Raw genomic sequence first — 72,089 nt, forward strand, 5'->3', positions numbered from 1 at the left:
AGAGAGAAGGACAAAAAAACGAAAGAAGCCATAGAGAGCAGGACACCAACCCAGAACAGAAAGAATACGAGAGAAGGAAAACGAAGAGCGAGAACAAAAGAGAAGAGCGAAAAACAAGAGAGAGAGAAAGACAGCGAGACGAACCCACGAGACGGAAACAACAGCGAGAGAACAAAGGAGAGAACAAGAGAGAGAGAAAAAAGAGAGAGAACACAAAAAGAGAGAGAAACAAGGAAGAGCGCACAAACAAGAGGAGAGAAACAAAAAGGGAGGAGAAAAGAAAGAGAGAGAGAAAAAAGAGAGAGAGAAAAAAAAGAGAGAGAGAAAAAGAGAAGAGAGCAAACAAGAGAACGAAGAGAGAGAAGCAAAACGAAGAGAGAGAGACAAAAAAAGCGAGAGAGAAAACCGAAAGAAGAGAGAGACAAACAACACGAGAGAGAGGAGAGAGCAGAGAGAGAACACCAAGAAGAGAAGAGAGAGAGGAACAAAACAAAGAGCGAGAAAGAAACGAGAGAGAGAGAAAAAGAAAGCGCGAGAGAGCACAAACAAGAGCGAAGAGAGCCAACGAGAGAGAGACAAAGAAAGAGAAGCAGAGAGCGCGAAAAAAACGAAGAGAGAGAGAAAAACAACGAAGAAGCAAGAGAGCGGAAAAAAGAGCGAGAGAAAAGAACAGCGACCCCGAGAGACAACCAACGGCAGCGCAGGCAAACCCCCACCGCGCACGAGCAGCCCACGCAGCGCGCGCAGACAAACGACAGAGAGACGAACAAGGAGAGCGAGCAAAAAGGCGAGAGAGAATAGAGCGAAGAGAAACACAAAAAGCACAGGAGAGAGACAGAAAGAGAGAAGGAGAGAAAAACGGAGCGAAGCGCGCGCACCCCTCCCCGCGCAGCGCGAGCGCACCCCGCAGAGCGAGAGCCACCCACCCAGGAGCGCGAGCCCCCACGGGCGCGCGCTCTCTCTCTCCTCTCTCTCCTCTCTCTCCTCCCTCTCCCCCCTTTCTCTCTCCTCCCTCTCCCCCCTTTCTCTCTCTCTCTCTCCTCCCTCTCCCCCCTTTCTCTTTCTCTCTCTCTCTCTCCTCCCTCTCCCCCCCTTTCTCTCTCTCTCCTCTCCTCCCTCTCCCCCCTTTCTCTCTCTCTCTCTCTCTCCTCCCTCTCCCCCCTTTCTCTCTCTCTCTCTCTCCTCCCTCTCCCCCCTTTCTCTCTCTCTCTCTCCTCCCTCTCCCCCCTTTCTCTCTCTCTCTCTCCTCCCTCTCCCCCCTTTCTCTCTCTCTCTCTCCTCCCTCTCCCCCCTTTCTCTCTCTCTCTCTCCTCCCTCTCTCTCTCTCTCTCTCTCATCCCCCCTCCTCCTCCCTTTCTCCCCCCCCCTTTCTCTCATCCCCCCTCCTCCTCCTTTCTCCCCCCCCCCTTTCTCTCCTCCTCCCCCCTCTTCCTCCTTTCTCTCCTCCCCCCTCCTCCCCCTCTTCCTCCTTTCTCTCCTCCCCCTCCTCCCCCTCTTCCTCCTTTCTCTCCTCCCCCCTCCTCCTCCCTCTTCCTCGTTTCTCTCCTCCCCCCCCCCTCCTCCTCCTCCTCCTCTTCCTCGTTTCTCTCCTCCCCCCCCCTCCTCCTCCTCCTCCTCTTCCTCGTTCTCTCCTCCCCCCTCTTCCTCCTCCTCCTCCTTCCTCGTTTCTCTCCTCCCCCCTCTTCCTCCTCCTCCTCCTTCCTCGTTTCTCTCCTCCCCCCTCTTCCTCCTCCTCCTCCTTCCTCGTTTCTCTCCTCCCCCCTCTTCCTCCTCCTCTTCCTCGTTTCTCTCCTCCCCCTCCTCCTCCTTTCACTCCTCCCCCCTCTCCTCCTCCTCCTCCTCCTTTTTCATTTCTTCACATTTTTCATGCTTCTCCCCCTTATTTCTTCCTCTCCTCTTCAGCTCTCCATTTCTCTTCTGAATACTTTCTCTTGTATGGGAGTTTTCAGTCCACCCCACTATTAACGCTCAAAATTCTTTGTTACCTTATTTTGACTGCTGGGCTGTATACAGCGACCTCCGTTTTAGGCCTCATACACACTGGGCATTTTTAATGCTGCTGTTGGGGGGCTTCTGGCATTCTTTTTCTGCCCCTGAACGCCCCTGCATGTTTTCCTATGTGTCTATGCACACATGGGTGTTTTAGAGGAGTTTAGTGCAGAAAAAAACCTCTGCCAGACTGTCCAGGAGCAGCAGTGTTTTGTCAGAAAAAAAAATCGCTTGACCTGTGTAAACATCTATAAACGTGCAATAACACTCGGTGCATTTAGTGCTTGAGCATCAATTTCAATGGCTAGGATATATTATTCTTTGGGCCAATGAAATGAATTCACGCCCAAGCCTTGATGTGCCTAACGGGTGGACTGACAACTCATGGGGCCCCCGGGCAATAGGGGATCATGAGGCCCTGTGTCCTTGCCCAAACTCAAAAAAGCCTATGATAAAGGTACCAGGGGCATCTCATGGGGCCCCCTACTGACCCCGGGTCCTTGACCAGTGCCTGAGTTTCCAAATGGTCAGTCCGCCCCTGGTGCCTAAACATGTTTATAAGTGTCATGCGTTTTTTTTGTTTTTCTGCCAAAATGCTGCTTCCAGAAGGAAAGGTGTCTAGGAGAGATGCCCAAATGTCCACTGCGAATGAGCCCATATGCTGCCGTCTGCATTAGTGATTCTTTCTACTCGTTATTGTACATCTCCCAACAGACATGACGCATTCTCTTTTATGTGTACTCCATTGATGTGACCAAAAATGTCTTTATCCAAAATCTGCTTCACTTCTGTCACAGCCTTTTGTACCCATTTATCTGTCACAGCCTTTTGTACCCATTTATTTTGCCTGTTTCTCTTTTGTACTATGAATAATGTCAATAAATCCTTTGTACAAAAACCGAGCCTTTCAGTGGCATCTACGGGAGCTGACATTTTAGGAGGCTTACCACTCTGACTGGAAACCTCAGCAGGGTATGAGCAGTGCAAGGAAGTGCAAAGCTGAACTCCAGGCAGACAATTTAGTATAATTCTGTATGTTCTTTAATGTTTGTCTTTTAACCACTTCAATACCAGGCACTTTTGGCCCCCTTTCTGCCCAGGCCAATTTTCAGCTATCCGCGCTCTCGCGCTTTGACAACTGCGCGGTCATGCAACGCTGTACCTAAACAAAATTTTTATCATTTTGTTCACATAATTAGAGCTTTCTTTTGGTGAAAAAAAGAAATACACACAGCTACACAGCTCTGTAATTTGGAGCTGCATTTTAGCTGTTTAGAAAAAAAAAATCTGCATTCAAGGTCCAAATGTACTCTATTGGAATAAGAGTCACTTGCATTTTTGCAACCAAGGATTCCAGGCAGGAGGGGCAGTCTGAGTCCTAGCAACCAAGGCGCTATGTAATAATGGTTTCCTAATTACTAGCAACCAATTCTCTGTATTAAACTGATATTATGTTTTACTTACCTGCTCTATGTAATGGTTTTGAATGGAGAAGCCCTGATCCTCTTCTCGGGTCCCCTGCCGATGCTCCTGGCTCCTCCCCCTTGACCAGTGCCCCCAATAGCAAGCCACTTGTTATGGGAACACTGGTGCATTCTCACTTCCGAGCCCCACTTTATGCATCCATAAGACGCATAGAGCCAAGGCTCGGCCCGCCCCCCATACCCTTCCCACTGGTTGTGATTGACACCTGTGGGAGCCAATGGCGCCTTCTGCTGTGCCTCAGCCAACGAGGAGAGTGAGACCTGGGACAACTGAGGCTCCCATGCACATCGCTGGATCAAAAGTGGGCTCAGGTAAGTATTTAGGGATGCTGCTGCATACAGAATGTATGTAGGTAAAACACCTTCAGCCTTTACAACCACTTTAACGCGTACAAACATTACATGCGTCTAAAAGATCACTGATCCTGTCTTGCTTTTCCTCAGGGTATGCGTAAAGGGAAATTTGCAGAGGGGGAGGTCACGCTGAGAATGAAGCTGGTGATGGAAGATGGGAAGATGGATCCTGTGGCTTATCGGATAAAATATACCCCTCACCACCGCACAGGAGACAAATGGTATGTTCGGGAGTATCCAGAAAAGACAGGCTGAGCACCAATAGGCTCATGGGTCTTTCTGTGACCATGCGTCTCTGAAACCCCCTGGATGTCTCTCTCCCATAGATGCCAGGACAAGAAGAGACGCCAGAGCCAAGCTGTGAGAATTCCAAAGAGTCGAGACTGCCTGTTTCTGCTCTATTTCACCTCTCACACATTATCTATTTAACGGATAACGATTTTCAGAGGCCCTTTAGGCCTACCTCCCCTGTCCAGATGCATGCTTACCTGAATCAAAACGCAGTGACCCAGAGAATCTTAGGAGCCTCTGTCCAAAATCATCTTTTCTCTGGTTGTACTTCTGCAGTTGACACAAGAAACACAGTTGACACCGATTTGTTCGGGTTGTGGCAATCCATGTCGAGTGTGCATCTGGAGTAAGATTGGAGTTGGACCAAAAGGATATCTGTAATGAAGTGCAGTTATCTTTTAAAGGGAACCTACCCATTCAGGGTGTCACCTGAGCTGTCCCATGTGGCAGTTGCATATGACTCCAAAAGTTTGGCTGAGCAATGACTGGCAAAAATGTAAATTGGTCTTTGGGGATGAATTTCCATTTCTTCACTTAAGGCTGATGCATTATTTCTTTCCCTGCAGGTGTATATATCCAACATACGACTATACACATTGTCTATGTGATTCCATAGAGCACATCACACACTCTCTATGCACCAAAGAGTTCCAGGCAAGGTGAGTGTACTCAGAAGCTGACAGCAGATGACCTGTTTATGAAGGCTATAAACAAAAGCGCAGCGCCCAAATTGGTGTTAAATCAGAAAGCACTTAAACACACTCTTACTCTTACCCTCCAATCAGAAAAATCTTTGCTTTGTAAGGGGGATGAATCTTGTGAATTACTCCTTTTTTCATTCTTCTTTCGTAGTAAATTACTGTCCAACAAAATAAATATCATATAGTGTAGTATTTTCAATATAACAAACAACAATAGTGCTCACACTTATTCAGACTTTGTGACTGCCAATCGGTGCACAATTTTCTTAGGTGACCCACCTAAGTTTTTTGGTTGGTTAACTAGCAAGCCCCCAGAGGTCAGTAGTTGGTAGGACACTGTACAGAGGTCAGTAGGATGTAGATCAGTGTACAGAGGTCAGTAGTATGCAGGGCAGTGTACAGAGGTCAGTAGGATGCAGGGCAGTGTACAGAGGTCAGTAGGATGTGTAGGGCAGTGTACAGAGGTCAGTAGGATGCAGGGCAGTGTACAGAGGTCAGTAGGATGCAGGGCAGTGTACAGAGGTCAGTAGGATGCAGGGCAGTGTACAGAGGTCAGTAGGATGCAGGGCAGTGTACAGAGGTCAGTAGGATGCAGGGCAGTGTACAGAGGTCAGTAGGATGCAGGGCAGTGTACAGAGGTCAGTAGGATGTGTAGGGCAGTGTACAGAGGTCAGTAGGATGTGTAGGGCAGTGTACAGAGGTCAGTAGGATGTGTAGGGCAGTGTACAGAGGTCAGTAGGATGTGTAGGGCAGTGTACAGAGGTCAGTAGGATGTGTAGGGCAGTGTACAGAGGTCAGTAGGATGTGTAGGGCAGTGTACAGAGGTCAGTAGGATGTGTAGGGCAGTGTACAGAGGTCAGTAGGATGTGTAGGGCAGTGTACAGAGGTCAGTAGGATGTGTAGGGCAGTGTACAGAGGTCAGTAGGATGTGTAGGGCAGTGTACAGAGGTCAGTAGGATGTGTAGGGCAGTGTACAGAGGTCAGTAGGATGTGTAGGGCAGTGTACAGAGGTCAGTAGGATGTGTAGGGCAGTGTACAGAGGTCAGTAGGATGTGTAGGGCAGTGTACAGAGGTCAGTAGTATGCAGGGCTGTGTACAGAGGTCATTAGGATGTAGGGCAGAGAAAAGGATGGGGTCAGCAAGGCAGTGTAAAGGGGGTGGTCAGGAGGGCCTGGTATGGGGGAGTGTCGGAAGAGCCTGGTACAGGGGAGTCTGGAGTGCATGGGGGGCATAGTAGCGGGGGGTCAGGAGAGCATGGTACTGGAGGTTAAGGAGGTACAGTGCTGGGGGGTCTGGAAGGCACAGTACAGGTAGGGTCAGGAGGGCACACTACAGGGTTGTATTGAACATGGGGGTTTAAGGGAGCATGGTACTGGGGTTTCAGGAGGGCACACAGATGTGTCAGAAGGACATGGTACTGGGGCATCAGGAAGGTATTCAAGAAGGGTCAGGAGGGAACACAGAGCAGTCCTGAGTAGTTGTAGTTGGTACTGGGGGTCAGGAGGGCACACAGATGTGTCAGAAGGACATGGTACTGGGGCATCAGGAAGGTATTCAAGAAGGGTCAGGAGGGAACACAGAGCAGTCCTGAGTAGTTGTAGTTGGTACTGGGGGTCAGGAGGCCAGCCACACAGAGGGGTCAGGTTGGTATGGTACTGGGGTTCAGGAGGGTACAACTGTTTTCCTGATGCAGAGCTGCACAGCAAAGCTGCTGTGGCACACAGTTGGGTCCATATATATTTGGACACAGGCACAATTTTCATACTTTTGGCTCTGTATGCCACCAGATGTTTTTGCTGCCTAGGGCAGCACAAAACCTAAAACCCAAATGCACCACTGGCTTGACTGGTTGGCTATCCCCGCTATAGAAGGATATGCTTTGTTCATCTTTCATGTCTGAAGCTTAAAAACACTCATGCAACCAGTCATTCATTCACAAACTTTGTAATTGTACAAGTAGTTTGAGTACAATCATACAAAACATAAGTAAAAACATCGATAGTTATGAGATTTGTAGGTGTCTGTATCAGGCTGATGAAGTTCCAAAAAGACAAAGAGTTATAGGCCATTGTTGTACATATCAGTCATGTATATACAATAGAGAATGGCTGTAGAGACAGTTTATCACAAGGCACCTGATGCTTTAAGCAAGTACTGCCAACCTAAAAATTCTTGTTGAAACCCCCAAAGCGACCAAGTGCATGTAGAACAGGTGTTTTGTGCATCCCCTGTGCAGGCAGTCCTCACCTAGCCTGTTTACCATTGAAAGCGAAACTAAAAGAAAATCCTACATTTTGGGTTGTCCCTGGAACCGTAATAGAGGGGAAATCTTCCAAATGGAACACTAATCCTGGTTACCTGGGAGGCCCCAAGAGATTCCCTTAATTTACAGGGGATTTTCTCTCACTACCTGTTCTGGCTGTAGGACAGGAAGTAAAGGGAAATCTCCCCAATGGGACACAGATGGCAAAAAACCTGATAGGTTACAACCCCCCCCTTAATTTTATCCAAAATTAAAGCAGAACTATAGACCAGATGTTTTTTTTTTCTTAAAGTGTGCTTGGGGCATGCTAGATCAGTATTATGTCCATTTAGTATGCCTTAAATGTCTGCAGCTTGATGAATCAAGGCCTTTATTACTATAAATCGCCTCTAAATGTTTACATAGGCGATCATCCTACTTCTGGCTCTGTAATGCGCTGGACGTCTACTGCCCCGTGCAGTGGGAATATGGACGGCTGAATTTGCACTATACTGTCGTGTCCAAAAGAAAGATTATCAAACTGGTGGAAACCGGAGCCGTCAGGTAGGTGAGACATGACATATAAGGGACTTTGCCTTCCTTATAGAAGACCAATAAGCCCCTGAAATTCCTCTCCTGATGTAGGGATTGGGATGACCCCCGTCTTTTCACACTGACCGCTCTGAGACGAAGAGGATTCCCTCCTGAAGCCATCAACAACTTCTGTGCAAGGGTATGGACTGCTGTTTGCTGCCATAATGGTTTGTTATGTGAACAGTGGTAGGTAATTGTGTGTATCGGTTTGATTTAACCACTTGCCGTCCGCCTGCTGTTTATAAATGACAGGGCGGTGGCAGTCCAGGGGCGGGTTGCCATTCATAAACGGCACCCGCCTTTTCTAGCAGTGCGCGCTCCTTGGGAGCGCGCAGCACTGCGATCCGGTGCCCGCTGTGTCCTCCGGACACAGTGAGACACCGGTCGTCGGACGGGACCTCTGTACAAGGTCCCGATCATGTGATAACTGATAGGCCAATCAGTGATCACATGCAAAGTAGTAAGCAAGATGTCACTTGTGACATCATTGCTTACTATGTGTGAAATCTGTGAATGATCACACAGGTCACATGGTACAAGGCTATTCACAACAGCCTTGTACCATGTGACAAGGTGTGACCAATCACAGCTCACTCAGTATTTCTCAATGGCTGCAAGAATGCAGACAGAGAGAAATGATTGCTTTTACATCCTATATGGGTGTAAAAGCAATCACTGTAAAAAAAAAAAAAAAAAAATCTTCATCACCCCCCCACAAGTAGTACAGTGTCACCATGGTGACACTGTACTGCTAGGGTGACAGTATGTAAAAACAAAAAGCATAAATAATAATTTAAAAAAATAAAATAAAAATGTAAAAAAAAATGTTTAAAAATTATAATTTTTGGTTATAAACTAATTTGGCTTATTTTTTTTTTTTTACTAAAAATATAATGGAATAATTTTTGGTCAAGATTTATGATGAAAGAATATTTGCTAAATTTTATAAGAAAAACACTTTTTTTAAAACATTTTTGGACATTTTCATTTACTTAGCAAAAAAAATAAAAATCCCAGCGGTGAATAAATACCACCAAAATAAAGCTTTATCGGTCTCAAAAAAAATGGTAAAAAATTCATATGGATACAGTGTTGCATGACCGTGCAATTGTCATTCAAAGTGTGATGGTGCTGAAAGCTGAAAATTGCCCTGGACAGGAAGGGGGTAAAAGTGTCCGAACAGGAAGTGGTTAAGGGATTTTTAGCAATTTATTTGAACAATACTTTGGGCTGCCATTTGTAATACGTTTCCAAAAGCACTTGTGTTACCTGCTGATGAAAAGGCAGACGCATTGTACGGTGGAATATGGAGTACACACCACTGCTCACAAAGTTGGCAGAAAGTTAGACTTGCATATAATGGCTATCCAGGCACTCGGGAACAGTTTTATAATGTAATAATGAATAATGGTACCATTAAAGAGCACCAGTTGCAGATGGAATTTACCAAACAACCTGCCTTTGTAAGTAAGGGGTACCTATAGATAGAAACAAACTGCGCAGCTTTGACCAAAACTGAATAATTCCCTTGCTATAGGTGTAAGCGATTTATATACCTCCTGAAGTCTGACTGAAAAACTCCCAGTGATCACATTATCCCAGTGGTAGGCAACTGCGGCCCTCCAGCTGTCATGGAACTACATGTCCCATGAGGCATTGAGAGGCTGACAGTTGCATCATAACTCACAGAGGCATGATGGGACTTGTAGTTCCACAACAGCTGGAGGGCCACAGTTTGCCCACCCCTGCATTATCCCATCCTGCCTTGTTGCTCGGTTGTTGATAGAGATTAACTTTTACTGTTCACCCCTATCCAGGGGTGTATCTGTCGCGAGTCAAACAAGGAGTTTGCCTTGGGTGGCATTTTACAGGGGCGCGGCGTCAGGGGGGCCAACACAAGTAGGGCCACCTGGCCCAGGGTACCAGTTGTAAAGGAGGGTGCAGTGATGGATCCCCGGTGTGTGCAGGCAGCGCTTGAGGGCCACGGCCTGTTTGGTGTATGCCGGTCTGTGCGGGGAAGGTGAGGTGCCAGCGGAGGGCCTGTGGAAGAGGAGCACACGGTCAAGAAGGAGGTGCTCTCCCCACTTTTTGTTGCAGCTGCCACCGGAGATCCTGATGAAGATGGAACACAGGCTCAGCTACTGCTCCTGGAGTGATACTGACACCATCTGGAAGAGCCGCTGCTGGACAGGTAAGAGCTTGGAGGACTGGTGCTTCCCCACTTCTGTCACGCTGCCCCCCCACCCCACCTGTCACGCTGCCCCCCCCCCACCTGTCATGCTGCCCCCCCACCTGTCCAACTGCCCTCCTCAAATTTAGAATGGGGGGGCGATTTTAGGCTTGCCTAGGGCAGCACAAACCACAATACACCACTGCCCCCATCATCACAGGCGATACATTCTAAGCTCAGAGCTACTGCGTCAGGGGAGAGAGTGTGCATGTGAGGGGGTTTGAATCGGAGAAAGAGATCACTCTTGTGACGGTGGGGGTGAACAGTAAGAGCTACAGTCTTTTAGCAACATCCCAGCAAAAAGGCAGGACGGGTTGATGTGATCTCTGGGAGTTTTTCGGTCTTCAGGAAATAAATGAATAGCCAACAGCTGTCACAATGAATCAGAATTTCCCAGGAATGTTTCTGAAAAGTGGAATCCATGACACAAAGAATTGAGGTTACTTTAAGAACAAAGGAAGGCCCAACCTGGTATTGGCATAGTGATCACTGAGTGTAGGCGAACAGCGGGTGGGGGAGTAGCCAGGAGCGCCGGCAGGGGACACGTGAAGAGCAGGATCGGAGCTGCTCTGTGCAAACCATTGCACAGAGCAGGTAAGTATGACGTGTCTCAGCTTGAGTGAAGATTCTCGACTCCTTAATTATTTGTATCGACAGGGTTTTGTTCACATCATTCAGGTTTGGCATTCTCATACAAGTCTATGGTAATGCAAAGCCCCGCTTGAAGCAGGTCAGAAGGAAGTCAAATGCGCCTGAATTCTGAATTATCTTAGAAGAATTTTAAACTGATTCTATTGACGTAAGCCCAAAGGCTGTCAAAACAAGGCCTTAGCAAATTAGCCTAAGCCGGAGAAATAATTAAGCTTCCCAAGCCATTAAAATGGCGCAGGAAAACTGCCCAGAGTGGCATACGCCACATTGAACTGGTGGTGCACCAGATGAAATGGGTTTTATCTGCTAAGTTAGAGTGAAATAGAAAGTAGCACAGGTCTGCCCCTAAATAACAGAGGGAATGTGGCAGTTTTCCATAAAACTGCTGAAAAATTCCTGCAAGGTTTGACCTTGTCATACAGGATGTGAGCAGTCAGACAGCTCACATCCCTCTCTCTGCTTGTCCAGTGAATTCACTACACGAGCAGAGCCTGCAGAGTAAAAGCCCTTTTCCTTCCTCCAGCTCTGAGCTGACCTGAAGGCCAGGATGGGCAGAAATCTTGGATCATACAACTCCAGCTGTCTGTTCCCTGTGCTGTCTGTCAGACACGACAGAACAGAGAATTGATCACCCCTAATTAACAAGGGGGCTTACTCCCATTTTGTTAGCAGCAACATGTGCTCTTTTTTAGGTTTAGAAGAGTGGTGCAAGCTTGTGCTTGTGCCACTCTTTAAAGTATAACTAAATGCAATTTTTTTTCTTTTTAGTTTAGGATAGTGGAGGGGGATTAGAGCACCTGTCAGTTTGTATTGCTGTCTGTGCCCCCGTTAGGGAGATCGTTCTTCTCTGTTTGTCTTGTTTACCATTATCAGTGAAAGTAAAATAAAATACCAAATTTTGGGTTGTCCCTAGAAAAGTAAGAGAGGAAATCTTTCATTGGGGACACCAGTTTTATTTATTTATTTCAGGTACTTGTATAGCGCCATCAATTTACGCAGCGCCTTACATATATATTGTACATTCATATCAGTCCCTAACCTTCAAGGGGTGTACAATCTTAGGGCCCTAACTGACATTCATACATACACAGACTAGGGCCAATTCACCTACCAGCATGTCTTTGGAGTGTGGAAACCGGAGTACCCAGAGGAAACCGACGCAGGCACAGGGAGAACATTTCTGATGACTTGGGGGTTCCCAATGAATTCTTTTAATTCGCTAGGATTTCCTCACACTTCCTGTTTTGGCTGTGGGACAGGAAGTAAGGGGAAATCTCCACAATGGGACACAGATGGCAAAAGATAAACTGACTGGGGTTATGACCTTCCCTTACTCTATCCAAAATTAAAAAAAATAATTTTTGCCTATAGTTCTACTTTAATTCCCTCCAATGTGTCTAAATTGCAGAGCTCTCTAACATACTGCACTTTAGCAACAATTTCCAGGTGAATCTGTTGCTCGCGGGCCTTCGTTGCATTTCGTATTACTTTTTACAGCTATTAAAGTTGCTTTGTTTGTGAAGCTTCAAAATATTTCTGAAAGTTCCATTCTTGTTGCCGTCATAGTACTGTTTGTTCGCACAGCAGACCATTTTTTATCCTGGGGCAGAATATGTAAGCTAGGCTGAATAATCCATAAGCAAGCCAGCAGCAGAGCAGATTGTGTTTAATAGCTTCAATTTTAAGGTTTATTTTACGCATTCTCATTTTTCAAGCCGCTTCCAAATCTTTCCTCACTGAATTGTTTTCTGCTAGGTTGGCGTGACTGTTGCTCAGACAACGATGGAGCCACATTTACTAGAGGCCTGTGTCAGAGAGGTGCTGAACGACACGGCCCCCCGGGTAATGGCTGTGTTGGAGCCTCTGAAAGTCACAATTACTAACTTCCCAGCAGAGAAGGTAAGCTCTCAGTAGGCTGAATACAGAGATTCATTAGAAAGGATTTGAATTCCTATAAAGCCAATCCATTTCTTTTTCCCCAAAAGGCTTTTAAGGTCTCCGTTCCAAACTTCCCAGCTGATGAGTCTAAGGGTTTCCACATGGTTCCTTTCTCTTCGACTGTGTACATTGAACAGACAGATTTCAGAGAGGTAAGAGATTCTGGACCTTTATCCAGTATGATTCATTAACTTTAAAGTGATGGTAAAGGTACAAATCAGGAGCGGACTGACCATTTGGAAACTTGGCACTGCCCGAGGGCCCGGGGTCAGTAAGGGGCCCCATGAGATGCCCCTGGTACCTTTTTCATAGGCTTTTTTGAGTTTGGGCAAGGACACAGGGGCCCCATGATTCCCTATTGCCCGGGGGCCCCATGAGTTGTCAGTCCGCCCCTAGTACAAATATATTTTTTTAAATACCAAACATGTTATACTTCTCTGCAATGGTTTTGCCCCTATCCTCTTCTGGGGTCCTCCACTGGTGGCTCTCTTTCCTCAACCCCCCTTACTGAGTTCCCCCCAGCAAGCCGCTTGCTATGAAGGCACTCATGCAGGCTTGATCCCGAGCCGCGCTCTGTGTAGCTTGGCCCCGCCTCCTCTCACTGTCTGTGATTGACAACAGCAGGTGCCAATGTCTCCCGCTGTTGTCTCTGAGCCCGTGAGGAGATAGCGATGCTGCTCATGGGCACATCGCTGGATCAAGATCGAGCTCCGGTAAGTACAGTTGCAAGAAAAAGTATGTGAACCCCTTGGGATTACGTGGAGTTTTGCATGAATTGGGCATAAAATGTGCTCTGAACGTCATCTAAGTCACAACAATAGAAGAACACAGTCTGCTGAACATAATACTACACAAACATTAGATGTTGCCACGGTTTAATTGCACATAACATGTAAACATTCACAGTGCAGGGAGGAAAAAGTATGTGAGGCCCTAGCTTAATGACTTCTCCCAGAGCTAATTGGAGCCAGGAGTGAGCCAACCTTGACTCCAATCAGTGTGATGATATTGGATGTGTTGCTGACAGCTGTCCTGCTCTTAAAAAACACACACCTGTTTTGGGTTTACTGGTTTCAAGAAGCACTGTCTGATGTGAACCATGCCTCGCAGAAAAGAGCTCTCAGAAGACCTACGATCAAGAATTGTTGACTTGCATGAAGCTGGAAAGGGTTACAAAAGTATCTCCAAAAGCCTTGATGTTCATGTGTCCACGGTAAGACAGACTGTCTACAAATGGAGAAAGTTTAGCACTGTTGCTACTCTCCCTAGGCGTGGTCGTCCTGTAAAAATGACTGCAAGAGCACAGCGCAGAATGCTGCATGAGGTAAAGAAGAATCCCAGAGTGTCAGCTAAAGACCTACAGAAATCTCTGGCACATGCTAACATTTTTGTTGACACATCTACAATCAGGAAAACATTAAACCAGAATGGAGTACATGGGAGGACACCACGGAGGAAGCCATTGCTGTCCAAAAAGAAGATTGCAGCACGTTTGAAGTTTGCAAAAGAGCACCTGGATGTTCCACAGCACTACTGGCAGAATATCCTGTGGACAGATGAAACCAAGATTGAGTTGTTTGGGAAGAACACACAACACTATGTGTGGAGAAAAAAAGGCACAGCACACCAACATCAAAACCTCATACCCACTGTAAAACATGGCGGAGGGAGCATCATGGTTTGGGGCTGCTTTGCTGCCTCAGGGCCTGGACGGATTGTTGTCATTGATGGGAAAATGAATTCCAGAGTTTATCAAGACATTTTGCAGGAAAACATACGACCATCTGTCCGCCAACTGAAGCTCCGCAGAGGATGGGTGATGCAACAGGACAATGACCCAAAGTGTACAAGTAATTCAACAAAACAATGGCTGCAACAGCACAGAATACGCCTTCTGGAGTGGCCCAGTCAGAGTCCTGACCTCAACCCGATTGAAATGCTGTGGCATGACCTTAAGAGAGCGATTCACATCAGACATCCCAAGAATATTGCTACACTGAAACAGTTTTGTGAAGAGGAGTGGTCCAAAATGACTCCAGATCATTGTGCAGGTCTGATCTGCAACTACAGGAAATGTTTGGTTGAGGTTATTGCTGCCAAAGGAGGGTCAACCAGTTATTAAGTCCAAAGGTTCACATACTTTTTCCTCCCTGCACTGTGAATGTGTACATGTTATGTGCAATTAAACCATGGCAACATCTAATGTTTGTGTAGTATTATGTTCAGCAGACTGTGTTCTGCTATTGTTGTGATTCAGATGACGTTCAGAGCACATTTTATGCCCAATTCACGCAAAACTCCACATAATCCTAAGGGGTTCACATACTTTTTCTTGCAACTGTATATGGGGTGGGCAGCTGCACACAGTAGGGTTTTTTTTTTACCTTAATGCCTAGCGTACGTTAAGGTAAAAACTTACTGCATTTGGAACCACTTTAAAGTGTATCGCAGTGGAGGTACAAAAATGTAATATATTGCAACTTATTAGTCCTTAGATCTCAGTATTTTTAGAAAAGCGCCACACCCTAAATTTCAAAAGCAGCAAATTCCCACTTCAAAAAATCATAAATTACTTTTTTGCTCAAACAAATAAATATAAGGAATGCGCTAAATAAATAAATACAAAATGAATATGAAAAATAAAAAATAAAAAAAATCATAAAAAATGTTCATCAATAAATATAGATTTATGAACATTTTTTATGATTTTTTATAAAAAAAATTTTTCATATTCATTTTGTATTATTTAGCGCATTCCTTATATTTATTTATTAGTCCTTTTAGATTTTTTTTTTTTTTTTTTCATGCTTTTTCCTTTTATTTTTCACCTGGTAATCCTGCCAGTAACATTAATGGTGTGATCCTCCTGCGCTCCTAACTAAATTACCTCCTAACCTTTGGGAGGTGCTAACACCTAATCATATACCATGTGACAAGTGTAAATCATAAATGCATTGGTGCAGCGCTGACGAGATAATAAAAATAAAACTGTAAGCTATAAACAGGTAAACCATACATGTGAAAATAAATGTGAACTTTATCCTCGGGATCTTAATAGTGAAATATATTATTAACCAATGAATTCAACCAAGACCAAACGGGACTATAAACAAGTGTACTGATCCACTAGGGATCCCAGGTGATATCAATAAGTGGTGTAATCAACCAGGTCCAAAAAAAGAACTAAAAGTGTGTAGCATGAACTGATCCACTCAGGGATCCAATGTGATATTCAAAAAGAAAAAAACAAAAAAAAAAAATAAATTTTTTTTTTCACTTTTTGAATATCACATTGGATCCCTGAGTGGATCTGTTCACGCTACACACATTATTTTAGTTTTTTTTTTTTTTTTTTTTTTTTTTTGACCTGGTTGATTACACCTTGACCTGGTTGATTACACCATTAACATACTTCCTGTCCTAGGATGACACTCACTATATTGTATCTATGTTAGAGCAGCATTGTCACCCTAGGGCAGGAAGTGTTAGGACTACAGGACACCTCCCCCCTTATTTGCCTGTCACAGGGGGTGGTTGTAGCCCACAGACAGAACATTCTATAATGTTAACTGGTGCTGCCAAGACCTTATGTTTATATGTAGCCCTTGACCTTTCCAAGCTTCCTTTGGTCAAGTTTGTCTGTGGAGATTCAGTTGGGATGGGTTTACTATGCTTGTTTGTGTGTTTGGATCACTGGTAACAATTCGTTGGCAAGCAGGATAACTGATGTTAACAAGCAAACTGCAAATGTATTCTGGAGATCTGAGTGAATGTATGTTTTCCTTGTAGGTGATGGAGAAGGGATACAAGCGCCTTACCCCTAATCAGCCAGTGGGCCTCCGACATGCCGGTTATGTCATTTCCATACAGAACGTTGTGAAGGTGAATGTTATGAGCATGTACTGGGTTTCCTCTTTTGGCCAAAGCACTGTCCACCATCTGGTGTTGGGTAAATTGGAGGACATACAAATGTGAATTCCTCTTGACAAAATCAGAGTTTCAGGCCCAATGTCTACATTCTGTACGCCCAGATATTTTTTGTCTTTGTGCTGTGCTAACCCCCTGCTGTTAGGTCTTTCATTGTCCCCTGAAATGCTCAGCGTATTGCATGTTGGGAAGTAGTGAGCTTCACTTTTAGGGGCTTCAGCACTAACTAAAAATGAACATACAATATGCACTTGTGATTGTGGAACCATCAGCTGTACAGAACTTGCAAGTACTTGCAGACATATTTGTTACTTATAGTTAAGGTGTCATTCTTTTTTGACTATATTAAAACAAACCAGACATAAAATTTGCTCGGTTTTGATCTGTTGCAGGTGTCAGTAGATTCCTAATGACACCCCAAACAGATTGCAAATGCAGTGTGTTTGCAGTCACCAGATTGCATGGTAACGTAGTACCATGTGACCCAGTTTCAGTGCATTTTTAACCACCTCCCGTCCAGTCTTTGTATATAAACAGTCTCCCTGTCCCCTGCTTGTGCACGCTCGCTGGGAGTGCGCAGCACCGTGATCCGGTGCCCGCTGTGTCTGCCGGATACAGTGGAACACCGATGATCGTACAGGACCTCTCTGCGAGGTCCCGATCATGTGATCACTGATTGGCCAATCAGTGATCACATGCAGTGTAGTAAGCAAGATGTCAGTTCTGACATCATTGCTTACTACGTGTGAAATCTGTGAATGATCACAGAGGTCACATGGTACAAGGCTATTCACAACAGCCTTGTACCATGTGAGAAGCTGTGACGAATCACAGCTCACACAGTAGTTCTCAATGACTTCAAGAATGCAGCCAGAGAGGAGAAATGATTGCTTTTACAGCCTTTATGGGTGTAAAAGCAATCAGTGTAAATAAAAAAAAAAAAATCTTCATCACCCCCCACAAGTAGTACAGTGTCACTATGGTGACACTGTACTGCTAGGGTGACGGTATGTTAAAAATAAAACAAATATAAAAAATAAAAAAAATTGTAAACATTTTTGAAAAATTATCATTTTTAGTTATAAACTAATTTAGGTTATTTTTTGTTTACTAAAGATAACTGAATACATTTTGGCCAAGATTTATGAAGAAAGATTTATTTGCAAAATTTTATAAGAAAAACACTTTTTTATTCAAAATGTTTGGACTTTTTTATTTATATAGCAAAAAAAATAAAAAATCCCAGTGGTGAATAAATACCACCAAAATAAAGCTTTATCTATCTAAAAAAATGCTAAATAATTCATATGGGTACAGTGTTGCATGACCGCACAATCAGTGTAAATAAAAAAAAAAGTCTTCATCACCCCCCACAAGTAGTACAGTGTCACCATGGTGACACTGTACTGCTAGGGTGACAGTATGTAAAAAAAAAAACCCATAAATAATATAAAAAAAATAAAAATGTAAAATAAAATGTTTAAAAATTATAATTTTTGGTTATAAACTAATTTCGGTTTTTGTTTTTTTTTTGTTTGTTTTTTTACTAAGATAATGGAATAAATTTTGGCCAAGATTTATGATGAAATATTATTTGAAAAATTTTATAAGAGAAACACTTTTTTTTCCAAATTTTTGGACTTTTTCATTTACATAGCAAAAAAAATAAAAAATCCCAGTGGTGAATAAATACCACCAAAATAAAGCTTTATCTATCTAAAAAAAATGCTAAATAATTCATATGGGTACAGTGTTGCATGACCGTGCAATTGTCAATCAAAATGTGAAAGCACTGAAAGCTGAAAATTGGCCTGGACAGGAAGGGGGTAAAGTGCCCGGACTTGAAGTGGTTAAAAGTAGTGCATGTACTACTTTTGGTGCAATCCAGCATTATGTCAGTCCAATAAAATCAAAGGGCTGAAAATCGCATTACGCTGATTGCACAGGAATGCAGAACAGTTTCCCTTAGTCAAGATGACCGAGAAAGAAAAATGTCACCAGCACACCAAGGAATCCTCAGAAGGGTCCCGAAGCTTTATTAGTGGTCACATAATATCGTCAGGTGAAGGGGCCCTGCGTGGTAAGGAGGGAAGAAGCGCCTTTAAGTGCAGCAGACCACTTTACTACCATGTGAGTGTTCCTACTTTTTATTATATATTAGAGTAATAAAAGCATGTAGGGTATTGTGGTGTAGAAACACCATGTGGAACGGCTGTCACTGGTGCCTGTATCGTCCGTCTCAGTGGTAGGGAGCGTGGTTCAGGACGGAGACAGATGTGGAGCTGGCCGGCATGCAAGTACTCCTAAAAGATGGTGACTGGAACGCGCGCTGAACCGCAACATCGGTGTAGGCGTGATGTTGTCAGTGAACAAGATGCAATGCGACGCGTTTCAAAGCATGCGCTGGCTCCTTATGGCGGAAGCGCGCTCCTTTCTCAAGCAGGGGCCGTGCGTGGCATAGAAACGTTGCCGCTGTTGATATTATGTGACCACTAAATGAAACTTCGGTCCCTTTTTGTGGTTCCCAACCCATGGTCACTACAGCACCCAAACACTATTTACAGCCACTTGCACGAACATGTGCATTGGTAAGACTACATTTTAGTCAAGGTGACGGCGCCAGCACCCGACAGCCAATTGAAGAATCGGCTCGGGTGAGGACACTGCTGGATCCCCGGGACGGGCAAGTGCCCTAATATTAAAAGTCAGCAGCTACAGTATGTTTTTTTGTTTTTTTTTTGGATGGGGGGTTGGGCTAGAACTCCGCTTTAAAAAGCCCTGGTTCACACCGAATGTGGCTTTAAAATCACGCTACTTGAGCTGTAGTAGCGTGATTTCAAAGCCGCTAGTCAGTGCAATATCTGATATCTGTGCAGCTTGTTGACATGATGTCAATGCAAGTTGCACATGAAATCGCCAAAAATAGTGCAGGAACCTTTTTCAAAATCTGTGCAAGTCAGTGTTGCACCTATTTGATCAGTTCCATAGACACAAATACGGTGCGACTTATGTTCTCTTGTTAAGAGTATAACACACCGTTTTTTATGTTTTTTTTTGTTTAACTAGTGGGTTGAACAAAAAAAGCAAACCTCGCAGATCCCCACATTCACAACAGCGATGTGTGGATGCCAGGATCTCCCCTGCAGCACTATTGCATTCTGATAGCAAATTTAGTTTGCACCATTGAAACCTCTTGATGGTTTTCTTTGTGGCTATTGGGACAAGAAGCAATGCTACAACAAAGCACTGTAAGATTTCCAAAGTGGAGAAACCATCTGGCTGTCTATTTCATCTCTCGTACACACTAACAAAGCTCCTGATCTTGATTGAGGACCTCCTCCGGTCCAAAAAGAATTCATTTTTTACTGCCATCCACAGGTACCACATCTGCCCTGGGTTGGGGGGTCACACCTTTTTATTTCGTTGAGCTTTTTCTAAATGCTGTAATATGTCTCTTTTGGCTTGTACAAATTACTGTTGCTGATGACCGTACATTTTCTTAAATAGGTGGTGTTCTTGAATAACAGTAATGAAAGAAAACATTACAATCCACATTTGAGATCACTTCACTGCAAGCCGGCACAAATGGCCTATTGTGTAGTCCTGAATACTCCAGTGATTCAGTGCAAAATTATTACAAACTGACATTCATAAATTTCAATATTTCATGATAAATCATACCGCCCACCTCCCCCCCCCCCCCCCCCCTCCAAAATAAAAGGGACCAGATATTCATTTGCATAAAATGATAATGTTGTAATCCTTCCGTGAAACCTTCACCATCCCCTATGGGCACTTTCTCACCCCTGTGGTTAGACCCTCGCTACAGAGTATTAAGTTATATTCTGTGTATCCCCAGGCCTTCCTTAAAGCAATCCACTAAGCTGGCCAGAACCAACTCTTGAGGGAGTCTATTCCACATTTTCTCAGCTCTTACTATGAAGAAACCTTTCCAGGTTTGGAGATTAAATTTCTTTTCCACCAGACGTAAGGAGTGCCCCCTTGTCCTCTGTGATGACCTCAGGGTGAATAACTGTATACCGAGTTCACTATATGAACCACTGATGTATTTATACATGGAGATCATATCCCCCCTTATGTATTATTCATGGAGATCATATCCCCCCTTATGTATTATACATGGAGATCATATCCCCCTTATGTATTATACATGGAGATCATATCCCCCCTTATGTACTATACATGGAGATCATATCCCCCCCTTATGTACTATACATGGAGATCATATCCCCCCCTTATGTATTATACATGGAGATCATATCCCCCTTATGTATTATACATGGAAATCATATCCCCTTTATGTATTATACATGGAGATCATATCCCCCCTTATGTATTATACATGGAGATCATATCCCCCCTTATGTATTATACATGGAAATCATATCCCCTTTATGTATTATACATGGAGATCATATCCCCCCTTATGTATTATACATGGAGATCATATCCCCCCTTATGTATTATACATGGAGATCATATCCCCCCTTATGTATTCTACATGGAGATCATATCCCCCCTTATGTATTCTACATGGAGATCATATCCCCCCTTATGTATTCTACATGGAGATCATATCCCCCCCTTATGTATTCTACATGGAGATCATATCTCCCCTTATGTATTCTACATGGAGATCATATCCCCCCTTATGTATTCTACATGGAGATCATATCCCCCCTTATGTATTCTACATGGAGATCATATCCCCCCTTATGTATTGTACATGGAGATCATATCCCCCCTTATGTATTATACATGGAGATCATATCCCCCTTATGTATTATACATGGAGATCATATCCCTCCTTATGTATTATACATGGTGATCATATCCCCCCTTATGTATTATACAGGGTGATCATATCCCCCTTATGTATTATACAGGGTGATCATATCCCCCTTATGTATTATACATGGAGATCATATCCCCCCTTATGTATTATACATGGAGATCATATCCCCCCTTATGTATTATACATGGAGATCATATCCCCCCTTATGTAATATACATGGAGATCATATCCCCCCCTTATGTATTATACATGGAGATCATATCCCCCCCTTATGTATTATACATGGAGATCATATCCCCCCCCTTATGTATTATACATGGAGATCATATCCCCCCCTTATGTATTCTACATGGAGATCATATCCCCCCTTATGTATTGTACATGGAGATCATATCCCCCCTTATGTATTGTACATGGAGATCATATCCCCCCTTATGTATTGTACATGGAGATCATATCCCCCCTTATGTATTATACATGGAGATCATATCCCCCCTTATGTATTATACATGGTGATCATATCCCCCCTTATGTATTATACATGGTGATCATATCCCCCCTTATGTATTATACATGGAGATCATATCCCCCCTTAATCTCCTCTTCTCAAGAGAGAATAAATCCAGTTCCTCTAATCTTTCCTCATAGCTGAGCTCCTCCATGCCTCTTATCAGTTTGGTTGCCCTTCTCTGTATTTTCTCCAGTTCCCCAATGTTCTTTTTGTGAATTGGTGCCCAAAAATAGGCATATACCAGGCAAACAGGCAGAAAGACAAAAGGAAACCGTGTTCTGTGTAGAACGCTTTTATTATATCACAAATATAGAGGAAATACAGTCACAATAGCTTGCACAACACAATGTACCTTCCTTTAACAGTGATCACTGGACTCCGCCCAACATGTTTCGTCGTCTTGACATCAGGGGCACCCAGTCATCTATCGAAACATCATAAGCAAACTTTGACTTGTACAAAAATGGAGGTTAAAGCTGGTTACTGTATCTAGCAGTCCAGTATTTTGGTGGGACCTGCTGGTAATGTAATAACAGCCCATTTCTCGTCACCGAAAACAGATCTTGGAGGCCCTGAACTCTGAAAGTTGGACCAATAAAAGGCGGACAGAAGACACATGACTAGTCACCGGTTTTGCCTGTGGTCTCTTTTCAGCAGATCCTTACCCTGATCTGTGCTGTCTGTGTGAAGGTGGCCATGTTGGTAGAGACAGGGCTTTGCTTCCCCATATCGGAGCTGCCCCCCTGATGACCAGTGATCTGATGACTAGTGGAAGAATATTCAAGAAGCAGCAGAAGAGATGAAGGAAATTTTATTTCCACAGAATGAGAGACACAGAAGCAGGGAGCTTCCTCTCCAGCAAGGAGAAAGATGGACAGAACTGGAATGACATCACTAATTATCATGAGATTGGCGTCGGCAGTCCTTCTCATGCTGTAGGCACAGGAATACCTTGGCACCCTCACATACCAGGATGTACACTGTTTTTCAGGAAATTCACAAAAGCTAAATCTTTCAGGATGTTCTCTACAAAATAGCAGATCTTCACATTTTGAATTTAGATCCACTTTAACCAACACATATGCACACTGTTTTTATTGCTGAATTCTGGTGTTGATGACAAAGCAGTATGAGTGACAAGTAAACCGTAGGAGGTAAAACTGTTATATATCTCGTAGAGTTTCTCAGAAACCATAAACCGTTACCTTTTGGTCTCATAATTTGAAATGGTGACATTACACCTCATTCACCTAGACCTGAGACAATGGATTTCAGTTGCTTCCAATTCCTGATATTGTGCATTTTATAGTTTTATTTATTTATTTATTTATTTATTTATTTTTTAAACATTCAATGTCTTTTATCCCCTCTCTGTTGTAGGATGGAAGTGGTAAAGTGGTGGAGTTAGAGGTGACCTGCACCAAATCGGACATGGCTGAGAAGCCAAAAGCTTTTATCCATTGGGTTTCCAACCCCCTGGTGTGTGAAGTACGCCTGTATGATCGCCTGTGAGTACAATTGACACATTGGGGTTTATTTACTAAAGCTGGCGAGTGCGCAGTCAGGCTCACTTCTGCATAGAAATCAATCCGCTTCCAGGTTTTATTGCCAAAGCTTAACTGTACAAACTGATGTTAGAAGTTGATTGGTTGATATGCAGAAGTGAGCCTGATTTTGTACTCTCCAGCTGTAGTAAATAAACCCCCTTGCATCATTATTCTTTACTTCATATAGTTGATCTGCTATATTTTTGGTGGGAAGTAAACACATTTTGGGGGAATTCATCAAAACTGGAGCAGACTGAATCTAGAGCAGCTGTGCATAGTAACCAATCAGCTTCTATCTTCATCGTATTCAGTTAAGCTTTGAAAATGAAATATAGAAGCTGATTGGTTGCCATGCTCTAGATTCTGGCTGTTCCGGTCCTTATAGGTTTCCCTTGTGTGATATGATGGCACAGAAGGCTCCAGTTTAACCAATCAGCCTGGTTTTTGATAATGAGACTACCATGACAGCCAATCATGGTAATCTCTTGCAGGCTGGATGTTTGTCCAAAAACAAGCCTCTTTAGCCTGCAGATGGCAGCATGCCTCTGTGTAAAACTTTAATTGTATGATATAGTCAAAGCATTTCTTAAAAGATTGAAAAACATTTTTGTCTATTTGTCAGCCTATAAGAATAAAAAGCATGTGTAAGATCTTTTTAAAAGTGTACCAAGTAAAACCTTCTATCCCCCAAAAAAGTGTGTAAAATGATTTAGGTAGGGAAATTAGTCAGTTATTGTCGCGTTAATACACAGGCTCTGGTAAATTTGGTGTGGATATCTACATACAATTGACCTCTGGTTATGGAAGGGGTAATACTATCAGGTAATGATGCTTTTCAGATTACTGATCAGTTGAGTGTACTTGGCTTTAAAGTGCTGATGACTAGTTAAAGCACTAAAAGATCATAAAGAATAAATCCAGCCATAGATCGAATCTTGGTTGGATCAGAAGGGAAGGGACGAGATTCGATTTTGATGTCACAGATATGTGATACGTTTTTGGGGTTGTATTCCATATGTGCAGAGAGATCACACAAATACTTTATAAGTAGAACATAAAAGTAATGACCAATACAGAAAATATTAGCAAATACAACAAAAATACTTAATTAAAAATGCCGTTTTGCCATACAGTTCCTGCCTGCTTTCCGCAGCACCTCCGACAAGGTCCAGACACATGCCTAATGGCAGTTCTGTTACACCTGTAGTATATAGGTTGTAAGGAATGGCCAGCTTCCCATAGAGCAGTGTTTCTCAACTTCAGTCCTCATGGACCCCCAACAGGTCATGTTTTCAGGATTTCCATTATTTTGCACAGGTGATTTGATCAGTTTCACTGCCTTAGTAATTACCACAGCTGTTTCATCTGAGGGAAATCCTGAAAACATGACCTGTTGGGGGTCCATGAGGACTGGAGTTGAGAAACACTGCCATAGAGCAAGATGGCCTTTTAAAGGAGAAGTTCATCTTTTGGGCAAACATAATAAATGCAGGTAAAAAAATGTGCATTTATTAGTTTTGTCCAAAGGAGCCTGGAAAGCATTGCACCAGAGATCAGTGGATCGCTGATGTTATGTAGGTCTCCTGCAGACCTGTCAGAATATCTGCTTGCCGTACGGGGTGTATGAGCAAGCAGATATTCTGACAGGAAGGGAGGGGGGGAGCTGCAGCTATGGGAACATGTTACACAGGTGAACCTATCTCTTAAGGACCTGGTCAGTTTGTAATGGCATTCCTTTAGCATGAAGTCGTTTAACCCCTCCCTGGACATTGAGGTTTCTTGGACAGATACCGGGAGGTGGGACAGGGTTTATGATCATGTGGCTGCCATGATTGGCTGTCACATGACTGGAAAGCTCCCAATCGCACGTGGCAATCAGGATCTTTCCTTTTAGGCACTGGTAACGGTGCCGGGAGCGCACTCTCAGCACAGGTTTAATTTACATTTGGGTATGAAAATATGTGGCCTCTCGGCCTTAAGGGTCACCCGTCACGAGCTGCATATTTGCGTACTCTTGGCAGAAAGGGGTTAAGGTAACCAGAATAACCAGGATATTAGAGGCTTTCTTATATATTTGTGAGGCAAGGAAATCTGCAGTTTCCCCATCATTCGATCCATCAATGGGTAGGCTGGTTGTACTGAAGTCAATCCATCGATTTACTGCAAGCAGCTATAGCTACCAACAGTGATCATTGTGTTTTGCCGACAGGGAAGGCTGCTTGCCACTAGAACACAATAGCGCTGTGGGAGGGACTTCCCTCATCATCACTGACACTGTTGATGTGAAAATTGAGCAATTTTGTTTCCTGCATCTCATGGTTGTGGGAAAGCAAATTGAATCATCTATGGCTTGCCTAAGAAGCTAAATCATATGGACCGAGTATGAACAGATAGCACAAAGTTTAAGTGATTGGTGCTCTTGGCATGCAATGCCATGTTTCATATTCCCACCAGGGAGACTGTCAACTTGGAATTTGTAATGTCCTCTATCTGTGTTAATTTTTTTACCCCCATCAATTCAGTTTAATCCCAAAATCCAAAACCATTGGTTAATTGGCTTCTGTCAAACATTGGCCTCGTGTGTCTTCATCACCACGGGAGGCATGTTAGAACGTAAGCTACTCTGAGGAGGGACTGATGGGAATGATTCAGTGTAATCTATAAAGAACTGTAGATTTTGTACATATGCGGTGGAAGACTGTTGTAAGTAAATGGGTGGCGTTGATGGAATGGTGTGCATAGGATGGATATATAAAATGGAGGGAACAGATGGTTAGGGAATGCAGTAGGGTTCCCTGATGAAGAGTGTGTTTACGGAACGCTGATTGAGATGGGGGAGGCGTTCCTCTGTCAGCACAACAGAAAATACAGATTAATCATGTCTTTCTTTCAGATTTATGCACAAAACTCCTGAAGATCCTTCTGAGGTTCCCGGTGGATTCTTAAGCGACATAAATCCTGTACGTATAAAGCCTACAAAAGCGTGTTACGAATTTTATGGGCTTATTGAAAAAAAAAAAAAAAAAGCAGAAATTAAAGCGGAACTAAAAACATTCAAAATGCATGAACAGGTAGGCTTTTTATTTCAGACGACAGATACTGCAATACGGGTTCCTACCTGCCTGTTTTCAATCTTTAGCCTTGGTTTACATGTATGCGGCCGTGCGGGCACGAGAGCCCATTCATTTGAATGGACCCCCGTGCCCCGTGACACGCAGGGAAGAAGTTCCTGCACTTCTTCTGAAAACGCAGCCTGCATGGGAACCTCGGTTCTCAGTACGGTTGCATTTTCCAGTGCGGGCGGCGTGCCATTAGAACTAATGGCACCCGCCCACGGGTCCACATTCCTTTGTGCGGGTGGTGCGGCTGCACGGATTTTTGTGCGGATCCACAGCGGCACCACCCGCATAGATGTGAACCTAGCCTTACAGTGTATACAGAGTTGTGCATGTGCAACTCAGAGCACAATTTCAACAATCTCCCCCAATATGTGTTACATTGGTTTACTAAAACTGGAGGGTGCAAAATCTGGTGCAGCTCTGCATAGAAACCAATCAGCTTCCAGGTTTTATTGTCAAAGCTTAATTGAAGAAGCTGACGTTAGTAGCTGATTGGCTGCCATGCACAGCTGCACCAGATTCTGAGTTCTCCAGTTTTAATAAATCTTCCCCATTATGTTTACAATAAATGCCATATTGTATGTCAGAAAAGTTAGACCTTTGTCATTCGTATTTCACATCACACAGTAGGTAGATTAAAGCTGAACATGTGCATGCAGCTCTCTGATCCTGAAGGCCTTGCTCAGTCGGAGCATATCAATACGTACACCTGTGCGAGGGCAGTATTTGCCGGCATGGGATGAATTGGTGTCTTGTGCACCCGTGTGTAGGCAGTCCCATTCATATCATTTGAGACTCAATTTGACATCTGTGTGGGTGTGTGTGTTTGAATGCACGCTGTAAGTGAACAATCCAAACGCACACGTTCCTGTGTTAAAATTGGCTGTGTGTGTAAGTGGGTGCTGCAGCGACTGTCTGCTGGAACCGAACAGAATCAGCAAGGGACAATGTCACCAACACATCGAGGATCACCAATATGGGTCCAAAGGTTTTAATGAAGGATCACATAGTTACAGCCTGATGAAGGGGTCCTGCGAGACTCCGAAACGTTGCCTTGCTGTAACTATGATCGTTCATTAAAACTTTTGGACCCACATTGGTGATCCTCGGTGTGCTGGTGACATTTGCCATGAATGCACACTGTCTGCATTCGGGGACATGCACCCACACCTGCACAGATGTCAGATTGGAAACAGCGGCTGTGGCCATGCAGCTACTGCACCCACCCCATTTGAGATCAATGGAACTGCCTGCACTTGGATGCTGGGAACATCTATGCAGGCAAAGACAACCCTCGCATGGGTTTACATATTGATGAGCACAAGGCCTAATACAACATTAATTGTTTTTATAAATACAAGAAAAGTCTTTTACTGCCCCGCCCATACAGCAAAGCTTAGACTGGGAGAAGAAGCAGCCCAAGGAGCCAATCAGTTGTGCTAATAAGGGATATATTCTAACAAGGTGCATGCTGATAGGAAGAAAGAGCAGACTGGAGGAGAGATGGACTCATCAGTATGCTGTTTCTCTTTTTGCTGTCCAATTACAGACTGGGGTGGGAGGTGACCTGTAAGTGGTACTCAAAGTGGAGTTCCACTCACGCTGTCAAAAAATAAGTCAGCAGCTACAAAAACTGTAGCTGCTGACTTTTAAAAAAAAAAAAAAAAAAAAAACAGCCACTTACCTGTCCCTTGGTCCCGTGGTGTGTCCCCCGCAGCCCGATTCACCGGCCGTCCTGTATTCCTGGAAGCCGGCATCTTCAGTGTGGGCACCCGGCTGTGACATCTTGCGACTTCACAGCCGGGTACCCACTGCGCATGCGTGACTAGCGCTGCGCTTCATGAATGGTCCTGTAGTCTTCTGGGACCTGTCACGTGTCCCAAAAGACTACAGGGAGGGAGGGCGATCGGACCGGAAGTGGGAGCGGGTACCTGTCAAATTCGGGTACCCTCCCCCCAAAGGTGCCAATCCTTAATGGGGAGCGGGGAAGCAGTCCTTAAAGCGGAACTTCCCCTTTTGGGTTGTGCTCCGCTCCGCTGCAGAGAAAACAATATGGTCTCCTGCCCTGCAAGGCAGGACTGTGCTATAGGGACTACTTTCAGCGGAAAATGCATTTCTCTCTTTTTTTTCTTCTTATAATACAGCACTCTGTACCTAAGCAGGCATCCTGTAAGGGCCGAGGAAGGAGTTCTTAGCTCTGTGTAAGCAATGACCTGAAACAGAAATTGTGGTGGGGGGGGGTCTCTAGTATCTCTCCACAGATAAAATTAGATAGTAGCATCTACTCATCCACATAACTATTTATTTTTGGTGCATGAAATACTTTTTTGTTTTTACAGAACTCTTTGACCATTAACTCAGACGCCCTGGTGGATCAGTCTGTAAAGAACTGTAAAATGTTAGAGAACTTCCAGTTTGAAAGGCTGGGCTATTTTTCTGTGGATCCAGACACCACTCCAGAGAAGGTCAGTGAGCTCTGTGCATCGTTCAGCACACACAGGGCAAGGTGACGTCAAACCGCAACAGTTCCTGGTCTTTGTTTTACTCTGAATTCTCTTTGCTGCTCTGACTGCGGACACAATGCAGATATTGGATCATAAGACGGCATCACTAAAACTCCCTGGCAAGATTGTGATTGTTGCCAGGACAAGAAGCGATGCAATATAGAGCAGGGAGAAGTGTGACGCAGAGGGATAGACTGTCTCACTGCAATATATATCCTCACAAAGATATCTAGAAATATATATATTATGGGTACCATGACTAAGAGGTATGAAAGGTGTATCTGAATACATCTAGTCCATCAGGTAACCTGTCTGCAATTGTTTCTTTCACTAGGAAGGAAGCTGATCCTTTTTATGGTTTATTGAAGATGACCTGCAATGAAAACTATCTTGCAATCCATTTAAAGTGATTGTAAACCCATAACTTTTAAAAAAGGCAGCCCTGATCCTCTTCTCGGGTCCCCTGCTGGCTCTCCCATCTCCTACCCCACCAGGTGCCCACTGTAGCAAGCCACTTGCTATGGGGGCACTCATGCAGGCTCATTCCCTAGGTACCTCTACGTGTCAATAGACACAGAGCGTAGCTCAAACATCCCCCACGCTCGCCCGCTCACATGCACGCACGCCCACATGCTCGCACGCACGCTCCTTCACATACACACGCTCACTCACGCACGCTCGCTCCTTCACATACACTCACGCACGCACGCTCCTTCACATACACACGCTCACGCACGCACGCTCCTTCACATACACACGCACGCTCCTTCACATACACACGCACGCTCCTTCACATACACACGCACGCTCCTTCACATACACACGCTCACTCACGCACCCTCGCTCCTTCACATACACACGCTCACTCACGCACCCTCGCTCCTTCACATACACACGCTCACGCACGGACGCTCCTTCACATACACACGCTCACGCACGCTCCTTCACATACACACGCTCACGCACGCTCCTTCACATACACACGCTCACGCACGCTCCTTCACATACACACGCTCACGCACGCTCCTTCACATGCTCACGCACGCTCCTTCACATACACACGCTCACGCACGCTCCTTCACATACACACGCTCACGCACGCTCCTTCGCATACACACGCTCACGCACGCTCCTTCGCATACACACGCTCACGCACGCTCCTTCGCATACGCACGCACGCTCCTTCGCATACACACGCTCACGCACGCACGCTCCTTCGCATACACACGCTCACGCACGCACGCTCCTTCGCATACACACGCTCACGCACGCACGCTCCTTCGCATACACACGCTCACGCACGCACGCTCCTTCGCATACACACGCTCGCGCACGCACGCTCCTTCGCATACACACGCTCGCGCACGCACGCTCCTTCGCATACACACGCTCGCGCACGCACGCTCCTTCACATACTCGCGCACGCTCCTTCACATACGCACGCACGCTCCTTCACAGACGCGCGCACGCTCCTTCACAGACGCGCGCACGCTCCTTCACAGGCGCGCGCACGCTCCTTCACAGGCGCGCGCACGCTCCTTCACAGGCGCGCGCACGCTCCTTCACAGGCGCGCGCACGCTCCTTCACAGGCGCGCGCACGCTCCTTCACAGGCGCGCGCACGCTCCTTCACAGGCGCGCGCACGCTCCTTCACAGGCGCGCGCACGCTCCTTCACAGGCGCGCGCACGCTCCTTCACAGGCGCGCGCACGCTCCTTCACAGGCGCGCGCACGCTCCTTCACAGGCGCGCGCACGCTCCTTCACAGGCGCGCGCACGCTCCTTCACAGGCGCGCGCACGCTCCTTCACAGGCGCGCGCACGCTCCTTCACAGGCGCGCGCACGCTCCTTCACAGGCGCGCGCACGCTCCTTCACAGGCGCGCGCACGCTCCTTCACAGGCGCGCGCACGCTCCTTCACAGGCGCGCGCACGCTCCTTCACAGGCGCGCGCACGCTCCTTCACAGGCGCGCGCACGCTCCTTCACAGGCGCGCGCACGCTCCTTCACAGGCGCGCGCACGCTCCTTCACAGGCGCGCGCACGCTCCTTCACAGGCGCGCGCTCACGCGCGCACACACTTGCACACTTTCTCCTCACTGGCTGTGAATGGCAAGATCGGGTGCCAATGGTGCTGTTGTCTCTGACCCTTTGAGGAGGAGGAGGGGGCTGCTCTTGTGCACGGCGCTGAATCGTGATCGGGCACAGGTAAGTATAGAGGGGGGATTTAGGGGGGGTGCACTCACAAGGTTTTCACCGTAATTCAGAGAATACATTTAAGGTAAAAAAAAAACCTTTAGAACCACTTTATAAGCTTATATTTGGTGATACACAACAGACCAGAATTCTTTGGCTGTCGAGGCAGCTCCATATTTAAATGTGGGAATGCGTTCAGCCAAGATTGACAGTGTGAAAGGTCCACGTTTCAGTAAGATGTGCGCTTCTCTGTGTGCGGATCTCCGCAATATAAGGTCATTTACCAGAACCATCAAAGTCATGATTGGGTTGTATCGTATTGTTAAACTGGTACTTTAATTTCCTAAGGAATGGGACTCTTAGAGGACAGGGGCATGCTGAGGCTTGAAGGTCCCAGGACAGGGGAAGACTGACTGAGTCTTGAGGGATCTGGAACAGGACCATGCCGAGACTTGGAGGTTATTAGGCATGCTGACGTTTGGGGGTGTCGGAGCAGGCTGCTTTGATCCTTGGTATTACTAGGATGGGTACGCTGATGCTTGGGGGTTCAGGGACAGTGGCGGGCTGATATTTGTGGGTCCCTCAGATAAGAGGCATGATAATGCTTGGGGGTCTTGAGACAGGGGCAGGCTTACTTTTGGGGGATCTCAAGACCATGTACATTGATGCTTGAGGGTCCCAGAAGGAGGAGCACGCTCATGCTTGGGAGATCCTGACACACGGATACACTTGATATTTAAGGGTCCTGGGACAGTTTGGTCTTAGACATTTGCTTCCTGGTATCTCTTATGTCTCTTTCTCCGTTTCAGATTGTGTTTAATAGAACAGTGACCCTCAAGGAGGACCCTGGGAAAGTTTGAATGTATCATACCGACTCCAGAAGCAATATTCAGGCACTCAAGACTGCACAACAACCATGAAACCTGCTTGCCTTAAGTTGGAGGGGAATGAAGCTCTATCCAAAGTACAACTGGTTTTTATTAATATTTTCAAATGGAACAAAATAAAGATGCATATATTTAATCCTGTTGAATGTTTTCTTTTTCTGCTGAACATTTGGGGGAACTCTGTTTTCTTTTCTTATTCAGTTATACCCTGTTCATCGTGGTCTAAGATGCAACAAACTTTGGTAGCTAGGTGTCCAAATGTGGGTGGAATTTTATCCAACATGGGTGGAGTACTTTGTACTGCCCGGATATATAGTTGGGCTACAACTTTCTATTGGTTTCTATTGATTAAAAAAAGATTAGGAAGAATGTATCCCATGCAACAGATTTAGGAGATTATTGGGATTCTGAAACATTTTAAGGCTGGCCATACATTATACAATTTTCTTGAGAAGTCTGCTTTAGATTTACCAAAAACCATATAATACGAGGTCAAATCTATACAACATTTTCAGTTGTATCCAAGTAGGCAGGCCCTTGCACTACATAGTTGAAGGTAAAGCTAAAGGAAATTGGACATAAAATTGGATAGTGTATGGCCAGCCCTCCTCCTTTAGTCAGAATCTTGGCCAATGTAGGTAGAGATTTAAAGTAGAACTATAGGCAAAACGTTTTGTTTTTTTCCACATTTTGGATAGAGTAAGGGAGAGTTATAACGCCTGTCAGATTTTATTTCTTCACCATCTGTGTCCCATTGCAGGGATTTCACTTCACTTCCTGTTCCATAGCCAAAGCAGGAAATCCCTGCAAATTAACAGAATTGCTTGGGACCCCCAGGTCACCAGAACTAGCGTCCCTATTGGAAGATACATTTTTGTGGACAACCCAAAATTTGAGATGTTTTCACTTTCAATATTATCGGTAAACAGGAAAGAGGGGGAATCTCCTTAACAGGGATACAAACTGACAGATGTTCTAATCCCTCTTCACTCTATAAACTAGCTTAAAAAAAAACTAAAAAAAAGAAATTTTGCCTTTAGTTATACTTTAAGGTGGTAAAGGCTTTTTTTTATACCTAGAATTCATACAGGTGTATCTGTACATCAGTCATACCTAATCATAAAGGCAGTGCAAAGTGCAGGAACCCGGAGCAACCAGTTGCTGAAGTCAGATGGCAGAAGCTGCAGAGGTCCCAGGAAATATACATCTGGAAGTGTCTAACAGCAGACTGGGGATTAAAGAGGTGCGGAGTTGGGTTACAATCTGGTCGGGAATAAAGAGGTGCAGAGTTGGGTTACAATCTGGTCGGGAATAAAGAGGTGCGGAGTTGGGTTACAATCTGGTCGGGAATAAAGATGTGTGGAGTTGGGTTACAATCTGGTCGGGAATAAAGAGGTGCAGAGTTGGGTTACAATCTGGGCGGGACTAAAGAGGTGCGGAGTTGGGTTACAATCTGGGCGGGACTAAAGAGGTGCGGAGTTGGGTTACAATCTGGGCGGAACTAAAGAGGTGCGGAGTTGGGTTACAATCTGGGCGGGACTAAAGATGTGTGGAGTTGGGTTACAATCTGGTCGCTTATATAGCTGCAGCACTAGAATTCTGAGTTGAGTTACCAGCAGCACACCTGCATGCCATTTATTCAGTTAGACAAAAAAAATTCTGTTGAAGTCAAAGGTCTCTTGAGAAGCTGCAAGTTAGAAATGGTCACATGAACCTCTCACATTTATCTGATATCAAAGGCACCTTTGAGAATAGACCCCTTAGCTGGATTATAGTTTGTTTTCTCCGTTTTCTTTTGGGTTTATTGAGATACTTGAGTATATAAGATATCTTTGCTGTAAAGGGAGGCAGAGAGGCGCCCTCTGAATGCAGTATGTAAGAAAAATTTACTGAACCGCAATGGTAAAACGCACAATGTAAGGAAGTTTAAAAAAAAAAAAAAGCCAAGTAGTAGGCTGTTACTGTGTCCTGCAGCGGTCCGTCCCGTGGGGGGCTAGCCGCTAAAGAGGGTGACAATCCCAGGCCAGTAGAAGGAGCAGTCAGCTCCGACCGCATAGCCTTGTGTCCCTTCAGTTCACCGCATCTCTTCCTGTGTGACGTCACAGCCGCCTCGTTGCAGTTCACGCTGGTCACAGGTGATTCCGGTCGGATGACAGAGCCCTGCATTCCCTATCGCCTCCAGCAGCCTGGTATTCTGCCTGACACTCACCACGAGACTGTGGGACCCTCTACTCTCCCCAGCAGCCTGGTATTCTGCCTGACACTCACCACGAGACTGTGGGACCCTCTACTCTCCCCAGCAGCCTGGGATTCTGCCTGACACCACGAGACTGTGGGACCCTCTACTCTCCCCAGCAGCCTGGGATTCTGCCTGACACTCACCATGAGACTGTGGGACCCTGTACTCTCCCCAGCAGCCTGGGATTCTGCCTGACACCACGAGACTGTGGGACCCTCTACTGTCCCCAGCAGCCTGGGATTCTGCCTGACACCACGAGACTGTGGGACCCTCTACTGTCCCCAGCAGCCTGGGATTCTGCCCAACACTCACCAAGAGACTGTGGGACACTACTCTCCCCAGCAGCCTGGGATTCCGTCTACTGATGGGCTTTTTAACTTCCTTACATTGAGTTTTATCATTGCGGTTCATTAAATTTTTCTTACATACTGCACTCAGAGGGCGTCACTCTTCTTTTTCTTTTGCATACAGAGCTGGCTTACTCTGGGGTGGCTGCTATCTGAAGTGGTTACTAGCCGTGGACTTTATTGGGACTTATGGCCATGTAACACTGGACATTACCCAATAGTGCGCTGAGATCTCTCCTTTTTATTTATCTCAATAAATCCTCAACTGAATTTTAAGTCTAAATACATTCTAGATTAGCGTTTTTCACTCCCCCCCACCTTTCCAGTGGTGGCACCCTTTAAAGGTATCCAAAGTCTTGAGGCACCCCAGTCTAAAATGTAAAAAAAAAACCTTGAATTATCAATGGGGAATCAACCTGATGCACACAACCGCCTTGGTGAAATCACATCAGAAGCCCCCAAAACATGACAGCTTCCCATCGCATCAGTCAGCCCATCACTGGGACTCCAATCAGAGCCCACCTTTTGGCTCCAGCAGCACAGGAAATGGAGGCAGATTTATGTCTTCTGAATGCTGGTGGTGGCCCTGCATGCCATCTGCTCTGGGTAATCCAAGCCAGTCCACCTCACTGTAGAAAGAAATATCATGCATCTTGGCCCTAGAACGTTGTTGGTTGTTATGGTGTTGATGGCTGGGCCTCCTGCACCATGGCAACTAATGATGCTGATCTAGGGCAAACTTGGTCCCATGCTCGCGGCACCCCGGGGGAAAAAACCCCAAATGGCAACCAAGGGTGCTGCTGACCTTGGTTGAGAAACGCCATTCTAAATGCATCAAAACAAAAGGTGTACAAAGACCTAGACCTTCTTCACATGTCCGTTAAGCCACATACACTGTATTCCAGCGGAAAGAATGACAAGTGCATGCGAATAGCAATGGCGGCTCAGCCTGTACAAAAGCATTGACAGGCCGACAGCAGATGTTAACAGGTAGCTGCACACCAAGCGGATACCTGCAGTTAGGGTCCGGTGACCGATCCTGGACACAGCTAGAATACATTTTGCGGGCTGAGCGGCCCCTGCCACTCACGTGCACCTGTCATTCCAGCAGCATTACGCTGATGCTTGCGGCTGGAATCTGTTGTATGTGACTTTAGGGTTGTATGAAGGAGGCCTTAGAGTTTTTATTAGAAAGCAGCAACAGCCCATGTAGAAAAGCCTGGCCCCTGCCAGCATTCTGCAGAGAGGAAACCCTTGCTCATTGTGTGGAAGCAGTGGTCTCTCTGCAGAGGTCTGACACTTGCCAATGAGCCAGGGCTAGGCCTCACCACGCCTTGCACACCTGTTTTTTATGCACCTGAAATAAATGTAGCGAATTTCAATTGAAAGTTCAGCGTGGCTTTACTTTTCTGTGTCCTTTGCAGTCAGGAAAATGTTAAGTAGTAAAGACACACGCTACCCTTTATTAGTTACTATGATATACACCAAGTAGCCATAATATTATGACTGCCCACATCATTTTGAGTAGGTCCCTCCTTTGCCACGAAAACATCCCTGACCAATCAAGGCAGGGACTCTGCTGGACCACTGGCAGTATGCTGTGGTATGTGGCATCAAGCTGTCAGTAGCAGATCCTGGCCTTCATTGGCTTGCCTTCTGCCCACAGTACCTGGTGCCATCTCTTCCTCAGTTAAACCATGCACATACACTTGGCCATCCACATGATGTTAACCCCTTGACGTCGAGCGCACGCAAATATGCGGCCTTGAGGCTGAGTGGCTGCATAATATTTGCATTCTATTAGAAAATACATATGTGCTGAGAGCGTGCGCCCTGTGAGCTCCCATCACATATGTCCATAACTCACAGAAAGGTCCCAATCTCCCCTTGCGATCGGGACCTTTTCCAATCATGTGATGGCAAATCGGGGTGGTCACATGACCCTAAAATCCTACCCACCCCCCGTTTTCTGAAACTTAAAGGACCGGGAGGCGCTGGTGCGAAGTGGTTAATGAACACATGATTCATCAGACCAGGCCACCTTCTTCCATAGCTCCGTGCTCCAGCTCTGATGCTCACGTGTCCATTGTAGGAGCTTTTGGCTGTGGACACGGGTCGACATGGGCCCCCTGACCGGTCTGTGGCTACCCAGCCCCATACACAACAACCTGCGATGTTCTGTGTGTTCTGACATCTTTCTATCAAAACCAGCATTAACATTTTCAGTAATTTGAGCTCCAGTAGCTCTTCTCTTGGATCGGACTACATGGGCCAGCCTTTTCTCCACACATGACCAGCTTTCCTTCCTTGGACCGCTTTTGGTCAGTCCTTACCACTGTAGAACGGGAACATCCCACAAGAGCTGCAGTTTTGTAGTTGCTCTGATCCAGCTGTCTGGCCATTACATTTGTCAAAGTTGCCTAAATTCTTACACTTGTCCATTTTTTTCTGCTCCTAAACATCAACTTCAGGGACAACATGTTCACTTCCTACCTAATAATATATCCCGCCTCAGGCATTATTGTAGTTCAGATAATCAATGTTATTTACTCTTAGATTGTAAGCTCCCAGCCCTCCTATCCCTCTTGTATTGAACTGTATTGTTGCTGTATTGTCTTCCGTTATAATGTAAAGTGCTGAGCAAACTGTTGGCGCCATATAAATCCTGTATAATAATATATATAAATCCTGTATAATAATATTATATATAAATCCTGTATAATAATACAACATGAAAAAACTCAGATTGGGATTTTACAGGCATTACAACTACTAAGCTGTATACTGTATAAAATGTAAAAATTTTATTTGTCGCATATGAACGGAACTGGACCCCGACTGCACTAGGGTATTTCTGTTAGACTCCCGCTTCCCTGTCTGAACACAGATCCACGGACCCCACCGCTGACCATAAAAGACGAGACCGCACCAGACTTGTCTTAAAACAGGAAGTGGACTGATTTATTTTAAAACAGATACAAGATATATAGACAGGGCGGGGCAATACATTCAGTAACAAGAGACACACAGCAGACCCCCCTTGCCCCCCAACAAGCCAATACACAAACACATACATCCCATAAAAGTTTGCTCCCAGCCAAGACACAATAGAACAATGGGACAACCATGTGGCAGTAAACAATGAACAACACCCCACCTATATATGTCTACTCCATAGCAGGACATTTCACCCTGTACCCTTAACAGGCACAGGGTGACTTACACATAATAGGGATATGGGGAGCTGAGACAGGGGTCTCCCCACCTCTCCAAAGGGGGCTGTGTTCCATGGGCCCCCCACCCAAAGTGACTCCCATCACAGCATATCCTAGAAAAGCATGAAAAGCTATTAAAACATTTGGTGATCACACTAAAATTTGGGTGTGAGGTTCTCTCAAACGGTTGCGTTTCGAGATATACAGCCTACAATAAAAAACTACATATTTCCATGCAAAAAAATGGTACCGCTTTCAGCACAAAAAATCGGAAATAATCATACCGCCAAGGAGGTTACCAAGTCCATTATTAAAAATACAAAAACTGTGCGCTTGTGCTGGCTCCGGCCCTTCTGACAGCTGCGCCCCCATGACAGTTCTTAAAGCAGAGCTCCACCCAAAAAGGGAAGTTACACTTTAAGGACTGCTCCCCCGCTCCCTGTTAAGGATTGGCACCTTTGGGGGGTGGGAGCGGGTACCCGAATTTGACAGGTACCCGCTCCCACTTCCCTCCCTCCCTGTAGTCTTTTGGGACACGTGACAGATCCCAGAAGACTACAGGACCATTCATGAAGTTCAGCGCTACTCGCACATGTGCAGTGGGTACCCGGCTGTGAAGCCGCAAGCTGTCACAGCCAAGTGTCCACACTGAAGATGCCGGCCTCCTGGAATACAGGACGGCCGGTGAAACGGGCTGCGGGGGACACACCACGGGATCAAGGGACAGGTAAGTGGCTGTTTTTTTTAAAAGTCAGCAGCTACAGTTTTTGTAGCTGCTGACTTATTTTTTGACAGGGTGAGTGGAACTCCGCTTTAAATACTGTCATGATGTCACTAAGGGGTGGCGTTCACTCCGCCCCCTTGTGACATCATCCTGTGCTGTGACTGGCCAAAGCATTGCACCTGATCTCTGGTCAGGTGCATTGCTTTGACCAATCACAATGCATGGTCAGGGTGCAGTGCATTGTGGGGCGCAGCGGGCAAACAGCCCACCAAATGCCCATACCAACACAAACGGCCCATGTTCGACTCGAACATGTAGCCCATCATTAATCACCAGTTTTAATGCTTTACTACAGGGCTGTCCAACCAATGGTCCAAGACGGCCCAACACAAAATGGCAAAATCATCTAAAAATGTTTATTTTTTTTTGGGGGGGAGCAGTCTTTGTAAAAATGTTTACACTTAGCGAACACGTGGCCGAAGAAAAATTAGACTGTCTCTTTACTGGACTTTTATGAGTTTTATCTTCCCAAAGAAAACTCTCCCACTCTTCACAATCCCGCCTTATTCATGTCATCCATTCACCAGTTTTTTGGCAGCATCTATATTGATGAGCAACTAAGGATGAAACAAAAATACCAAAACAACTGATGAGCACCTTGAGAATTCATTGAGAATTGTTCATCCATCCAACCAGATACTGATGTGTTAGTTTATCAAAAACAGTTTCAAATATCGCACTAGTTTTATGTTCTCCCCTTTAATAGAAAATATACCAAAAAAATGAGGTTTTATTACCCAGCTAGGTGTATTATCTATGTGAGTGATCATTAACTTTTGATATGTTGGACTTTTTCTGCTCATCGGTTATCCTAATTATTGTTAGTATATGAGGTGGTATCAACAAGTTTTGAGAGTTTTGTAACATGCCAACAGATGGCAGCACAAGGCTGCATGCACAGTCACATGGCATCGACATCATAAGTCAGTGTGCCAAAAGACATCATCCTGTATACATCGGGACTTGTGCAACTGGTGCTATTCTGACCACGTGCATTACCACCTCTGCCATAACTGGTGCTATTCTGACCACGTGCATTACCACCTCTGCCATAACTGGTGCTATTCTGACCACGTGCATTACCACCTCTGCCATAACTGGTGCTATTCTGACCACGTGCATTACCACCTCTGCCATAACTGGTGCTATTCTGACCACGTGCATTACCACCTCTGCCATAACTGGTGCTATTCTGACCACGTGCATTACCACCTCTGCCATAACTGGTGCTATTCTGACCACGTGCATTACCACCTCTGCCATAACTGGTGCTATTCTGACCACGTGCATTACCACCTCTGCCATAACTGGTGCTATTCTGACCACGTGCATTACCACCTCTGCCATAACTGGTGCTATTCTGACCACGTGCATTACCACCTCTGCCATTTCATCATGTACAGCAAGTTAGAACAGAGAGCAAACGTGAAACTGGGAAAATCGCTGGATCTCTGCGATGTTGTCAAAACGGCGCCCTTTGAGTTGGATCTTCATCTTTGGGAAGTGGTCATTTTTTTGGGGGTTGAGCTTGTTGAAGGTCTTTCTGATCTCTCATCTTCTGGTGATGTTCTTCTGCTCTTGAAGTGTGCATGCCACTTAAAACACCTTGAATGACTTGTTGCATCATCGCCAGTGGTGTATTTAGGTTTCGTGCTGCCCTAGGCAACACAACCCCCATGGAGAGACCCTGACACCAGCCAACACCCCCCTTCCCCACAAAGACAGCCTGACACTGACCAACAACACCCCAGTCCCCTGCCCACCCCCACCTGAGAGAGGCTTCCACTACCACTGCCCCCCATACACTGGCAAACCCCCCCACCCTGGCAAAAGATAAGACACCCACCTTCACGGCTCCCCGGGAACAAGAGTCAGGCTCTGCATACACCATCAAGCAGCCCGCAGCCTCTCTCAGATCCCACATGGTCTTCGTGCTGCGCGTGTCTCTTCTTCCTTTCCTTCTTTCAGGGGATGGCACTGCCCCCTTGAAAAATGCCACCCTAGGCAACTGCCTTTTTGCCTTGTGGTAAATATACTCTTGATCATCGCCACAAACTTGCCGAATCATATCAAACGTCTCTGTGGCAGATTTTCCCCATTTCACACAGAATTTCACATTTGCTCTTTGTTCTAAGTTTCTGTCCATGGGAAAGTAGTAGACGTGGTAACGCTTGTGGTAACACCAGTTCAAAACACCTGGAACGACTTGTTGCAGCAGTGCCATAAACTTGCCGAATCAGATCATGTCTCTGTGGCAGATTTGCCCCGTTTCACAAAGAATTTCAATTTGATCTTTGTTCTTTCTGTCCATGATGAAGTAGTAGACGTGGTAACGCTTGTGGTCAGAATAGCACCAGTTGCACATCTCCCGATGAACACAGGACGATGTCTTTTGGCACAGTGACTTATGAAGGTCGGTGCTCCATGTGACTGTGCATAAAGACTTTTGCTGCCGTCTGTTGGTGTGTTACAAAACTAGTCTTGAAGCTTTTTGATACCACCTCATATTTTATGTGTGGCCCTAGACAATTCCTCTTCTCCAAATGTGGACCAGGAAAGTCAAAATGTTAGACACCCCTGCTTTACAAGTAACAACCCCAACATTATCCGACTTGCTTGCCGACTGCACCATGTACATATACGGCGGCAAACGGTTGTTCTGTGCCAGATCACGTACCTAGTACATGATCCGCACACTTGGGCAGGAGGTTCACGCGCCCGCTGGCCCAGCTCTGCTGTAATTCGTCACAGCACATGCCAATCACTGTGTCCCTGCCAAAGATTGAATGCTGGGACCCGGTGATCGGCTCTGCGTATCACAGAACACAGCTCTGTGAATGCAAACACAGCTGTATTCAGTGACGGGATGGAGTTGTTTTTTTAATCCTTGCTAAACAAGGAATGAAAACAACATCCCCAGTAAAAGCAGCACACAGTACACACACAAACACTTTGTAAGCACACATTTAACCCCTTGATTGCCCTGGATGTTAACCCCTGCCTGCCCAGTGTCATTAGCTCAGTGAGGCTTCATGCACACTGGCTTTAAAAATCGCTGCTTCTATTTTGTGTTTCGCCTGTAGAAGCAGATCAGTGTTATCCTGTGTGCATTGCACATTAGGGCGATTTAGAGGCATATTTTAATCTCAACGTTTAGAAGCAGGAAAAAAAAATCCTTGCGTTTTTGATTGGAGCTTTCTGGCAGAAAAAATGCTAAACTCGCCTAAACGGTGTACAAATATGCTCTGTATCAGCGTTTTTTGTTTGCCAAGGGAACTGCCAGCTTTTGTAATCCCAGTGTGCATGGAACCTTACAGTGCCTATTATCACTGTTATAATGTCAGTGGCAGTTAGTTCCCCCAAGTGTCAGACTGCATGATCGTAGTATAAGTTGCTGATCGCCGCCACTAGTAATATCTATCTATTCAGTCGTATCCAACCCTTGGCGATTGCATGGACCGTCACTCACAAGCGACGTCTTCCATGAATTCTCTTAGCAATTATTTTACAGGGTAGGTTGCCAGGTCTTTCCCCAACCCCCACCATGCAGGAGATCCCACATGGCCAGGGATGAAACTAGGACAATTTAGACAGGAGCCAATTAACCTACCAGCATGTCTTTGGAGTGTGGGAGGAAACTGGAGCACCCAGAGGAAACCCATGTGAACATGGAGAACATGCAAACTCCATGCAGGAGGTGCCATGGTTGGGAACTGAACCCATGACCCAGTTACTGCAAGGAAGAAGTGCTAACCACTAAGCCACTGTGCCGCCCCACTAGTAATATAAGAATAAATAAAAAATTCCAGTATCCCGTAGTTTGTAGACGCTATAACTTTCTCACAAACCCATCAATATACACTTATGGGGGTTTTTTTTTACCAAAGACGTAGCAGAATACATTTTGGCCAAAAATTATGAAAAGATTGTTTGTTTGTTTTAATTGGATATGTTTTATAGCAGAAAGTAAAAAAAAATGTTTTTTTTTTCAAAATTGTGTGTCTTTTTTAATTTATATTGCACAAAAATTAAAAAAAAAACCAGTGGGGCTCAAATACCACCAAAAGAAAGCTCCATTTGTAGGTAAAAAAAATTATATAAATTTAATTAGGGTAAAGAGTTGCATAACCGCGCAATTGTCAGTTAAAGTAATGCAGTGCTGTATAGCAAAGAATGGTCTGGTCAGGAAAAGGCCAAATCCTTAAAGAGGGCAAGTGGGTAATTTATACACATTTAGGCACCAAGGCATAATAAAAAAGAGTTTACTTGTACTACTTATTTATTTTAGGTATTTATTTAGTGCTGTCAATTTACACAACACTTTACACATATATTGTACATTCACATCAGTCCCTAACCCTCAAGGGGCGTACAATCTAAGGTCCCTAACCCTCAAGGGGTGTACAATCTAAGGTCCCTAACCCTCAAGGGGCGTACAATCTAAGGTCCCTAACCCTCAAGGGGCGTACAATCTAAGGTCCCTAACCCTCAAGGGGCGTAAAATCTAAGGTCCCTAACCCTCAAGGGGCGTACAATCTAAGGTCCCTAACCCTCAAGGGGCGTACAATCTAAGGTCCCTAACCCTCAAGGGGCGTACAATCTAAGGTCCCTAACCCTCAAGGGGCGTACAATCTAAGGTCCCTAACCCTCAAGGGGCGTACAATCTAAGGTTCCTAACCCTCAAGGGGCGTACAATCTAAGGTCCCTAACCCTCAAGGGGCGTACAATCTAAGGTCCCTAACCCTCAAGGGGCGTACAATCTAAGGTCCCTAACCCTCAAGGGGCGTACAATCTAAGGTCCCTAACCCTCAAGGGACGTACAATCTAAGGTCCCTAACCCTCAAGGGGTGTACAATCTAAGGTCCCTAACCCTCAAGGGGCGTACAATCTAAGGTCCCTAACCCTCAAGGGACGTACAATCTAAGGTCCCTAACTCACATTCATACATACACATATTAGGGACAATTTAGACAGGAGCCAATTTGCCTTCTGTCATGTCTTTGGAGTGTGGGAGGAAACAAGTACCCGGAGGAAACCCATGCAGACACAGGGAGAACATGCAAACTCCAGGCAGGTGGTGCTGTGGTTGGGATTTGAACCAACGACCCTTGTACTGCCTGGCAGAAGTGCTAACCAGGGGTGGACTGACCATTTGGGAACTTGGTCACTGCCTGAGGGCCTGGGGTCAGTAGGGGGCCCCATGAGATGCCCCTGCTACCTTTTTCATAGGCTTTTTTGGGTGTGGTTTAAGTTTGGGTGAGGACACAGGGGTCCCATGATCCCCTATTGCCCGGGGGGACCCATGAGTTGTCAGTCCACCCCTGGTGCTAACCATTTATCCACTGTGCTGCCCCCCATGGTGTCTTTGTTTTTAAAACATCCAGAGAATGACTCTGGGTTCACACCCACGCGATCCGATTCTGCACATCGCACTGTGTTTTGCGAACCTATTTTGGGGTGTTGTTAACATACACACCTGCAGTGGTTCACATGAACAGGGAGCGATTGTGATGCAGTGCGGAATTTGCACAGAAACTGGTGCAAATTCTGCACTGCATCACAATTGCACCCCACTGCGGGTGTGTATGTTAACAACACCCTGAAATCAGTTTGTGATATGCAGAATCAGATTGCGTAGGTGTGAATACCCATGCGATCAGATTCTAGTGCAGACTAAAAAAAAAAGGGTCCTGCACCTTTTTGGTGCGGATGTACGGCTCAAATCACAGCACACAGAATTTGCATGCGATTTGCTAAAAAATTTGGTGCTGTACCTGCACGAATCACAGACAATATGCCGCACCACAGAAGCGTGAACTCGGGCTGAAACTACAAAATACCATTGTTATACATCTGCTGATATGAAATGTCTTTTTTTTTCGTTTTTGTTTATCTCCGTTCCTTCACTACATTTTCAGTCCACATCAATCCCCCCCCCCCATCTTCTCCCCCCATAAATACAGCTGTCCAGTACAGTATGTAGAAGTCAGTCCCCACCCCCCCATCTTCTCCCCCCATAAATACAGCTGTCCAGTATGTAGAAGTTCCCCCCCCCCCATCTTCTCCCCCTATAAATACAGCTGTCCAGTACAGTATGTAGAAGTCATTCCCCCCCCCCATCTTCTCCCCCTATAAATACAGCTGTCCAGTACAGTATGTAGAAGTCATTCCCCCCCCCCATCTTCTCCCCCCATAAATACAGCTGTCCAGTATGTAGAAGTCCCCCCCCCCATCTTCTCCCCCTATAAATACAGCTGTCCAGTACAGTATGTAGAAGTCATTCCCCCCCCCCCATCTTCTCCCCCTATAAATACAGCTGTCCAGTACAGTATGTAGAAGTCATCCCCCCCCCATCTTCTCCCCCCATAAATACAGCTGTCCAGTATGTAGAAGTCCCCCCCCCCCATCTTCTCCCCCTATAAATACAGCTGTCCAGTACAGTATGTAGAAGTCATTCCCCCCCCCCCCCCATCTTCTCCCCCTATAAATACAGCTGTTCAGTACAGTATGTAGAAGTCATTCCCCCCCCCATCTTCTCCCCCCATAAATACAGCTGTCCAGTATGTAGAAGTCCCCCCCCCCCCATCTTCTCCCCCTATAAATACAGCTGTCCAGTACAGTATGTAGAAGTCATTCCCCCCCCCCCCCCCATCTTCTCCCCCTATAAATACAGCTGTCCAGTACAGTATGTAGAAGTCATTCCCCCCCCCATCTTCTCCCCCCATAAATACAGCTGTCCAGTATGTAGAAGTCCCCCCCCCCCCCATCTTCTCCCCCTATAAATACAGCTGTCCAGTACAGTATGTAGAAGTCATTCCCCCCCCCCCCCATCTTCTCCCCCTATAAATACAGCTGTTCAGTACAGTATGTAGAAGTCATTCCCCCCCCCATCTTCTCCCCCCATAAATACAGCTGTCCAGTATGTAGAAGTCCCCCCCCCCCCCATCTTCTCCCCCTATAAATACAGCTGTCCAGTACAGTATGTAGAAGTCATTCCCCCCCCCCATCTTCTCCCCCTATAAATACAGCTGTCCAGTACAGTATGTAGAAGTCAGTTCCTGATCCTGCCTCTCTCCTCCATTCACCTGTAAATCCCTGACACTGTACCTTTAAAGTTCAGCACCAGTTTCTGTGCGATTCTGCGCCGCATCACAATCGCGAATTGTTGCTAGTGTGTATGTTAACAACACCCCCCGAAATCGCTTCGCAAAAACACGGTGCGATGTGCAGAATCGGATCGCATGGGTGTGAATACTCATGCAATCCGATTCTAGTGTGGACCTTTTTTAGTGAGGATGTATGGTTCAAATCACACCGCATGGAATTCACATGTCATTTGCATAGGAATGCGGTGCGGTTCCTACGCGAATCACATGCAATGTACCGCACCGCAGAAGTGTGAACCCGGGATGAATCTACAAAATTATTATTATTATTATACAGGATTTATATATTATTATTATACAGGATTTATATATTATTATTATTATACAGGATTTATATATTATTATTATACAGGATTTATGGCGCCAACAGTTTGCTCAGCGCTTTACAATATAAGGGAGACAGTACAATTACAATACATGTCATTACAGAAGGAATAGGAGGGCCCTGATCCTGGGAGCTTACAATCTAAATACCATTGTTACACATCTACTGACATGAAATGTCATATTTGTATCTTTTTGTTGTTAATTTTAATTTCTTTACTACACTTTCAATCCCCGGCTTCTCCCCCTATAAATACAGCGGTCCAGTACAGTATGTAGAAGTCAGTTCCTGATCGTACACGAATCACATGTGATATACCGCACCGCAGAAGCGTGAACCCTGGATGAAACTACAAAATTATTATCATTATTATTATTATACAGGATTTATGGCGCCAACAGTTTGCTCAGCACTTTACAATATAAGGGAGACAATACAGCAACAATACATTTCAGTACAGAAGGAATAGGAGGGCCCGGCTCGTGGAGCTTACAATCTAAATACCATTGTTACACATCTTCTAACATGAAATGTCATATTTGTATCTTTTTGTTGTTCATTTTAATTTCTTTACTACGCTTTTAGTCCCCAGCTTCTCCCCCTATAAATACAGCTGTCCAGTCAAGTATGTAGATGTCAGTTCCTGATCATACTTCTCTCCTCCATTCACCTGTAAATCCCTGACACTGTACCTTTAAACTTCAGCACCGGTTTCTGTGCGATTCTGCACCGCATCACAATTGTGAACTACTGCAGAACTTGCATGTGATTTGCACAGGAATGCGGTGCGGTTCGTCCGCGAATCACATGCGATATACCGCACCGCAGAAGCGTGAACCCGGGATGAAACTACAAAATTATTATTATTATTATACAGGAATTATATATTATTATTATTATACAGGATTTATATATATTATTATTATACAGGATTTATATATTATTATTATTATTATACAGGATTTATATATATTATTATTATTATTATACAGGATTTATATATTATTATTATTATACAGGATTTATATATTATTATTATACAGGATTTATATATTATTATTATTATTATTATACAGGATTTATATATATTATTATTATACAGGATTTATATATTATTATTTTTATTATTATACAGGATTTATATATTATTATTATTATACAGGATTTATATATTATTATTATACAGGATTTATATATTATTATTATTATACAGGATTTATATATTATTATTATACAGGATTTATATATATTATTATACAGGATTTATATATTATTATACAGGTTTATATATATTATTATTATACAGGATTTATATATTATTATTATTATTATTATACAGGATTTATATATATTATTATTATTATACAGGATTTATATATTATTATTATTATACAGGATTTATATATATTATTATTATTATACAGGATTTATATATTATTATTATACAGGATTTATATATATTATTATTATACAGGATTTATATATTATTATTATTATTATACAGGATTTATATATTATTATTATTATACAGGATTTATATATTATTATTATTATACAGGATTTATATATATTATGATTATACAGGATTTATATATTATTATTATTATACAGGATTTATATATATTATTATTATTATACAGGATTTATATATATTATTATTATTATACAGGATTTATATAGCGCCAACAGTTTTCTCAGCGCTTTACAATATAAGGGAGACAGTACAATTACAATACATTTCATTACAGAAGGAATAGGAGGGCCCGGCTCGTGGAGCTTACAATCTAAATACCATTGTTACACATCTTCTAACATGAAATGTCATATTTGTATCTTTTTGTTGTTAATTTTAGATTCTTTACTACACTTTCAGTCCCCAGCTTCTCCCCCTGTAAATACAGCGGCCCAGTACAGTATGTAGACGTCAGTTCCTGATCATACTTCTCTCCTCCATTCACCTGTAATTCCCTGACACTGTACCTTTAAAGTTCAGCACATTTCCCCTTGTATACAAACACAGCAACTAATCACTGGCTTACAGCTTGTGTAGTCTGGGTTTAAGGTGGAGCGGCCGGGTTGCAGCTCCTGGTATGGAGAGGCAGCAGAGGAGGGGGACAGAGGACTCCTTATGGGGACAGAGGACTCCTTATGGGGACACACCTTCCGCAGTCTATCCTGCTCTGCGCCCGGCTCCCAGTTAAGGTAGAGAACCTCCTTAGTCGGTGCTGATGGCGGTGAGGAGGCGCCGGGCCACCTTAAGCAGAAGTGTTGCTGTTGCAGAGTGGGAGGTTATAGAGCGGCACATGGATGTGTTAAAGCTGCCCTGTCCCTACAGGGAGCCCAGGATCCGGGCACCGCACGGAGCGGGGTAGTCCAGGATCCGGGCACCGCACAGAGCAGGGTAGTCCAGGATCCGGGCACCGCACAGAGCAGGGCAGTCCAGGATCCGGGCACCGCACAGAGCAGGGCAGTCCAGGATCCGGGCACAGAGCAGGGCAGTCCCACTGCAGTCACCGCACACCGGGGTCCTACATGTACATGGACGTCACCCCTCCATTGATCTCTACCTGCTGGACGGATACATTTCCCAGAGAGGAAAACATTCTGCAACATTTTAACCCAGCAGGGGAATCACACCGGAAACAGCTGGACAGAGAAAGGATTTAAGAACTTTGTAACTTTTTTTTTCTTTTACAAAGTTCTTTTATTTTTTTTTTCGATTTTGTTTTTTTTGGTTTTTGTTTTTTTCTTACAAAGTTCTTTTATTTGTTTTTTAGATTTAGTTTTTTTTTTTGTTTTTTTGTTTTTAGAAATAATAACTCATTTTGTATTTGTTTTGATAAGAAAGCATTTTATAACCCCGCTCAGTTATAGATGTCCTATGATTAAGTAGAGTTGTATCAGATTGATTATGTGTCATTTTTCATTTCTGTGGTGCCCAAGCGGTGGGGGGGGCCTTGGCATTTTTTGTGTGTCCCTTGGCATTTTTTGTGTGTCCCTTGGGGCCCCTGCAGACTCTAACCATTGTTTTCTTGTTGCCCTGTGTGATCTTTAGCAGTCTCCTGCACTGTGTCCCCAGTCTCCAATCATTCATATAGGTTCACAGTTGTTGAGCATCTTCTGCAAAATGTCTTCACTCTCTGATCATCTGTTGTGGAAAGCATGTAGTCTGACGCCTTGTATGTCTGCACCCTCTATATCACGTGGCAAGAACAGAGTCTCTGACCATCTCCTTTTGTGTGTCCACAGTCTCCGACCATCTCTTGTGGCAGGCAGGTATGACATTTCCTGTTGCCTGTGTGCACTCTCTGACCATCTCTTGTGGCAAACACATAGTCTATGACTCCTTGTTGTATGTCTGCACTCTCTGACCATCTCTTGTGGCAAGAACATAGTCTATGACTCCTTGTTGTTTGTCTGAAAAACACATAGTGCCTGACCATTTCCTGTTGTATGTGTGCACTCCCTGACCATCTCTTCTGGTAACAACATAGTCTATGACCATTTTCTTTTGTGTATCCACAGACTCTGACCATCTCTTGTGACAAGCACATAGTCTGACTTCTTGTTGTATGTCTGAACTCTCCGACCATCGCATTTGGCAAGCACTCTCTATCTCTAGTGGCAAGAACATAGTCTGTAACCATCTCCTCTCGTGTGTCCACAGTCTCTGACCATCTCTTGTAGCAAGCAGGTAGTAGTCTATGACCATTTCCCATCTCTTGAGGCAAGCACATGGTGTATGACCATTTCTTGTTGTATGTCTGCACTCTCTGACCATTGCTTGTGGCAAGCACATAGTCTATGACTCCTTGTTGTATGTCTGCACTCTCTGACCATCTCTTGTGGCAAGAACATAGTCTATGAACATCTCCTTTCCTGTGTCTACAGTCTCTGGCCAGTGCTTATGACAAGCACATAGTCTCTGACTCCTTGTATGTCTGAACTCTCTGACTGCACTCTTTATCTCTAATGGCAAGAACATAGTCTATGAGCATCTCCTTTCCTGTGTCCACAGTCTCTGATCAGTGCTTAGGACAATCACCTAGTCTCTGACTCCTTGTAGGTCTGCACTCTCTGACTATTTCTAGGAGCAAGAACATAGTCTGATGAGCATCTACTTTGGTGTGTCTGCAGTGTCTGACCATTCTGTCTTGCATGCCTGCAGTCTCTGACCACCTCCTCCGGCGCGCCTGCAGTCTCTGACCACCTCCTCCGACGTGCCTGCAGTCTCTGACCACCTCCTCCAGCACGCATGCAGTCTCTGACCACCTCCTCCGACGCGCCTGTAGTCTCTGACCACCTCCTCCGGCACGCCTGTAGTCTCTGACCACCTCCTCCGACGTGCCTGTAGTCTCTGACCACCTCCTCCGGTGCGCCTGCAGTCTCTGACCACCTTTTCCGACGTGCCTGTAGTCTCTGACCACCTCCTCCGACGTGCCTGCAGTCTCTGACCACCTCCTCCGGCACGCATGCAGTCTCTGACCACCTCCTCTGACGCGCCTGTAGTCTCTGACCACCTCCTCCGGCACGCCTGCAGTCTCTGACCACCTCCTCCGGTGCGCCTGCAGTCTCTGATCATCCTTTGTTTCACGCCCATAGTCCTGTTCTCTATCTGCTGCCTCTGGCATTGAATACAAAAACAGCCGCTCACCTGTCCCTTGATCCCGTGGGGTTCTCCCCCGCAGCCCATTTTACCAGCCAACCAGTGTTCCCAATGCCGCCATCTTCAGTGTGGGCACCCGCCTGCGACAGCTTGCGGCTTCACAGCCGGGTGCCCACTGCGCATGCGCAAGTAGCGCTGCGCTTTGTGAATGGCCCTGTAGTCTCCTGGGACCTGTTGCGTGTCCCAGGAGACTACGGGGAGGGAGGGGGACAACTTCCATTTCCAATGGCCTAGGCAACCTGAGAGCCGCAGGACTACAAGTTCCATCATGCCTCTGCAAGTCATAGCTGTAACTGTCAGTTTTGTAATCTTTGCAATGCCTCATGGGAAATGTAGTTCCACAACAGCTAGAGAGCCGCAGGTTGCCTACCCCTGGCCTAGGCGATCGCAGTGGGAGTGGGTACCTGTCAAATTCGGGTGCCCGCTCCCCAAAGGTGCCAATCCTTAATGGGGAGCGGGGGGAACCAGTCTTTGAAGTGCAACTTCCTCTCTTTCAGGTAAACATGGGTGAGCATTTCCCGCAGCTCAGGGGAGGGCCGAAGATACCATAGAATGTATGTGTGTTATAAGGGGCCAGGCTGGAGATGTTCGTCCGAACTGCAGAGAAAGATGCCGATCGATCCTCACCAGCAGATGTAGGCCTGATGTATGGAAATGCTATGATGAGTCATCCTACATTAGGCCTCGTATTGCCATCACCCCCCGCACTCTACAATCACGTCCTCCCATGGTCCATGTACAGAACCGGACCAATCCCGCCTCATCTCACTAAGGAAAGACTCCACTTATACTCCGGCCTTTATTAATCAGCTGGGGGGGGGGGGGGGTGGAGAGTTTTCCCTGAGCAACCAATCAGGTTTTATTTGTAAGTTCCTGGAAAATAATGAAACGGCTTCCCTGCTCCAGACAACAACTTGGCTCTTGTGATCCTCTCCTGTGCCGTAGCGCTGTCCTTTATTTAGCACCTCTAGGAACGCATGAGGGCGACAAGTGAGGGCGCTGCAGAAGTGAGGGCGACAAGTGAGGGCGACAAGTGAGGGCGCTGCAGAAGTGAGGGCGACAAGTGAGGGCGCTGCAGAAGTGAGGGCGACAAGTGAGGGCGCTGCAGAAGTGAGGGCGACAAGTAAGGGCGCTGCAGAAGTGAGGGCGACAAGTGAGGGCGCTGCAGAAGTGAGGGCGACAAGTGAGGGCGCTGCAGAAGTGAGGGCGACAGAAGTGAGGGCGACAAGTAAGGGCGCTGCAGAAGTGAGGGCGACAAGTGAGGGCGACAGAAGTGAGGGTGACAAGTGAGGGCGCTGCAGAAGTGAGGGCAACAGAAGTGAGGGCGCTGCAGAAGTGCAGTTGTCATCCAGAGCAGCTAAAAGGATGACTTCTGTCAGATGTAATGAGCAGTGCAGATGGTCATCTACAGCCCAGGGCCAACAGGCCAAATTGCGATGCCCCCCCCTGCTGAAATCCCCCTCCCAGTACAATTTACCCCCGCTGAAATCCCCCTCCCGGTACAAATTTGCCCCCCCCCGCTGAAATCCCCCTCCCGGTACAAATCTACCCCCGCTGAAATCCCCCTCCCGGTACAAATCTACCCCCCCCACTGAAATCCCCCTCCCAGTACAAATCTATCCCCCCCACTAAAATCCCCCTCCCCGTACAAATCTACCGCCAGCTGAAATCCTTCTCCCAGTACAAATCTACCCCCCCCCGCTAAAATCCCCTTCCCAGTACAAATCTACCCAACCCCCCCCTGCTGAAATCCCCCCTCCCCGCACAAATCTCTGCTCCCCCCATCCCCCCCAGCTCAAATCCTTTCTCTCCCCATATGCCCCCATCTCATATTCCCCCTAAATCCCCTCACCTAGCACAAATCCCCATCCCCCTTCCAACACAAATCCCCCCAAATCGCCACTCACCAAATTTCCCCTCCTAGAACAACTCTTACCCCCTGCTGCCTCCCCCCCCCCCAATCCTCCCTCCCAACACAAATCCCCTCCCCAATCTGTCCATGGTGCCCCCCCCCACACACACACACAATGCCCAGAGCAGCTGAGCATCCTGCAGGGGCGGTCTGACAACTCATGGTGCCCTCGGGCAATAGGGGATCATGTGGCCCCGGTGTCCTTGCCCAAACGGTGTATATTTGCGTGTCTTGATGCACATGTTTGCGTGTATTGATGCACATGTTTGCACGTGTACGCTTTCACATGTACAACACATTCCTATGTGAGATCCGTTAGCAGTCATGCTCACGTGTGTATTTGCTCCGAATCCTGACCAGGACAGCAGACTTCTCTGCATGACGCAGCGTATGTGGAGGTGTCTGTGTGTTCAGGTACATTGTGATCAGTGGGCTGCATTATACATCAGTAATAAACCCGCTGCACTCAGATTTGGCAAACCGCAAAGTGCAAAGAGCCCACAGTCTTACACGTGGCAAAACACGCTACAAATGCACAAAACACGCTACAAATGCACAAAACACGCTACAAATGCACCAAAACACGCTACAAATGCACCAAAACACGCTACAAATGCACAAAACACGCTACAAATGCACAAAACACGCTACAAATGCACCAAACACGCTACAAATGCACCAAAACACGCTACAAATGTACAAAACACGCTACAAATGCACAAAACACACTACAAATGCACAAAACACGCTACAAATGCACCAAACACGCTACAAATGCACCAAAACACGCTACAAATGCACCAAAACACGCTACAAATGCACAAAACACGCTATAAATGCACAAAACACGCTACAAATGCACCAAAACACGCTACAAATGCACAAAACACGCTATAAATGCACAAAACACGCTACAAATGCACCAAAACACACTACAAATGCACAAAACACACTACAAGTGCACCAAAACACGCTACAAGTGCACCAAAACACGCTACAAATGCACCAAAACATGCAAACACAATAAAAAAAAACATAAATCTGGTCAGCCGAGAGGCGCAGGCAGGAGCTGGGTCGTTGGGTGGAACACGCCAGGTGATCGGGCGGCTGTATGAGTTTTGCATTAAAAAAAAAGCATGAAAAAAGGTCTGAAGCATGAGGATCAGCATGACCGCCAGGCAGTGTGTAAACTGACTCTCGTATTTGCTGTCATAAAGCCTGAGGATCAGTATGCCAGCCAACACAGACACTAGTGACTTTTTATTGACATTCTTGAAGCCGGGGAATCCGCATGACAGCCAGGCAATGTGTAAACGAATGACTCATCTTTAGACATAGAAGCCTGAGGATCAGTATGACCGCCATGTAATGTGTAAACTGACTTGCCAACACTTTTTATTGAAATTCAGGAAACCTGAGGATCAGCATGACAACCAACTTTTTATTGACGTTTGAAACATGAGGATCGGCATGACAGCCAGGCAATGTGTACACAAAGTCTTTGCTGTCGTAGAAGCCTGAGGATCAGTATGACAGTCAGACAACACTAAAACCAATGACTTCTTATTGACATTCTTGAAGCCTGAGAATCATTATGACAACCAGGCAATGTGTAAACTGACTCGTCTTTGCTATTGTTGAAGCCTGCGGATCAGCATGACAGCAAACATTTAAACCAATGACTTATTATTGGTACTGTTGAATCCTGAGGATCGGTATGAAAGGGAGGCAATGTGCACATGAACGACTCATCTTTGCTGTCGTGGAAGCCTGAGATTCAGTATGACAGGCAGGCAATGTGTAAACCAACTATTCTCGTCGTTGATATTGTTAAAGCCTGAGGATTGGTATGACAGCCAATGTGTAAACTAATGACTCTTGTCCTTGAAGCCTGAGGCTTGGCATGACAGACAACACTGAAACCAGTGACTTGTTATTGACATTCTTGAAGCCTAAGGATCAGCATTACAGCCAACACCGTTCTGACACTGATGAAGCCTGGTGGTGACTATGACAGCCAGGCAATGGTCGTTTTCACCAGGATAAGTCAGCACCCCTCCCCCCATGTCTCTATGACGGGAGACCACAGTGAGGTCGGTAAGGTTCGGATCCCCCTTCCTACTCTCCCCCCGTGTCCTGAAGCCGAGGATGACCCCCCACCTTCCAGCTTGGCTCTCCAGGGCGGCGCGTCCCCTTTAAGTGGGCCCAGGGGCCGCCCCGTCTTCTCGCGAGACTTCCCCTCTGAGATCTCGCGAGGCCGAGCGCCGGGGCCGCGATTGGCTGACGGGCTGTGAATGTAAGATGGCGCCCAGGGAGCTGTGAGGCGAAAATAATCTACCCGAGAGAGGAGAACGATCCGAGCCCGGGGAGCCGCCAGGACGGGAGAAGGAGCGGGGAGCTGAGCCGGGGCCGCCGGGCGTGAGGTGGAGGCGGCGGTGGTCGCGGAGGAGAGAAGCGGGACCGGCGGAGGGGGAAGAGACGCAGCTGCCTCCGGACAACGAGCGGGCGGGGAGGTGAGTGACCCGGGCGGGAGCAGCCAAGGCCCCCCGCCGTCCCCGCACCCTCCACCCCGGGTGGGGGAAGAAGGCACCGGGATTCCCCCCCCCCCCCTCTTGTGTATTCTCCACACCGCGCGCGCTCCCGACACTTGCCTGTCACTGCCTTTAGGCGCGTCACCGTGGCGCGAGAACGCGCACCGGGTTCTGAGCGAGAGAAGGGGGAAGAGAGGAAAAAAAAGCGCGGGAGTCGCCGGCTCGCGACACGTCACACCAGGCGCGTGCCCGCGCGGCTGGCTCTCCGCGTCCCCGCCCTCCAAATTCTCCGTTCCCGACCAGGGATCTCTTATTATTCTTATTTCTCACACATCTGGTCAGAGAGCGGGGCGGGGTCACGTCAGCGCCCGCGGAGGTTCTGGGGAGCCCAGGGAGCGCGCGCGGCTTCTCCAGCGGTGGAGGAGGGCGGGGCCACACGCTGAAAAAGACTGAGCCGGCGGGGGCGCGCACTGGAAGAGGAGGCGGAGAGACGTGGAGGCTCATTCACTAGCACAGGGGGGGGGAGGCGGGGAGTCATGTGACTTTATGGGGGGTGGGGCTTCAATTGATAGCAGATCTAAGGCCATCACCTTATAAGTGGCCATCCAATCTGATTGTACAGATTTCTTCAACATTGAAGTGTAAGGGTGGGATTTGATGCTGCGTGACGGTATTGTTACGGCTTCTCCTCCTATGACACGGCTGATTGTACAATCAGGTTGTATAGTGTATGGCCGGCCTAAAGCTGACACAGGAAGAAAAACAAAATAATCCAGATCTCCATTTTGATTTGCCTAAAACGGTATTCACCCCTTCAGGCCGGCGCCTCCAGGGCCCTTTGGGGGGGTTTCTGATTACGGGGGTGGGGTTCATGGTCATGTGACCGCCGTGATTGGCTGTCACGGCAGTCACATGATTGGAAAGGTTCCGATCACAAAGAGAGATCGGGACCTTTCTGTGGGACACTGACGCATTATTTATTGCAGGTACTTGTATATCGCCATCAATTTACTCAGTACTTTACATATATATTGTACATTCACATCAGTCCCTAACCCTCAAGGGGCGTACAATCTAAGGTCCCTAACCCTCAAGGGGTGTACAATCTAAGGTCCCTAACCCTCAAGGGGTGTACAATCTAAGGTCCCTAACTCACATTCATACATACACATACTAGGGACAATTTAGACAGGAGCCAATTCACCTACCAGCATTTCTTTGGAGTGTGGGAGGAAACCGGAGTACCTGGAGGAAACCCACGCAGGCACAGGGAGAATATGCAAGCTCCAGGCAGGTGGTGCTGTGGTTGGGATTGCGAACCAATGACCCGAGTACTGCCAGGTGGAAGTGCTAACCATTTAGCCACTGTGCCTTTTTATCCGCAGCCTTCTCTTCTTTACAGCCATTCAATGTGCAAACTTTATACAGCTTGTCTGAGCTTTCAGAAAATGGGGGTGGGGAGCTGAATTTATGCTCTGTGAGGAAAGCTGAAACCTGATTGGAGAGAACAGACACACCACCCTTCACACAGCACACAGGAACAAAGCTGAGGATGTCAATCACAGGCTGTGTGCTGGAGCCCCCTCCTCTGTCACTTTTTTTTTTGATGTCAGTAAAACCTTTTCAGAAATGATTCATGCAGATAGCGAAACAGACAGAAATTATTTATTTTTATTTATTTCAGGTACTTATATAGCGCCATCAATTTACGCAGCACTTTACATATATATTGTACATTCACATCAGTCCCTAACCCTCAAGGGGCGTACAATCTAAGGTCCCTAACCCTCAAGGGGCGTACAATCTAAGGTCCCTAACCCTCAAGGGGCGTACAATCTAAGGTCCCTAACCCTCAAGGGGCGTACAATCTAAGGTCCCTAACTCACATTCATACATACACATACTAGGGACAATTTAGACAGGAGCCAATTCACCTACCAGCATGTCTTTGGAGTGTGGGAGGAAACCGGAGTACCCGGAGGAAACCCACGCAGGCACAGAGAGAACATGCAAACTCCAGGCAGGTGGTGCTAAGGTTGGGATTTGAACCGACGACCCGAGTACTGCCAGGGGGAAGTCCTAACCATTTAGCCACTGTGAGATGGTTTACATCGGAGCTCCCATAGAGTAGGGCAGGCTATGTCCGCTCTGCATGAGCGGCGCTCCTAGATTCACCGGACACCTGTGCGCCCCAGGATGGCCCTGTGCATGGCTGTACGGATCAGTACACCCGTGTGAATGAGGCCTAAAGCTCACTTCTATCCATATTAAAGGCTCATGTAAACGGTGTTATCAAAGACTGCCTTGTGCTGTCCGTATACTTCTCCTGTAATAGGAACGCATCTCAGAAGGATTCGCTTTGTCCTATTGAGGTGAGAGCCTCGGGGCTGTTATCCACACTGCACCATTGAGGTCAATGCGGAATGTGCGGGTTTATGTTTGTGTTTCAGAGACCGGTATAAACAGTCCACATAAGCCCTTATCTGGCCATACACCTATAGATTTTCGGTCAAGAATATTCGTTTGATTTTCTAATCCCTCTTAGATTGTAAGCTCCAAGGATCAGGGCCCTCCTATCCCTCTTGTATTGAACTGTATTGTTGCTGTATTGTCTCCTGTTGTTTTGTAAAGCGCTGAGCAAACTGTTGGCGCCATATAAATCCTGTATAATAATAATAATAATATATAAATCCTGTATAATAATAATATATAAATCCTGTATAATAATAATATATAAATCCTGTATAATAATAATATATATAAATCCTGTATAATAATAATATTATATAAATCCTGTATAATAATATTATATAAATCCTGTATAATAATAATATTATATAAATCCTGTATAATAATATATAAATCCTGTATAATAATAATAATATATAAATCCTGTATAATAATATATATAAATCCTGTATAATAATAATATTATATAAATCCTGTATAATAATAATATTATATATAAATCCTGTATAATATATAAATCCTGCATAATAATAATAATAATCGTTCGTGGGGTCAAATCGATGTTTCTTTTCGACAGCAGTGACGGGAAAATTCGAAGGGGCAGGAAAGAAAACTTTTCTCGATCAAACGAGTTTTCGGCCAGTGGATGTGGTTATCGTTCAAAAATGACATTTGTTTTAAACTTGAATGTTAAAAGCAAAAGACGATTTTCAAACGACATTCGTTTGTTCACCGAATGGGCAAAGAATTTACGTACAAACATTCTCGTCCGAAAATCTACAGGTGTATGGCCAGCTTTAGCTCTGTGATCCCATTAGGAACACTTTCACTTCCTTCTCATGATATCAGTGCAACAAATGGGGGGGGGGGAGGGGGTTGTCACTAGGACAGGAAGGCATAAACAGGCAGCAAGCTAAGGGCTCGTTTACACTTTTTTCCAACTCTTGCCAAACTCCCCTATAGCGTTTGGCAAGCGTTGGTCTGGCGTTTGCGGAGCGCTGTCCCTGGGTTTTTTTTTTCCTGCTGGTAAATGCTACCCCTACTAAAGGCTTCTAATAGTCTATGGTAGGGGTGGGCAACTGTGGCCCTCCAGCTGTCATGGAACTACATGTTCCATGAGGCATTGAAAAGCTGACAGTTGCATCATGACTTGCAGAGGCATGATGGGAATTGTAGTTCCACAACAGCTGGAGGGCCACAGTTTGCCCACCCCTGGTCTATGGCAACATAGGATAACATGGAGGGGCGTTTGTAAGCAATGTAAAAAAAAGAAAAAATCCTGACATCTCTAAGGCTAGGTTCACATCTGTGTGGGTGGTGCCGCTGCGGATCCGCATGAAAATCCTTGCACCACCCGCACAGAGGAATGCAGACCCGCGGGCGGGTGCCATTACTTCTAATGGCACGCCGCCCGCACTGGAAAACGCAACCGTACTGGGAACCGAGGTCCCGTGTCTTCAGAAGTGCAGGGACTTCTTCTTTGCATGTCACGGACGTCCATTCAAATGAATGAGCTCTCGTGCCAGCGCAAAACGCGGCCCACGCGACCGCATATATGTGAACCGGGAGTTAAAGTGGCTGCAAAAACGCCCGGTGTTCATGAGGCCTTACTGCCAAAGCTTAGTGTGAGAAGCTGGGCTGCCATGCTTGTGTTTTATTAAATCTCCTCCCGTGTGTTAAAGGATAAGTTCACCTTTTAACAAAAAAAATGCACTTTTTTCTTTGCATGTTTTTTTTTGCCTTTTTTATTATTTTTTGTTGTAGGAGCCTGGAAGGCATTGCACCAATGATCAGCAGATTTCTGGCGCCATGCAGGGCTCCTGCAGACCTGCCAGTGTACGAGGTACGAGCAAGCCGATACTGACAGGAAGAATCAATGAGCTACCACAGTGCTTACTTTTTTTTGTAGCTGCTGACTTTTATTTTTTGTTTCCAGTTGGAACTCCACTTTAAGGATCATTGTCCTTTGAAGTGTCTCACCTGGAAAAGTAAAGATCCTGTTGGCATGTTTCAGATTTGCTCTTTTAAGGAACACCGTTTCATGGTTTTGGTTAGAATGGGGATATGCAGGGCAGCACAAAAATGCTAAAAAAAATGGGGTGACCATGCATGGGACGTGGATATGCCCTAATTGTCATTCTGAAGAAAAATGCTGTCTAAGTAAATAGATGCAGATTACACTCGGCACAATGTCATGTTCTGATTGTCAGCAGTACGTCCAGAACAGATGTGCTGTTGGGTGGATTCTCATTGCTGTTTTGCACAGGCCTGTGTTGTGGATGTGAGCGACAGAATGACAACTCCTAGCATCCACAGCACCATATCCATGCTAGAGGTCAGGCTGAGGACACGGGTATTAGTATCGTCCAGATATGACACCTCTGTGTGAGTGGGGGTCTATGGGGGGGGCATATGGAAGATCAGGAGCTGACCCAGGAAATTGTAGTCAAAGTAGTGCGGTACCACCCGAGCAGCTTGAGGGGTTAAAAACTAAAAGGGTCAGGACTGCAGATATGTGATGGTGCTACAAATAGGATAGGTATGTGTATATGAGAGAGATCCTATATATCTTTGTGTTCATCATCCCTTCTGATTGGTTTCTATAGGAAGCAGTTTGAAAGATGAAACTAGCAGTTTTGGAAAGGTTCTCACTCCCCTAATGTTTTTTGTACTCCTGCTTAAAAAAATCAATGCTGAATGCAGGTAATGCATTAACCAGTTTCCCTCTGCCCTATAGCAGGAATACTGCTACAGGGTGGCAGGGCTGCGCAAAGTCATGTATATACCGTATTTTCCGGCGTATAAGACGACTGGGCGTATAAGACGACCCCTCTACTTTTCCTGTTAAAATATAGGGTTTGGGCTATACTCGCCGTATAAGACTACCCCCCCTCTTCCAACCAATCACGGCAAGCAATGTACCAGTATTTTCTGTGCACACTGTGCACACTGCATACAAAGCCTGCTTGGATTGGGTGGGTCAGCTCTCCCTGCCTGCCCAGCCCTGCCTGTCTCCAAGATACCATAAATTGCACAGAACTGCCACAGACATTATAATATTAATAATTACCGTATCTCATAGCAGTTAAGGGGACAAGGTCGGATGCAGCAGTACCATACCGGTACTTCCGAGCTGACACTTCTGCACATGTCTAGGGCAGCAGTAGACGATCACTGATCACCATTCCTCGCAGAACTGCATGAGACGTCGGATGCAGCCGTTCAGTGCTCGATTGATCGTGACTGAAACTGTGACATGCGCAGAATCACTGTGTATCCCTTCTCTGCATATCACAGTTTCAGTCAAGCTCAATCGAGCACTGCTGCATCCGACGTCTCTTGCAGTTCTGCGAGCTATGGTGATCTGCGATCGTCTACTGCTGCCGAAAACATGCGCAGTAGCGTCAACCCGGAAGTACGGTAAGGTTTCAGCACAGCACCCGGCGTATAAGACGACCCCCGACTTTGTAGACGATTTCCAGGGGTTAAAATGTCGTCTTATACGCCGGAAAATACGGTACATGTGATTTGCATTTCCGGGTAGGGGGGCGCGCCGCCCTACCTGCGAAGCCATTGGCGGCTAGGCATGTCAATCACCAGGTCCCGGCCTGCGATTCTCTGCTGGCACCTGGTGATCATTGAGTGACACTGATGGGAGGGACAACACAGGTCTCCTGCCAGCAACAACATGCTGCTGTGTATTTCTCTACACAGCAGAGAAATACACAGCAGCATATTTCTCAAGTAAAACACACACAGTAAAACAGCACATAATGTAAAACGGCACACAGTTAACCCTTTGATTGCCCCAGATGTTAACCCCTTCTTACCCGGTGCAATTATTGCAGTGTCAGTGCTTTTTATTAGCACTGATCACTGTATTGGTGTCACTGGGGATGTCAATGACACCAAGTCAGTTCCCCCCCAGTGTCAGAATGCCCGCCGCAGTCCCACTATAAGTTGTTAATCGCCGCCATTACTAGTATAAAACAAATAACAATTGCAGTATATATACCGCCATTTGCAGACTTTATAATTTTTACGTAAACCAATAAATTTACATATATTGGGATTTTTTTTTTAGCAAAGACAACGAAGCGGAATACATTTTGGCCTAAATTTATGAAGAAATTTGATTTTTTTTTTAAAAAAAAAAAATTTTACTGGATGTTTTATAGCAAAAAGTAAAAAATATAGTTTTTTTTTTTCTTCAAAATTGTTGGTCTTTTTTTGGCCAAAAAATAAAAACATACAGGTGATCAAATACCACTGAAAGAAAGCTCTTATTTGTGGGAAAAAAGGACAAACATTTCATTTGGGTGCAGCGTTGCATGACCGTGCAATTTTCAGTTAAAGCAGCGCCGTATGCAAAAAATGGCCTTGTCGGGAAGGGGGGTAAATCCTCTGGCGGGCAAATGGTTAAAGAATAGGTTTACCTTTTTTTAAAAAAAAAATTATAAATGAATATTTTTTTGCAATTAAAAATTGTGCATTTACTTGGATCCTACAAAGCATTGCACCTGCAAACAGCAGATTTGTGGGTGCCATGCAGGACTCCTGCAGACCTGTCAGTGTATCTGTGTGCTCATACAGGCAGGCAGGTAACACACTGTCAGATTTCAGGCATACCCCCGCTCCGCAAGTCAGATTTCAGGCATTCCCCCGCAAGTCAGATTTCATGTACCCCCCCCCCCCCGCAAGACAGATTTCAGGCACCCCAACCCCTCCTGCAAGTCAGCTTTCAGGCATCCCCCGCGCAAGTCGTCAGCTTTCAGGCATCCCCCCCGCGCAAGTCGTCAGCTTTCAGGCATCCCCCCCCCCCCGCGCAAGTCGTCAGCTTTCAGGCATCCCCCCCCCGTGCAAGTCGTCAGCTTTCAGGCATCCCCCCCCCCCCGCGCAAGTCGTCAGCTTTCAGGCATCCCCCCCCCCCCGCGCAAGTCGTCAGCTTTCAGGCATCCCCCCCCCCCCCCGCGCAAGTCGTCAGCTTTCAGGCATCCCCCCCCCCCCCGCGCAAGTCGTCAGCTTTCAGGCATCCCCCCCCCCCCGCGCAAGTCGTCAGCTTTCAGGCATCCCCCCCCCCCCCCGCGCAAGTGGTCAGCTTTCAGGCATCCCCCCCGCGCAAGTCGTCAGCTTTCAGGCATCCCCCCCCCCCCCCCGCAAGACAGATTTCAGGCACCCCAACCCCTCCTGCAAGTCAGCTTTCAGGCATCCCCCCCGCGCAAGTGGTCAGCTTTCAGGCATCCCCCCCCGCGCAAGTGGTCAGCTTTCAGGCATCCCCCCCCGCGCAAGTGGTCAGCTTTCAGGCATCCCCCCCGCGCAAGTCGTCAGCTTTCAGGCATCCCCCCCCCCCCCCCCCCCCGCGCAAGTGGTCAGCTTTCAGGCATCCCCCCCCGCGCAAGTGGTCAGCTTTCAGGCATCCCCCCCCGCGCAAGTGGTCAGCTTTCAGGCATCCCCCCCCGCGCAAGTGGTCAGCTTTCAGGCATCCCCCCCCGCGCAAGTGGTCAGCTTTCAGGCATCCCCCCCGCGCAAGTGGTCAGCTTTCAGGCATCCCCCCCGCGCAAGTGGTCAGCTTTCAGGCATCCCCCCCGCGCAAGTGGTCAGCTTTCAGGCATCCCCCCCGCGCAAGTGGTCAGCTTTCAGGCATCCCCCCCGCGCAAGTGGTCAGCTTTCAGGCATCCCCCCCGCGCAAGTGGTCAGCTTTCAGGCATCCCCCCCGCGCAAGTCGTCAGCTTTCAGGCATCCCCCCCCCCCCCCGCGCAAGTGGTCAGCTTTCAGGCATCCCCCCCCCCCCCCGCGCAAGTGGTCAGCTTTCAGGCATCCCCCCCCCGCGCAAGTGGTCAGCTTTCAGGCATCCCCCCCCGCGCAAGTGGTCAGCTTTCAGGCATCCCCCCCGCGCAAGTCGTCAGCTTTCAGGCATCCAACCCCCCCCCCCCCCCGCGCAAGTGGTCAGCTTTCAGGCATCCCCCCCCGCGCAAGTGGTCAGCTTTCAGGCATCCCCCCCCGCGCAAGTGGTCAGCTTTCAGGCATCCCCCCCGCGCAAGTGGTCAGCTTTCAGGCATCCCCCCCGCGCAAGTGGTCAGCTTTCAGGCATCCCCCCCGCGCAAGTGGTCAGCTTTCAGGCATCCCCCCCGCGCAAGTCGTCAGCTTTCAGGCATCCCCCCCGCGCAAGTGGTCAGCTTTCAGGCATCCCCCCCCCGCGCAAGTGGTCAGCTTTCAGGCATCCCCCCCCCGCGCAAGTGGTCAGCTTTCAGGCATCCCCCCCCGCGCAAGTGGTCAGCTTTCAGGCATCCCCCCCCGCGCAAGTGGTCAGCTTTCAGGCATCCCCCCCGCGCAAGTCGTCAGCTTTCAGGCATCCAACCCCCCCCCCCCCCCCGCGCAAGTGGTCAGCTTTCAGGCATCCCCCCCCGCGCAAGTGGTCAGCTTTCAGGCATCCCCCCCCGCGCAAGTGGTCAGCTTTCAGGCATCCCCCCCCGCGCAAGTGGTCAGCTTTCAGGCATCCCCCCCGCGCAAGTCGTCAGCTTTCAGGCATCCAACCCCCCCGCAAGTGAGATTGCAGGCATCCCGCCCCCCCCCCGCAAGTGAGATTGCAGGCATCTCCCCCAACCCCCCCCCCCCCCCCAAGTCAGATTTCAGCCACCCCCCGCGCAAGTCAGATTGCAGGCATCCCCACCCGCAAGTCAGGTTTCAGGCATTCCCCCCCCCCCCCCCCCCCCGCAAGTCAGATTTCAGGCATCCCCCCGCAAGTCAGATTTCAACCATCCCCCCCGGTCAGATTTCAGGCATTGCAACCACCCCCCGCAAGTCAGATTTCGCATGTCTCCTCATTAAGTTAGATTTCAGGCATCCCCCCCGCAAGTCAGATTTCAGGCATCCCCCCCCCCGGTCAGATTTCAGGCATTGCAACCACCCCCCGCAAGTCAGATTTCACATGTCTCCTCATTAAGTCAGATTTCAGGCATCCCCCCCGCAAGTCAGATTTCAGGCTTTTTTTTGTGTTCTTTTCTCTAGAAAAGTGGAGTTCCTCTTCAAGGCCTCACACACGCTCTGCGTTTAGCCCCATTGTATGTGATCCTGGGGGTTAGGTGCAGAAATCACAGGTGCACCGCCCAGCCGTGCTGTCACCAGCCTGGAAAATGATGGCAGACTGAAAGCTACTGCAGCTAAATGGTGCTCCAGTGCCATCCTTCCAGCCCAAAACACCGGGTTCTCCTGCATCAGGGCTAAGCGCCCAATGTACGCAAAGGCCTTCGTGATCCGTTCTGCATGGAGATGTGTGTACAGGCATCCCCGAGTTACAAACATCTGACTGGCATACACCTCATACTTAAAGCCGAGTTCCACCTGAAAAAAAAAAGTCAGTAGCTACAAAAACTGTAGCTGCTGATTGTTACAATACAGCCACTTACCTGTCCCTCGGTGTCCTCACCACGGCTGGTGGTTTCACCGGCTGTCTTCTCTCCCTGGTGCTGCCATCTTCAGTGTGGGCACCTGGCTGTGACAGCGTGCGGCTTCACAGCCCGGTGCCCACTGCGCATGCGTGAGAAGCGCTGCGCTTTGTGAAAGGTCCCAGAAGACTACGGGGCCAGTCACGTGTCCCAGAAGACTACAGGGAGGGAGGACAACTTCCGCTTCCAATCACCTAGGCAATTGCACGGAAGTGGGAGTGGGTACCTATCAAATTCGTGTACCCGCCCTCCAAAGGTACCAATCCTTAATGGGGAGCGCAGGAGAGAGGCTTAAAGCGGAACTTCCCCTTTTGGGTGGAGCTCCAGTTTAATGTGATTCTAAAAGTTTTTTGTAAAATAAGACATGCTATATTTATCTGCTATGTGCAGTGCTTTTGCACAGAGCAGCCCGGATCCTCCTCTTCTCTGGTCCCCCGCAGGCTCTCCTGATTCCTCCTGTCTGTCGAGTGCCCCCACAGCAAGCCGCTTGCTATGGGGGCACCCAGTGCTCCGTGTGTCCATTCACACATGAAGCTGTGGCTTGGCCCCACCCCCTTCTCTCATTGGCTGACTGGCTGTGATTGACAGCAACAAGAGCCAATGGCTCCCGCTTGCTCTCTCAGCCAATGAGGAGGCCAAGACTCAGGATAGCCGAGGCTGTTGTGCACATCGCTGGATCGCGATGGTGCTCAGGTAAGTATTGAAGGGGCTGGGGGCACTGCTGCACACAGATTTTTTTTTACCTTCATGCATAGTATGCATGAAGGTGAAAAAACCTTCAGCCTTTACAACCACTTTAACCTCTTCACAAATGTGCGGCCTCCCGGCGTCTGGTCCTAGACACTGAGCGGCCGCACGTTTGCGTTCTGTTAAAAAAGGACATATGTGCCGAGAGCGCGTGCCCTGCATGCTCCCAGCACACATGTCCGGTACTCATGGAAAGGTTCTGATCTCTTTTGATCGGGACCTTTCCCGATCATGTGATGGCGCGTCACGGTGGTCACATGACCCTAAACCCCGTCCCAGCTTCTGGAACCCTTAAGGGGCCGGGAGGCACCGGCATGAAGGGGTTAAGAACAGCGGCAGCATGATGGTATGCTGGTCCTGGAAACCTCCAGGCGGCCTTCCTGCTGCTCATTGCATGCTGCCACCTACTGTCTGGCAGACCTGTCAGCAATCCCACATCACTGCATGGCCAATCGCATTAACACATTCATGGTTACTGGAAGATCAATCTGCAAGTGGCCATTGGTAGTACTAGAAAAGGGCAGCACAGTGGCTAAATGGTTAGCACTTCCACCTGGCAGTATTCGGGTCATTGGTTCGAATCCCAACAACGGCATCACCTGCCTGGAGTTCGCATGTTCTCCCTGTGCCTGTGTGGGTTTCTTCCGGGTACTCCGGTTTCCTCCCACACTCCAAAGACATGCTGGTAGGTGAATTGGCTCCTGTCCCTAGTATGTGTATGTATGAATGTGAGTTAGGGACCTTCGATTGTACGCCCCTTGAGTGTTAGGGACCTTCGATTGTACGCCCCTTGAGGGTTAGGGACCTTCGATTGTACGCCCCTTGAGGGTTAGGGACCTTAGATTGTACACCCCTTGAGGGTTAGGGACCTTAGATTGTACACCCCTTGAGGGTTAGGGACCTTAGATTGTACACCCCTTGAGGGTTAGGGACCTTAGATTGTACGCCCCTTGAGGGTTAGGGACCTTAGATTGTACACCCCTTGAGGGTTAGGGACCTTAGATTGTACACCCCTTGAGGGTTAGGGACCTTAGATTGTACGCCCCTTGAGGGTTAGGGACCTTAGATTGTACGCCCCTTGAGGGTTAGGGACCTTAGATTGTACGCCCCTTGAGGGTTAGGGACCTTAGATTGTATGCCCCTTGAGGGTTAGGGACCTTAGATTGTATGCCCCTTGAGGGTTAGGGACCTTAGATTGTACGCCCCTTGAGGGTTAGGGACTGATGTGAATGTACAATATATATGTAAAGCGCTGCGTAGATTGATGGCGCTATATAAGTACCTAAAATAAATAATAAAAGGATTCCTTTCATGTTTAGTAGCCGTACACAATGGACCTTCCCACATTGAGGAATTCTACTGCTTCCATCTACTATTCTAATGGGAGTTGTTGTTTCTGTGTACTGGGGCTGCATATGTTCCATGTAACAAGGATGTGCCGTGCTGCGTAACACTCGGCTGTGTGCACATGTTCCTGGATCATCTTTCTCTCTCCTCCAGTGAGTGGCTTTGTGCACGAGCCTCCATTGTAGTAGCAAAGTCCCCGTATGTCACGCAGGCTCGCTCCTGCAGCCCCAGCTCCTTTTGTAGGAAGGGAATTCCCTGACAGAGACGAGGAGGGGAGGGCGAGCAATGAGCCCGGAGTTCAGCAGGAGGCCACTATGTCTCCAGGTCACTCCTGGGTATGAAATGAGGTTCCTACCTCCCCCGGTATGTTTATATCACAGTCAGTGCAGCACTTCATTGTTTCCTTTTACAAAATGCTAAAATCAAGATGCTAAATCTGGGGCCTTATGGGAATGATTTATATAGATTGATTTTTTTTTCTTTTGTTTACATCCTAAAAGTGACCCTCTGGTAACCTCAAAGGGTTCATTGTACTTCTGTAGATGGGTAACTATTATATAGCAATCTGCTTAGAAGATTGCAATCTGCACAGAAAAAAAAATTAGTTTTTTTGGAGTTTTTTTTTTATTTGGGGGGGGGGGGGGGGCTTTTTTTTTTCCCGAGAAGAAAAAAAAAACCCTGCTAAACGCTCCTAACCGCTTCATTCTAGTTTTTTTTTTTTACATTTTTAAATTTACTGTAAAAACACACATAAAACGCTAATCTCCTAAACGCTACGGAAAAACACTATTACCAGTGTTTGTTTATTCAGCATTTTTTTGGGGGGGCCTTTTTCCCGAGAGAAAAAAAAAAAACGCTGCTAAACGCTCCTAACCGCTTCATTCTAGGTTTTTTTTTGTTTTTTTTTTGTTTTTTTACATTTTTACATGTACTGTAAAAACACATAAACGCTAATCTCCTAAACGCTACTAAAAAATACTATTACCAGCATTTTTTATTCAGTGTTTTTTGAGCTTAAAAAAAAATATACTAGTGTGCATGGAGCCTGATAGTTTTGTGGCCAAGTGTTTGTGTTTTGTTTTTTGTTTTTTTTTGTGTGTTTTTTTTATATCACAAACGTGCATAATCCCCACGCAGTTTTTTTCTGCTCCTAGAAGCTAGTGTTCTTCTATGTGTCCATGCACACTACTTTAGGCTTTCAGCATTTTTTTTGAGCTTCGGCGTGTAGGAGCAGAAAAAAAAAATTTGTTTTCGTAGAGTTTTTTTGGGGTGGGCGTTTTTTCCGAGTGCAAAAAACCCCACTAAACGCTTCTAACCACTTTCTAGCCTTTTTTTTTTTTTTTTTACATGTACTGTAAAAACGCATATAACGCTAATCTAAATGCTACTAAAAACCACTATTACCAGCATTTTTTATTCAGCGTTTTTTGAGCTTAAAAAAAAAATATGCTAGTGTGCATGGAGCCTGATAGTTTTGTGGCCAAGTGTTTGTGTTTTTGTTGTTTTGTTTTTTTGTTTTTTTTTTTGTGTGTGCTTTTTTATATCACAAACGTGCATAATCCCCACCCAGTTTGTTTCTGCTCTTAGAAGCTAGTATTATTCTATGTGTCCATGCACACTACTTTAGGCTTTCAGCATTTTTTTGAGCTTTGGCATCTAGGAGCAGGAAAAAAAAAAATTTTTTCGTAGAGTTTTTTTGGGTGGGTGTTTTTTCCGAGTGAAAAAACCCCCACTAAACGCTTCTAACCGCTTCTTTCTAGCCTTTTTTTTTTACATGTACTGTAAAAACGCACATAAAACACTAATCTTCTAAATGCTACTAAAAAACACTATTACCAGCGTTTTTTATTCAGCGGTTTTTGAGCTTAAAAAAAAATATGCTAGTGTGCATGGAGCCTAATAGTTTTGTGGCCAAGTGTTTTTGTTGTGTTTTTTTTTTTTTGTTTTTTTTTTTTTTTATATATTGCAAACGTGCATAGTCCCCACCCAGTTTTTTTCTGCTCCTAGAAGCTAGTGTTCTTCTATGTGTCCATGCACACTACTTTAGGCTTTCAGCATTTTTTTTGCGCTTCGGCTTGTAGGAGCAGAAAAAAAAAAATTTGTTTTCGTAGAGTTTTTTGGGTGGGCGTTTTTCCGAGTGGGGAAAAAAAACCCACTAAACAATCCTAACTGCTTTCTACATGTACTGTAAAAACGCACATAAAACGCTAATCTCCTAAACACTACTTAAAAACAGCGGTTTTCAGCGTTTTTTGAGCTTAAAAAATAAAAAATGCTAGTGTGCATGGAGCCTAATAGTTTTGTGGCCAAGTTTTTGTTTAGTTTATTTTTTTTTTTTTATATTGCGAACGTGCAAAATCCCCACCCAGTTTTTATTTTATTCGGCCAAGTTCATCCTGAATTTTCGGTTTCGGCACCAGAATTTTCATTTTGGTGCACCACTACAAAAAAGCAGTGGACAACCATTCATCTGATATCCTCATCCCGTGTACGGGGCATAAGGGTACTATGTGAATTGTAAGTGATCCTCATAGCAGGCTGATGCTAGGAGGAAAAACATTTTGTGAAGCTCGAATGTTTGGGGGTTTTTATTTTATTTTTATTTTTTATTTTCCTCCATCGTTCTACATCCTTTTTAAAAATATTTTTATAATATAGTTTATGTAAATTTTATGTTTCCATTTCAGGAGAAACAATCACACCCGGTACACCTGACATTTTCTGTACCTGGAAGCATTTTGTTGTTATCTGGCACTGTATGTGTATTTGCTAACACGGGCGGGAAAGTCGTTTTGTGTTTATGGAACGATTTTCATGCATTTATGTTAACCCTGAGGCTTTGATTCCAACAATTAGGCCTCGTGCACACTGGTTTATTGCAAACACTGTTTCTACTGACAGGCGAAAATCGGCGTTAAACACTCGCCTAAGTTGTGTTGTGTTTTTTTTTTTTTGTCAAACCAGTTTAGGCGAGTTTTGTAGCGTTTGATGTTTGGGCATTTATTAATTTCATTGGCCAGAATTTTAATTTATTCTGACCATTGATTTGAATAAATGCTGAAGTGCTAAACGCGCCTAGGGTTTATGCATGTTTGCCATTTTTATGCCCGAAATCTCTCCTGAATGCAGAAGGAGCTTTTACCGCCTCTAAACCCCGCTTTTCCTAACCCCGGTTCACACCTGTGCGGGCCGCGTTTTGCAACGGGCACGAGAGCCCATTCATTTGAATGTACTCCCATGCCCATGTCAAGCAGGGAAAGCAGTCCCTGCACTTCTTTGGAAAACGCAGCCTGCACAGGAACCTCGGTTCTCAGTACGGTTGCGTTTTCCAGTGTGGGCGGCGTGCCATCAGAACTAATGTCACCCACCCGCGGGTCCACAATTCTCTGTGCGGGTGGTGCAGCTGCACGGATTTTCATGCGGATCCCCAGCAGCACCACCCGCACAGATGTGAACCTCCTCCCCTAAAAGCCTATGGGGTTGATTTTGGCTTTGTAAGTGAGATAAAGCTTCACTTTGCAAAGAATATCCAATCATATGCAAGGAAAATAAAAAAAAAAAAAAACAGCATTTTTGCTTGCACATGATTGGATGATACAAATCAGCAGAGCTTCCCTTCATTTCAGAGCTTCCCTTCAGATCTAGAGAAAATGCACTTGCAGTGCACAGACTATTTGCCTTTAGTAAATCACCCGTGTGCGCATGGACGCATAGGCTTTTACTGAGGGGCATTCAGGGGCAAAAAAATGCCAAAACCTCAGTTTAGGAGCAGCAGTGTGCATGAACTCTTACAGTGATTGTAAAGGATTTTTTTTTTTGTATTTGAAAATAGCATTTTGTTGTATTTACATGCTCTGTGCAATGGTATTGCACAGAGCAGTTCCTTACCTCCTTCTGGAGTCTCCCACCGCTGCTCTCCGTTCTACAAGTGCCCCTTCAGACAGCTGTGCCCTAAGGGGGCATGTGTGGGGGCATGCTGTCAAGACGGTTTTGTGTGTCTATAGGCCCACATGGCCCGGCTCACCCCTGAAGCCCACCCCCCTTCCTCCGTTTTCTCCTCACAGGAATTGACTGACAGCAGCAGGAGCCTATGGCTCTCATTGCTGCCTGTGTCTCCTGTGAGAAGAGGGAGTGAAGAGAGCGGGGCTGCAGATGGAACAGCGCTGGGAGTCAGGTAAGTGTATAGGGAGGAGGGTGTTTTTTTTTGTTTTTTGTTTTTTTTTTGTTTTTTTTATTTTTGTTTTTTTGTTTTTGTTTTTCTTATTTTTGTTTTTTTTTTTTTTTGTTTTTTTTTTTGTTTTTTTTATTTTTGTTTGTTTTATTGTTTGTTTTATTTTTGTTTTTTTTTTTTTTGTTTTGGTTTTTGTTTTGTTTTTTCCTTAAGGTAAAAAGCATTTAGACTTTAGAACCACGCTAATGTAACTGTGAAAACTGGAGCACTTGGAGGAATCCTATGCGAACAGAGGTAGAATGAAAAAATATCTATCGACAGAGCCAGAGGCTGCTGATTGACCATCCTGTTTAGAAACGCGCCAGTCAGCCATTTTACAAGTATGGGCGGGCAGGTCACAGGCGGGCAGGTCACAGGCGGGCAGGTCACAGGCGGGCAGGTCACAGGCTTTCAATCATCATCAGTAGAGTTGGTTGCCATCATAGTCCACATCAGATGCCTAGTGATTTCTAGTGCAGACTGCATTGATAAAGAGCAGCCTTGGTAATGCATTGGAAAACAGTGGCAGCCTTGGATCTGCTGTTTAGGAGGATGAGCAAAGGGGGTCCAATCTACAGCAGGGTGAGCAAATGGGAAAACCCCTTCGGCACCAGGGGACACGTGCTTCCGATCAGTACGACAGAAATACTTGTGTTGGCTGCTAGTAGTAACAACAGTTTCAGTACTAGAATAGTAACGTGCCTTTGCAT

At 46.1% G+C, this 72,089-nt stretch overlaps 2 protein-coding genes and 1 non-coding gene across 9 annotated transcripts in view; all 3 read left to right on the forward strand.

Moving 5' to 3' along the window:
* Positions 1-3,894: 3,894 nt before the first annotated feature.
* Positions 3,895-32,112, forward strand: QARS1 (glutaminyl-tRNA synthetase 1). The gene is made up of 11 exons (XM_089656596.1): positions 3,895-4,048; positions 4,685-4,777; positions 7,488-7,625; positions 7,707-7,794; positions 12,292-12,435; positions 12,522-12,626; positions 16,264-16,356; positions 23,109-23,236; positions 26,169-26,235; positions 28,734-28,859; positions 31,899-32,112. Exons 1-11 carry the CDS (start codon positions 3,921-3,923, stop codon positions 31,947-31,949), a joined length of 1,161 nt encoding a protein of 386 aa, XP_089512722.1. The 5' UTR covers positions 3,895-3,920; the 3' UTR covers positions 31,950-32,112.
* On the forward strand, positions 4,115-4,250 carry LOC149442026 (small nucleolar RNA SNORA14). The gene has a single exon (XR_016307251.1). It is a non-coding gene; the product is annotated as a small nucleolar RNA SNORA14 (small nucleolar RNA).
* A 22,783-nt stretch (positions 32,113-54,895) lies between the features above and the next one.
* Positions 54,896-72,089, forward strand: part of QRICH1 (glutamine rich 1) — a 78,971-nt gene continuing 61,777 nt past the window's right edge. For 4 of the 7 annotated variants that reach the window (XM_089656597.1, XM_089656599.1, XM_089656598.1 and 1 more), the window contains exon 1: positions 54,896-55,143. The gene's annotated coding sequence lies outside the window, so the exon portion shown is untranslated. The remainder of the gene's footprint in view (positions 55,144-72,089) is intronic. The other 3 variants (XM_089656601.1, XM_089656603.1, XM_089656602.1) reach the window with 1 other exon arrangement.

This window comes from Staurois parvus, unplaced genomic scaffold (genome assembly GCF_062004578.1).
Source record: "Staurois parvus isolate SC_StPar_1 unplaced genomic scaffold, SC_StPar_1.0 ptg000920l, whole genome shotgun sequence".
Lineage (NCBI taxonomy): Eukaryota > Metazoa > Chordata > Amphibia > Anura > Ranidae > Staurois > Staurois parvus.

Excerpts from the sequence above, each read along its gene's own strand:
- QARS1 (XM_089656596.1), top strand. The coding sequence starts at position 3,921 with ATGCGTAAAGGGAAATTTGCAGAGGGGGAGGTCACGCTGAGAATGAAG. Across the intron at positions 4,049-4,684 it reads CACCGCACAGGAGACAAATG|GTGTATATATCCAACATACG; the intron begins GTATGTTCGGGA and ends CTTTCCCTGCAG. Across the intron at positions 7,795-12,291 it reads TCAACAACTTCTGTGCAAGG|GTTGGCGTGACTGTTGCTCA; the intron begins GTATGGACTGCT and ends GTTTTCTGCTAG.